General features: G+C 40.1%; 2 protein-coding genes and 1 long non-coding RNA gene across 6 annotated transcripts in view; 2 read left to right on the forward strand and 1 right to left on the reverse strand.

Annotated features, from left to right (window-relative positions):
• The window catches only part of LOC125901720 (solute carrier family 22 member 13-like), a 10,467-nt gene extending 4,942 nt beyond the window's left edge, over positions 1–5,525 (forward strand). The window contains exons 6-10 of the mRNA XM_049597585.1: positions 1,908–2,002; positions 3,005–3,219; positions 3,317–3,425; positions 4,029–4,235; positions 4,360–5,525. Coding sequence (XP_049453542.1) covers positions 1,908–2,002; positions 3,005–3,219; positions 3,317–3,425; positions 4,029–4,235; positions 4,360–4,414 — 681 coding nt within the window. The 3' untranslated portion in view covers positions 4,415–5,525. The remainder of the gene's footprint in view (positions 1–1,907; positions 2,003–3,004; positions 3,220–3,316; positions 3,426–4,028; positions 4,236–4,359) is intronic.
• A 7,384-nt stretch (positions 5,526–12,909) lies between these two features.
• xirp1 (xin actin binding repeat containing 1) lies at positions 12,910–48,166 on the reverse strand. Of its 4 annotated transcripts, none has more exons than XM_049597566.1 (9): positions 47,695–48,166; positions 46,565–46,709; positions 44,772–44,826; positions 44,378–44,671; positions 43,908–43,986; positions 32,467–32,618; positions 32,204–32,245; positions 20,192–20,322; positions 12,910–18,800 (listed from the first exon to the last, which is right to left on the reverse strand). In XM_049597566.1, exons 2-9 carry the CDS (start codon positions 46,687–46,689, stop codon positions 15,455–15,457), a joined length of 4,224 nt encoding a protein of 1,407 aa, XP_049453523.1. In that variant the 5' UTR covers positions 46,690–46,709; positions 47,695–48,166; the 3' UTR covers positions 12,910–15,454. The 4 variants fall into 4 exon arrangements, with proteins under 4 accessions (XP_049453523.1, XP_049453520.1, XP_049453521.1 ...); XM_049597565.1 differs by lacking the exons at positions 12,910–18,800; positions 20,192–20,322 and adding exons at positions 25,600–25,737; positions 26,159–30,610 and having other exon boundaries at positions 47,695–47,997; XM_049597563.1 differs by lacking the exons at positions 12,910–18,800; positions 20,192–20,322 and adding an exon at positions 23,423–30,610 and having other exon boundaries at positions 47,695–47,935.
• LOC125901729 (uncharacterized) lies at positions 42,118–44,776 on the forward strand. The gene is made up of 4 exons (XR_007451025.1): positions 42,118–42,313; positions 43,455–43,551; positions 43,866–44,011; positions 44,421–44,776. It is a non-coding gene; the product is annotated as an uncharacterized LOC125901729 (long non-coding RNA).
• Positions 48,167–51,367: the final 3,201 nt, after the last annotated feature.

The raw sequence follows: 51,367 nt of genomic DNA on the forward strand, positions 1-51,367 counted from the left end.
GCGGGTACGGGAAAAGAATGAATGAATGACCTCAAAACAGACTAAATATAACAATCACAGCAACCTAGGTAAAATTATATAAAAACACGCTAGGTAAAATAAAAGCACAGCACACTGATAAAAATATGTAAATAAATAATAAACACAGCAAAACATGGCATGGACATGAATTTTTGACCCTGTCTCATTTGTATGACATCCTATAAAAGTACACACACGACTGTTTGTGGGATTTCCTTCCTACCTTAACGTAATGTTACTTAATCATTGCAAAGTTACGGAAGTCAGGTTTAGGCAATAAAGGTGATATCATTGAATTAAGGAAAAAAAAATGTTCACATGATTCCAAGCACCAGTCCCCCGGAGGAAAGTCCTGTGTTTTGTGACCCATCCACCCACCCATCCAACCTGTCTCCTAACTAGACCACTCAGGACAGCTTCCCTCTTTACTCCTGTCAGTGCATTGGTCACATGAGCACAGCCCTACAAAATACATGGGTTACACACGAATTACTGGCTCAGGATTACGAAGGCTATATATGAATTTTGGTGCATTACTTTTCATAGGAAAACATACAAACAGTGCATGAGAACAGCCTGGTTTGGAAGTACTGAGCATTCAACTGGATAAATGAGAGCTGAATTATACTACACAAGTTCTGAGAGTTTGCAAACAGATGACCTGCTATAGTTTTGCTGCTATTAAATGTGGTACCCAATCAAAGTTTGCGTTACAATTTAAAATGAACGCAGCATAACTAAGTGATATCCTCTTGAGACCCTTACTTGACCTTATACTTGATTCTACTGAACTTAGACCTATTGTCCTTGTTCATGGACACTTTTTTGTGCCATCTAGTGGTAGTAAGAGCACAATACATTAATCCATGTAAAAACAAGATGGCAGACATCTCTCTCAAAACCTGATCACACTTTATGGTTCAGACTTGTTTATTTATGATTAATATTGTTTATATATATTATAGTTTGATATTTCATACAGGGCGGCACAGTGGTGTGGTGGTTAGCACACTCGCCTCACAGCAAGAGGGTTGCCGGTTCAATCCCGGGCGTGGGAGCCCTTCTACAGTTTGCATGTTCTCCCTGTGTCAGCGTGGGTTCTCCGGCTTCCTCCCACAGTCCAAAGACATGCAGATTGGGGACTAGGTTAATTGATAACTCTAAATTGCCCGTAGGTGTGAATGTGAGTGTGAATGGTTGTTTGGCTCTATGTGTCAGCCCTGCGACCTGTCCAGGGTGTACCCTGCCTCTTGCCCGATGTCAGCTGGGATAGGCTCCAGCCCCCCTGCGACCCTCAAGAGGATGAAGCAGTTAGAAGATGAATGAATGAATGAATGAATGAAGATATTTCATACAAATTTAACCAATTTTAGCAACAGTAACAAGTTAAGACGCTGTTCATTAGAAAGTACTCGTGTGAGGACATTGGGACTTAATTATTGTTGACAATATTTGTTTTTATTTATACTTATTGGGTCCTACTGATCCCATATAGCTAGGGCAAATTAAAAATGCATACCAAACACAAGTTCAGGTCTCAGGAGGATATACAAATGGTAAATTTGTTGGTGAAATATCTATACGTTTTTCGTATTTTTCCAGTTCTCAGTGAAATCAGTCAATCAATCTTTCTTTACAGAGTACTTTTCATACAATAAAATGTAGCACAAAGTGCTTCTCATAAATGAAAGCAGAGCCCCTCCATCCCCAACAGAACCCCTCACCTCCCTCACCCCCATCCTGATGTGATTAAAAAAAAGAAGGAAAACAGAAAGAGAAAAATAAATAAGAAGAGGAAAAATATAAATTACATGCTATTTAGAAGTATACAAGATTTGTGTTGTTAATTATTGTCATTGTTAAATTAAATAATATCTCTGTCACAGATTGCAGTGAACAATGCTGTGCAAAAGGATGGTATAAAGGTTATCTTCAGATCATGTCTACTGACTGGATGTTTCTTCACTGTTTTGGTGGCATGGTAAGCTGAAATTTCCAAAATCTCTACAAATTGTTTTTTTAAGTGAGATGGACAACATATTTAACATCTGTCACACTGTCACTAACTGCACTCCCTGAAGAAATGTTATCATATTGTTGTAAAAATGAAAGAGTGATTCCAGAGAGAAGCAGACAGAGGGGTCTACAGTCTGCGTTTGAAGGATATATCCAGGATGTCAAACTGACTCAGCAGCAACAACAGGTTCAAAAGACAAAGTTAGTTAGAAGCTAAAGCCGAACTATAGGCTACAGATCACAGTGTAAAAGTGAACCACCACATCACTGCTGATCGCCACAGAAGACAATGAATATAAAGGGAAACTTTGCTGATATTGAACCAGCTGTGTGGCATCACAGTGTGTGCAGATGAACAGTGTTTGGCTTCAGCACGTGCTGCTGCCAGTACCCCGACCTCTGCTGCCGAACGGGCAGGGATCTCTGGGGGAAGTCAAACAACATTCATCTGCACACACTGCGATGACACTGGTTGAATATCAGCAAAGTTTCCCTGCTTCTCTTCACTGGTTCCTGTACAAAAGCAGCATGTATATACATTCAGTAGGCTATATCTTCAGTAGCTAGCTAGCTAACCCTACACTTTTCAGGGTTTGATTTTGGTTTTGGAACAGGGAATAAACATATATCTTTTTCCAACCTCTCCAGGTAATGAGTATCATTAATACACGACATGCCCCAGGCACAACATTTAGCTCCAAATCCACAAAACCAGCCTGAAAATGAAGGAAATCTGTAACGATTGCATTAGAGTCAATGGAGCACAGCTGTGTTGTTGTTGGACCACTGTCTGAACTGGCCTGATGCTACGTTATGATTGGCCAATCTGCATCTGGGGCAGGACTTAGCAAAGGTTAAATTTAATGCTGCAGAATTAATGCCCAGTCACTAATGTGAAAAAACTGATGTACATGTGTTGTTATGGATGTTACTGTAGCACATCTTCTGTTTTCTTCCTTTTTCTGAGGTTTTCATTGAACCTCGGCCTATACTCCCTGCACTTGAACATGGGAACCTTTGGCTTGAGCATCTTCTTGACACAGGTGTTGTTTGGTGTTAGCGAAATACCAGCAAATTTACTTGCCGTGTGGCTGCTGGAGGTTTTTGGGAGAAGAAAATTAATTATATCAACACTTACGGCAGGAGCACTCTCTGCTGCAGTTATCCTAGCTGTTCCTCAAGGTAAACCACTTGGTTTGGTTAGCAACATGACAATTTATTATTTATGTCCTGGTTTTGTCAAGTTTAATGTTGTCTTGTCTTTTTTTTATGTTTCTAGAATATGCCATTGTTGTTACAACTTTAGTTGTCTCAGCTCGTTTTTTCCTGATCTGGTCTTGTACTATATGCAGTATCCTTATGCAGGAGTTGTTTCCGACATCTGTCAGGTAGGTGCCTGTCCTGAAGGATTATTAATGTGCACCTCCTCCTGTACTGCCTTAATATGCATCAAAACATTGTTTTCTAGTTGGAGCCGCGCCTCGTTTTCAACTGTATGGTTTGACTAAAATGAACAGTGACAGCAATATAGTCCACGATAATCCGTGTACCCTTCGTTCTTTTGTTTTTCTCTTTCAAAACCAAATCAGAAAAACAGAAAAGCAATCTCGTTTTTCTGTTTATTCCTGATTCACGATGACCAGCGCTGCGTAGTTGTCCCTCCATTGTGACATTAGAAAGTGTCACATTTATCTTACAAGTGTACTCTTCTTCAACATTTTGTTTACTTCCTGGATTTTTCTCGCATGGAAATTCTGACCAATCAAGAGCAGCTGTCTCGCACAAGGCATTTTATCTGGTCCGCTTGTAAATGCTGCCATGACAACACGAACTAACTCTAGGCAATTATACAACTTTGTTACAAAATTAGTCCCTGATTCAGACCAAAGCAAGACAACTCTAGGTCTGAAAGCACCTTTACTCAGAGTTAATAATGTGTTATTTAACCAGCATGTGGATGTGTTTTAACTGTTTTAACACCTCCTTTTCAGACAAACAGTCACAGCCTTGGGAAACATGTCAGCAAGAGGAGGGGCAGCAGTGGCTCCACTGCTCAACATGTTGGCTGTGTTCCACTGGGTCTTACCCATTGCCATCTTTAGTAGCCTTATACTGGCCAGTGCAGCTCTGTGCTTTTTGCTTCCCGAGACCAGGAGAAAAGAGCTTCCGGAGTCGGCCGCTGATTCCAAAAACAACAGGTGACTATGGCTAATACGTTATAACTTCATCATTAAAATATAAAGGGTTGATATCACTTACATTTCTTCGTTTCATCCTGGATAACAATCCGTCATGCCTCTGTTTCTGTCCTTTGCCTTTCAGAGATGTTACCGCCACAACAACAGCAGGTCACAAACAGACAGAAACCCGGCTGTAGGCATGTCTATGCTTATTCTTTAAAACAAACATACCACTCATCACTTAGTTGGAACCTCCCATGGGGTCTCAGTATAGCTCACAAGATAATTAAGAAAAAAGAATCTGATTTTGCATGGTGACTGTAACAAACATGCAGTTCAATGCTTCTTTCCTTTAATTTTACTGCTTCTATGTCCTCTGGCTATGGTTTTAATATGAGTCTGTGAAGGTTAGTTAGTTAGTTATTTAGTTATTTAGTAGCAGTTTATTTTGAAGATTTAAGTAGAAAATAAACAAAATAATCAAACAGTAGCCTAGCAGACAGACATAAAAACAGGTTACCAAAACCACAGGTTATCTTCTCTATATACTTCTTTTTTAACTGGTTTAGGTTTGGACATTTCTTTAGCTCCACATTCAAAGGGTTCCATAGTTTAACTCCACAGGTAGAAATACAAAATCCTTTCCTTGTCATTACACACAGACAAAGTCTTGAAATTTAACGCTACCCTTAAGTCATAAAGTCATCCCCTTGCCTTTCAATGAATAATTTTTGAACATTTCCTGGTAGTAAATTGTTTTTTTGCTTTAAATATTATTTGTGCTGTCTTTAATTCCACAAGATTTTTAAATTTTAAGAGTTTTGACTGTAAGAATAATGAGCTGTATGACCCCTATATCTTGCACCATGAATGATCTGAAATGCTTTCTCTTGCAAAATAAGTAATGGATGAACTGCACCTCTGTAGCTGTTGCCCCAAACCTCTGCACAGTCATTTGGATATGGAAGAACGTGTCAACAGTAAAGAATGTGGAGTGACTTGTGATCCAGGACCTGCTTTGCTTTATTTAATTCTGCGATACTTTTTGATACTTTGGTTTGTACATGCTTAATATGGAATTTCCAACAGATTTGGTCGTTTATTATCACCCCAGGGAATTTGATTTCATCTATTCTTTCAATATCAAACCCATCCAAATGAGTCTTGTTTTTTTCAGGTTTTATGATAATTTATTTCTATCAAACCATACTTTGAATTAAATCAATTCTACCACACCTTAACATGCACTTATTTTTATATATTTTTACTCCCTTTTTGTTTTGTAATAATGTATGTGAAATAAATAAAAATGAGAAACTAAATACTTGGTGCAGTTTGGATTGTCTGTACTGCAGAGGTGTTCCATTTTCTCAGTAACACATCTGTAAGGTTAAACTGCTCAGATTTATAACTTGAAGTTTTAGTTGTTCTTATGGAGAAGTATTGAATGACCCTCAGCCATCTTAAATCATGTCCAATCAGTCTTTTTTCAGCATTGGCAGTATAAAAACAAAATCGGGGAGTGCAGCAAAATGCTGCCTGCCTACTTTTGTTTAAAGAATGTGCCTTTTTCAGGGCAATGGGGGGCGTGAGCAAGTAACAAAACGTGTAATCTCTCAAGACAGATTCTGCAATTTACATTGTAGAATCTGTTGGCAGCCTTGTGTGAAAGACGACTAGAGAGGGAGGGAGGGCGTGGCTTTGAGTTTGAACAGTGCTGCGCTTTAGCCAATCACAATGGAGGGGGCGTGGCCGAGACGTGCAGGTGTCCTGTGTATCTACAGAAATAGCAAGCTCTGCGTCCATAGCGACCGCTCCACCCAAAACGCCGTCTCGTCATTTTTTTTTTCCAGCGGATGTCTGAGTTACAACCAGTCTCGCCACCAGACAATCAGAGATCTCCGTCTTCCGATAGTCTGGGGACACTCCTTTCTAAAGCATGTTTAACACACCGGCGAAAACCAATAGTATGTCTCTGCAGACCCGGAGACTGCAGATTCAGACCCACAGTTCTGTACCCGCAGTTCTAGACCCCTTGTTTTTCGTCCCCTACTGGACGGCTGTATAACTGCAACTAAATCAGCATCTCACCCAAACACCACTGTTTGAAAGAAGTTGGACTTTTAATGCTTTACTACAATTTACAGTTTTAAAATTTTATTACACCCGAATAAAAATACCAAGATTTAATTGTTGATTTATGCCTGGGTGCTGTTCTGCATCATTATTGTTTGCTGGTTGTTCTGTATGGTTTGATCCAACTATTTTAGTTCTTTATTTCTTAATATTCATCAGACTGCTCTGACTAGCCCCCCAAAAACTTGCACTGCATTGATCAAACCCGCTACAACATATAATAGGAAGTGTCTGGTCTTGGGTGTCCAGTGCTCACTTTTGTTGTGGGAATTTGAAACAAAGGCTGTGAAATACTGAAATGGTTTGAAATGTTTTATTGTGTGCAGTGGTTACATCACACATCAGGGAGATCTGCAGAGAAAAAAAAGAAATCAAACATATCACAAAATTGAAAACAGAAACTCTTAAAAAAATTAAGTACCTATCACAGTCTACACTGAAATACTGAAGATTCTGGAGCATAGCAAATACATTATTATATCAACATATTAACAATAGTGCCCCTTCCTCATCTGCCTTTCGATCCTCCACAAAACTCCTCCACTTCACTGTGGTTTCCTCTTTCTGGATTGTTATGCGCACCTTAAAAAGAGAGTCCATAATTAGTCAAAGTTAAGATTTTTCAACCGTTTTACACACATAAACAAGGCCAAAACTTAATAATAGACAAAAATACATTTCTGATCATCTGCGCCGGATGAACTTAATTTCTATCCACAAAATCTCTAAATATATGCTATTGAGTAATATCAATGTAGTGATATAAACACACGTGATATATAATATTATGAATAATTTTAAACTAAATGTGTGTGTGTGTGTGTGTGTGTGTGCTTTTGCTTGCACCTCTTGCAAACAACTCCATTCTTGCTTGAAAAGAAAAAATATCGCTGAGTTTCACCGGTGGCGTTCGCTCGTCTATTTGTATGTACTCCGACAGCCACTCCACCTTAAACGACACGTGTTTTTTCCTAAGATTTCTAGAGGATGAAGCGTCACAGCCCACACATTTAGCCATAGCTACAATGCTATGGCTAACGGCTAACAACAAATAAGACAGCAGTGAATACCCAACATAATGCCATTGATTGGCTGTCAAGCTAAACAACCGTTGCAGATATTGGCTTGGCAGTTCACTGTCATCTGTCACTCATTGCACAGACAAACGTCCACAGTGGACCTACGTATTTACTGTTCAAGTCACAAGACAGCGCATATGAGAAAAAAAAAAAATTAAACCAGTAAAAACTGGTCGGGGATATTTGAGCAAAGAGGAGGGGAGCAGTGTGCAATTGCGCAGTAAAACAGCTTAGAGGAAACAGTGACCACCAGTGGGTCGCATGTGCGGCGTCATCAACAGCTCCTCCCACAAGTCATCAACAGCCCCTCCCACAAGTCATCAACAGCCCCTCCCATTGCGGAAGGCTGCCTCGTTCTGTTTAAACTAAACGGGTTCCCCCAATATGTCTACACTACGAGGCAGAAAATTGAGTATCTTGGATCAACTCGCCAATCCGGCGCTGTGTGTGTAAACGCTCGCAGCTTGCTGGCAAAACGGCCCAACATTCACGGAAAATCTGGCAGTGTAAAAGGGGCTTCAGATTGAGGCTGGTCTGTGGCCACCACATGTAAAACCATTACCTTTTTGGGAGTTGTCTTGCTTTCACCTCTCCATTGCACCTGTTGTCACTTTCATTTGCACCAAAGCAGGTGAAACTGATTCACAATCATTTGTGCTTCCTTAATGGACACATTGATATCCCTGACGTTTAACTGACTTGGTGTGACCATTAAGTGTCCCCTTCATTTTTTTGAGCAGCACATGTTTTTTTTAAGTGCACCATATCATTCAGTTTTTGTTGTGTTCTAAAGTCCAGTTTTATTTTTATTTCAGTTACCTAAAATGTTTTTTTTCCCACTCTGTGTTTTAGTTTTTGGTGCACACTTAAAATGACATTCCCTCACTGAAAGCCCTGACTGTAAAAACCTTTTACACTACTGAATCAACTATTGTCAACAAGTGTTGTCCTGAACTGAACTTAGTTTTACAAACATTTTACATTTTATTCTGAAGATGTTATCTTTTCTACACATAAAACCAACCGACTAAACACGAGTATAAACTGCAACAACCTACAAAGGTCAGTCTGTTCAAACACAGGATACTGTTGTTGGAGAGCACGGTATCATCAGGTCTCACCACACTGCCACTCACTGATGTTTTTTGCAATCTTTACAACACATCGCTGTTGTTTAAAGCATTGTAACTCAAGCTATGACTACTTTTTATAATCATTGTTCCAATCAGGATATTTCAGCTTTCATGGCTCTGTGAAAACCTTTGAACTATTTAATTGCTGAAAAGAATACGAAATGAACAGTTTTTATGCTCATAAGAATTCAGTGTCTTTGGAAATGTTTTCAAATCAAAGGTTAATGCTTAGGTTTATTTTACCAGATATGTTGCACCCAGCACACTGCAGATTTAAATTAGAAGCATCAGAATTGAGACATGAGACATGTTACAATTTAAACATGTGATGGAAACAATTTCAAAGGAACATCCATGCTCCCAAATCACTGGTCTCTTAAATTGGACATTTCATGAATTTGCTTGCAAGGAGTCAAAGTCATTGAGTTCAAAGCCTGGAATTAAGTTCAGATGCAGACAAGAGGACATATGATAAGTGACATATTCCTCATAATGCACCATCTCCAGTGAATAATAAAGCTTTAGTGCACACTGCGTGTACATCACATTTTCCAAGGTATAATTTAAGGTTAAACATTAATGGATATTGTTTAAACTCTGCTGCAGCCTTTTTAAATAAACACAGAGTGAAGTAACTGATATCAACATGGCCGATTTTGGAGAAATCCTGAGGAACATTGGAGAATTTGGATTATTCCAGCAGCTCACTCTGATGGCACTTTGCGTACCAAATTTCATTCAGTCTTAGCGAGCAGCATATTTATCTTGTCAGATCCAGAGCGACACTGTAACACAGACTGGATCCTGCAGACTGACTCTAACCTGACCACAGAGGAGCAGCTGAATCTGACTCTGCCCCAGATGGAGGATGGGACCTTCAACAGGTGTTTCATGTTTGTCCCTGTGGACCTGGGACATTGGTGCCATCAGGGAGTATGGACTCAGTGAGACCACAGGGTGCCAGAATGGATGGGTGTACCTCAACAAGATGTATGAGGCCACCATAGTCACTGATGTATGTTATGAGCGTCGACCGGCGGACTTTTTTTTTTTTTCAGTTAATAAATAAATAACATTTTTACATCTGTTCCACAGTTTGATCTCATCTGTGACAGAGCTAACTTGGTGCAAGTCACTCAAATCATGTTCATGGCCGGTATTCTTGTTGGTTCCATCGTGTTTGGACCTTTTGCTGAATCATACGTATTTTTCATGTAGCAAAATATTTTTGATTTATAGCTGAAGATAAAGAAATAATACACAACCCCACACACAGCTCCAATGAATACATATTCAGTTTTAAAATTTTGCAGATAAGATACAACTTATACAAACATGTAACTTAACTGCTGCCAACAAACTAAATACTAGCAAGGTGTCTGCATGTTTTGAAGTGTTTTACTTCCGTGTGTTGACTCTAACAGAAGCTGTATTTTTGTCTACAGTGTATCACTTGGTTAATCTCTTTCTGTTGCAGGTTTGGTCAGAAACGGGCAACTCAAATTTCAGAAGTCATGGCGTTCATATTTACTATAACAACAGCGCTTTGCCCCAATGTCTACTTATACTTGGCATCCCAGTTCTTGCTGGCGATTGGACGTGGAGGCTATCAAGTCAACTATATTATACTAAGTATGTACCATGTACAGGTATAGATATTTATCACATGTGCCACTAATTTTAGATCAGATCATTTCAGGATTTGGAGCTAAATGCTGTGCCTGGGGCATGCCGTGTATTAATGATACTCGTTATCTGGAGAGGTTGGAAAAAGATACACGTTTCTTCCCTGCTCCAAAACCAGAATCAAACCCTGAAAAGTGTAGGGTTAGCTAGCTAGCTACTGAAGATATAGCCTACTGAATGTATACACATGCTGCTTTTGCTTTTTAATGATTATAACAGTGAATAAAGACCAACCCTGCTGTACAGGAACCAGTGAAGGGAAGCAGGGAAACTTTGCTGATATTGAACCAGCTGTGTGTCATCACAGTGTGTGCAGATGAATGCTGTTTGACTTCCCATGGAGAGCCCTGCCCGTTCTGGGGCAGAGGTCTGGGTGCTGGCAGTGGCACGGGGACGAAGCCAAACACCGATGCACCGCTTCAAAATAATGTTCATATAATGTTCATGTTTTGAGCCACAACAGAGGTCAAAATGTGGCCTGCCTCAGATGGTAACGCTAGTAGTTTTGTAGCCTAACCATCTTCCAGGAAACATGCGGCCACTACCAACCTGTTAAAAGGAGTGAGGAGTCAGTAGTCAATGATGGTAAAGCACCATCTATAAAGCATTTTTTTCCAACAACTGTGAATCACAGCAACCACAAGAAATCCTTGAGTTACATGTTCATACAAAATATTAGGCTGGTTCGTCTAGTAGTTTGCAAAATTAGCTATGGACAGACAGATACACAAAAGACGAAAGGCATGATCCCTCTAGGCTTATGTCTGGCGTAGATAATTATAATGACATTGTTTTGTTAAAGAGTGTCAGCCTCCGCCTCTGTATGGTTAAAAGATTCTTTCAAAATTTGTTATTCAAACCAAATATGGAAATTTCTGTGTGTGTAATTTTCCACTCTTCTCCTTTCAGACAAACAGCCACAGCTTTCGAAGCCATGTTAAGCAGAGTAGGTGGATTACTGACTCCACTGCTCAACATTTTGGCCATGTATCACTGGGTCATACCCACAGCAGTCTTCGGCAGCCTAACGCTGGTCAGTGGAGCACTTGAGCTTCCTGCTTCCTGAGACCAGGAGAAAAGAGCTTCCTGAGTCGGGTCCATGTCATTGGTTCGACATCCCATTAGTCCGACTGTCCGCGGTGCTGAACGACTCGCGGCGGGCATATGGTGCGCCGCGACCGGCTTGAGGTGAAGCAGGCTCACAGCTTATGTGTTTGTCACTTTCTTTTTCATTTTAACCCACACCATGATCTTTTCCTGACCCTAACCAAGTGGTTTTTGTGCCTAAACCTAACAAGACCTTAACCACAGGTCTTCATGATAATTTCGGAACGGACTTCGGAACAATGAGTTTAATATGGTCGGAACAATGGGATGTCGAACCAATGGGCAGTTCCGCCTGAGTCAGCCGATGAGGCGGAGACAGTTTTAGACAGTGAGATTTTATATTCTGAGTGTACACTTTACACATAGACATGATGGAATTAAACATTTTGAGCATTAAAAATGACTCTACTGTATATATGTATATATACATTTCTGTGGTTGCGTTTGCAAAAATTATATAAAAACTAACTATAAAAAATGCTGCGAATAACAGCCAACTACATGCATTCTCAAATAATATTACATCTAAGCTTCAATGTTAAGTGTGTAAGATTGAGAGGGCTTTAGTGCCATCTAGTGGTGAGGATTGCAGACTGCAACCAGCTTAAACTTCTCCTGGTTAGAATTCCTTCAGCGTTCAGGTCTCCTACTCTTCAAAACAAACAGACCAGGTGATTTAAACAGGTAAAATCAGTGTTTCTCCGACATCCTCCTCCCGGAAGTGCTTCTAAAGCCAATGTCTTGTTTGTCTGTTCTGGGCTACTGCAGAAACATGGCGGTGCAACATGGCAATCTCTGTAGAGGAGGACTCACTCTCTATTTAAATATAAACGGCTCAGTCTCAGGTAACGAAAACACAATGATTCTTATTTTCAGGTGATTATACGTTTAATATATCCCCCTAAATGCTACACACTGGAGCCTTAAAGGAATATTTTACCTCACTGAGTGTTACGTTGAATTTATGAAGAAAACTTTCTTTTTCCCACATGCCTTCATGGTGGATGAAGAATTCAAAAAAAGGTGAACATTCTTCATCAATTGGGGCCACGTTAAACAATAGTAAAACTATATCAAAACATCTGTTTGCAAACTCTTGCACAACTCGTACAGTATAATTAAAATCTCATTTTTCCAGTTTATTGCTCAGTACTTCCCAAACAGATGCATCTATGCTAAAACATTACAATGAAAAACACTTCTGCCAACAGGGTTTGGATTATACTTATATATATATATAAGAATATTTTTCTTCTTTGGATTCTCCGTTCACTGTGGAGGCATATGAAAAAAAGTTATGTTTATGAATTCAGGGTAAACTGTGCTGAGTAATTGTTATGCAGCTGGTCATTTTGCAGGTGAAGTGTTCTTTTTAAGCCATTAGTAGAAAGGTGAAGATATATCTTGCCAAGTTGCCAGTGTCTTCTTGAGGATGAGTCTTCAAATATTTAAAACCATTTTACAGAGATTAAGATGTACAAATACTCGGATTTTTTCTCACAAATTTGGCATATAACAAGTGATAAATGATTGATTAAACAGGGACAGAAAACTGTGAAAATGTTTAATTGAATGGGAACTTTAACTTTGAAATAAAATCACACCCACATCATAAAATGCATTGATTTCACAGCTGTAATACAAAGACACATCAACACTCACTTGAAATTACATTTACGTTACAGATCGTGTTGCAGCAAGACATGAAAGCAATATTAGTTTTTTTAATTGATTAAATATAAAGTGGTTCTCATATCCATGCACCTCAAGAAGATATATTTTTATATTCCAACTTCATGTGATACGTCCAGAGTCTGCTCAGTAGTGATCACTGCTGTATCGAGTTCCCGCTCAAGCACCCATCCAGCCAATTGAGAGCAGCAGCATTGATCATGAGTACACCGATTGGCACACACAGATGACAGTCATGACCTCATTTTTATAGTGTTCAATGACTAAGAAAACATACAACAGCATCCAACTCCATTGGAATGAACAGGCGTCATCTTGGTGTTCCGTATCTCATGATTATTAAAATCTATGGTCCCGACCCCCACTGGAGGTCACCAAAGCTACACGGGGGGTTGGAAGGGCTTCTTGATTTTAAGGGGTGACAGAAAACAGTTCAGATTATTATTCAAGATATAAACTCACAGGATGAGGGCACAGTGAAGACCTGAACACAAATATTCACAGAGACTTCACTCTGCTAAACAGCCTCATCCTGCATTAGAAATGTACGCCGTTAAAGCACCAAAAAACCTAATAGAACAATGGTAAAGCATCAGGGCATGAAAACAGTGAATTTGTTTTTTAAAAAAGAAGCCCATTATGTATGTATGATTGATAAAAAATGATAATAAAAAAGACAATACAGAGAATCATATACACACGTACTAAAAGTAACAAGAATAATCATCACTGATGCAAGACTCAGGAAACAGTCTGATCAAAATTAATTTGAATCGCTGTTTTACACACATTGCATTCAATGTTTGGGTTAATTGTTAAGTCTATCCGATGTTCTGTACTGTTACCGTTATACATTGAATATAAAATGAAATATCCATAAAATATTACACTTAAGGTCTTTACACACTGAGTCCGGATTGTTTGTTGGGTTTTTTTCGGTCCATATTGTCACAACTCTAAAAATGAATATGATCTCACATTGTCCTCCTGCATTTGTTGATGACGTTCTGGGACAGCGTGTCAAATTACGCCTGTTAATGCATTGCGTCTTTTCAAAATACACATTCGTTTTCACAGGAAATGTACAGTTCCTGCTCGTTAGATGCATACAGTCTTTTGCAAAATAAACTTATGTTGGTAAACCACCTCGTATTTAAGTTTTTTTCCCTTGTGCAACAAAAACATGGTTTTGTTCTGTGTTTGTACGGAAAGTGAACGTTGGCCTCCTTGGTGAAAGACCAGGGTTTGTTGGACCCATCCACCACCCTTTCCGCATGCCCTATAGGAACTATTCAGCTCGTGTTACTGGCAGCATTTTAAACTGATGTCGCGAGAACAATCTCACTCCGAAGTTGGCAAAATCCGGCACTTGGGCAGAGACTTGCGCCATCAAAAACCAAGACAAAAAAGGCATCCTTTACAATGACATGATACGCATTCAGTTGCCATTATAGTTTAAAAGCACCTGGCAGCGTCAGTGGGGAAAGCGCAGCAGGACAAGAACAAAAGTTAAGGCGCCGAAAGTCCAGCTGGGGTGGGTGGGAGTTGTGGTGGATGGGTCCAGCTCTCACCCGAGAGAGTGGTGCTCACATCCCGTAAGATTCTAAAACCAAAACCTGTTCTTTTTTCCTAAACCTAACCGCGTGTTTTTGTTGCCTAAACCCAACCATGTGTGTTTGTTGTTGAAGAAAAAAAAAATCTAGCATTGTAACAACGTAGTGTGTTTATTTTAAAAGATACTGTAAGTTAACTTTCTGTGAAAACAGAAGTGTATCTTGAAAGGAGAGAACTTGACACAGCATCCCAGAACATCCGCAACCTTGCACATTGCATGTGGACGTGGAAAATCCATGACCAAAATGTCAATATGTGACATGGTTGGAGGGAGAATGTGTTGATGTCATCCAGTGGCACATCATAGTGCAATGACGGGTGCCGTCTGGTCATATAATTAATTGATGCTGCCCATTCACATATACAGCTGCAACAGGTGCCACCCGGCCGAACGGCAGTGTATCATAATAGCGTGAGCGATGGCTTTTAGCGTCAGAAATCACTGACAAAATGGCGGTATTCAACGACTTTGGAATGAGAACGGGCTGGTCAATCACGTTTACACACTTTCATCTGTCACTACAGTTTTCTGAACAGGTTCACTTTTCTGCATTTATTCCCATTTTGAGAGATGTTTCACCATGAGGCACTGGACAAGAGAGGGTCACACGGTGCAAGGTTTTTGTGCCTAACAATTTTGCATGGTTGACAAATTTAAAAAAAAAAAAAAAAACTGCAACAAAAAAAAAAACAGACTCACTGTGCAAAAGCCTTCAATCAGGGGCCATCAGTTTCCTCAATGATAGAAAAAGGGTTCCTCAAGAAAAAGGTTGCGAATACAGTCCTGCTTTTACCCGAGCAAATCATTCATCCAGCTGCTGCTTGTGACATCACTTCCTGCTGCTTGTTGAGTGCTGTTGTTGTCAGACACAAGAAGACTGTCCACAAATAAATTGACATCACTTGGCTCAGACACTGGCGGCAACTGTAGCTCTGATGCAAAGATGTCGTCAGCGAAAAGATCTGCCTGAGCTGGTGGAGCAGTGGAGGATGCGTCTGAACCAAGTAAATCATTCATTGAGTTAGACGTGGCAGATGTGGATGGCGTCACCGTAAACACATCACTTACTCCAAAGATGTCATCGGGAAAGGCAGACAGTTGGGTTGAGGAAGCATCAAATCCTCCTTGATAAGGAACAGCAGGTGACTGAGTGAACATAATGTTGTTTGAGCCAAAAATATCAAAGTCTGCATCCTGCTCTGTTGTCTGGCTGTTTGAGGTTTGATCCTCATCTTGGTTCATGATCGCTGAATCAGGGACAATTAGCGGATCTGTTGGGCCAAGCATTGTGTCATTCTTAGCCGACGTTGGTGACGAGTCAAGCAGGCTAAAAGTATCAGTGGGAGCAGTTTCGGACAAAGCTGAGGTCTGATCCATATCTTGGTTCATGGTTGTTGAAACAGGGACAGTTAGCGGATCTGTCAGGCTAAGCATAGTGTCATTCTTAGCTGACATTGGTGACGAGTCAAGCAGGCTAAAAGTATCAGTGGGAGCAGCTTCAGACAAAGCTGAGGTCTGTTCCATATCTTGGTTCATGGTTGTTGAAACAGGGACAGTTAGCGGATCTGTCAGGCTAAGCATAGTGTCATTCTTAGCGGACGTTGGTGGAGAGTCAAGTAGGCTGAAAGCATCAGTGGGAGTAGCTTCAGACAAAGCTGAGGTTTGATCCTTATCTTGGTTCATGGTCGCTGAATCAGAGACAGTTAGCTGATCTGTCGGCCCATGTATTGTGTCATTCTTAGCTGACGTTGGTGGAGAGTCAAGTAGGTTGAAAGCATCAGTGGGAGCTGCTTTGGACAAAACTGAGGTTTGATCCTCATCTTGGTTCAAGGTCGCTGAATCAGGGACAATTAGCTGATCTGTCAGGCCATGTATTGCGTCATTCTTAGTTGACATTGGTGGAGAGTCATGCAGGCTGAAAGTGTCAGTGAAAGCAGCTTCGGACAAGGCTGTGCCACTCAAAGAAGATGCATCAGTGGGGGTGTCCACAGAAACCTCCGGATCAAAAAGACGAGAGGAATTTTCATGGTTAAGATCAAGAAGCGCTCCACCACACAGGTCTCTCCCTTCTACGTCTGCATCACACAGTTCATCTGGCTTTTGAGCAGATTCATCGGTATTCATCTGAACGTCCGATGAGGCAACAGGGGCTAAAATATCATTATTAAATTGAGCACTCAAAACTTCATCACCACTTTTCTCAGTTGTTAACTGACTGATCGACTCCTTGGATGCTTGGCTCACTGATTGCACAGTAATGGGAAGATCTTTAGACTCAGCTTTTTCAGGATCAGTTACAGAAAGGCCATTGCTTCTGAAGTTTGATTCTTGATCATGCGTTTGTTCAGGAGCTGTTCGGTCATCTGTTGTTTCGCGTGTTGTAGACTTGAACAGCTCTGGGGATTTGCTCATAGCCTGATTTTTGGGTTCAGCATCATTTGACTTTTCCTTTAGATGCTCCCCACCTTCTTGATCCTGAGACAGTACTTGAAAGTCCTTTTGCATCTCTTTTGTGACGGCCTCCTTAACCTCCTCTTTTTCATCATCACGTGTTTTGTCCTTTCTACCATCTTGCGCAGTTGATTTTGTGGCATCCTCAGCCTTCTCCGAGGATGACTGAAACAGTCTTCCCAAGAGTCCCCCACCAGGTTTGAAATCAGGCTTCTTGGCATCTTTTGCCTCATCCTTTTTGTCATTTCCACCTGAAGTGAAGAGCTTTGACAAAGGACTCTTCCCTTTGGACCAGGATCCCAGTTTGACCTTTGTCTTTTCAGCCTGTTTCGCAGAACCCCTCAGAGAATTTGCTCTTGCAACAGGCTTCTTCTGTCTGCTCCCATTTTCTTGATCATTGGCTGAGTCAGCTTTCTCAAGTAGATTTGTATCCCTCTCAAGAACAGCCTCTTCTTTGGTAGTACGTTCAGCAGAACTCTGAGGAGCTTGTGGATCTTCTGATTCAAATGGGTTGACAGAGTTACCTGGGATTACTTGGGATATCTCAGATGCCACTTGGTGTTTCTCAACTACTTGAGAAGAATTAAAAGTTTCAGTGAATCTATGAGTATCAAGTGAAGCCTTCACCTTGTCTACATCTCCATGGGGAACTGTTACATCAGTCTGTCGGATCTCTTGACTGCTCTCATCTTTAACTTCTAGCTCTTGGTTGCTGCTTGTTTCTCCATGGCCTTTAGATTCAGGGATTTCAAGGCACACCTCATTTTCGCTCTGTTCTTTGCTGAACTCAATTGACAAGTTATTTTTGTCACTGACGCCTTCTATATTCCTGGATTTATTCACTTTGTCGTTTTCAGTTTGATCTGTAAGCTGTGTGCTCTGCTCTTCACTTTTGGCTCCAGTGTCTAGGTGAGAGGTCAGGTCATACTGAGCGACATCAACACTTGGAGAGAACCGTACAGACTTCCTAACTTTATTTGGATAAGAGTCCAGCCTGTTAAATGTTGGCTTGTGGTTTGTTTTTGAGGTGGGTGCCACAATTTTCTCTTCGGTTATCCGTTTTGTGACAGTCACACCCTTTTCCATTGAGGGCGAAGAAAAGTTAAGCACTGTTGGGAAGATGCTGTCTTTGGTTGGATCACTCCTGCGTTTTGCTTGCTCTGACGACAGCCTCTCAACTGAATGAGATCGTTCCTTGATCCCTGAAACGAAGGAGCTCGACAACGTCTTCACTTTACCTTTCATTTCTCCACTGTAGTTCATCTTTAATTGGCTGTCACTTTTGTGATGCTCTAAAGATGCTTTACCAATGTCAGATATCTTATTTCTCACATACGTTTGCTGTGATTGATTAACCCCTGGACTCTTCCTCTCTGGTGGCCAGCTCCTTTTCAGTTTGCTCTTCACATCAGCACCACTATATCCCAGCTCTTTTACGTTAGACTTTGTGATGTTCACACCAGTAGAGGACTCTCTGGAGCCATCAGACATGCTCAAGTTGCTTTTTGTAATTTTGGCTGTGGGTGCAGCTTCTGGTTCATCTATGCCTTTGTCTTTTTTAAGCCAGAGGTCTTTATGTTGCTTGTGCCCAAAACCCTCATCGTAATTTCCTGTTCTTTTAAAAAGCTGCTGGTAGTGGTGAATGCAGTAGAACTCTCCATACAGAGATGAATAGTTGTGGATGCTGCAATAAAGTGAGAAATCATTTGTACTATAAAACAAAATTCAAAATCAGATATTGTTTAATTTGTATTGATTTATTCCTGCTGGATCAACTGTTGTGAATGATTTCAGTGTATTGGAGATTTGCAATTATCATGGTTTAATTTCCAAAATCCTCTGTGATAATATTTTTGCACATTGATATTAGAATACTTTGTTTGCAATCACATGACTATAAAGATGCGCAAAATTGAGATGAAGGGAAGGAAGTGATAAATCCTTATACTGTGTCAATTGTAAATAGAGGGAAGTGACTGCATCAAATGGTTAGATGAACCATCAGGCAGCAGGTATTGTCAGGATATTGAAACTCATGTTGGATGTGATTCATACAAAATGAGGAAAAGTTTTTTTTCCCCGCAACTTGACCGAATTGCTTTAGACATGACCTCATCCTCCAGACCTTCTAATGTTACTGATGCCACACAGCGAGCTGATAAAAGTAAAGAAGACTCTAATGGACTGTAACTATTTTGTGTGTGGTTCGGTCAACGGCTGAAACGATTGCAGTCTTGTTTTTGGCTGGGTGAGTAATGACAAACAGTGTAACTGTCTTTTATATTTGAAATTGACCCATGCTCTGTTCTGTTCCCGGGGGTCTTTGCTGCTGCTTACGCTTTCCATGTAGGCGCATGGAAGGGCAAGGAGGTTTGCGCTCTCTGCCTTTGGCTTTCTGTGTAGGCCTAGAAGAGGCAGAGAGTCCCCAGAACAGAGCCATACTGCCAAATATAGTACTGCAAATGGAAATAAAGGTTATTTTGACTATGGTATACACTGCTGTCAGGCTAACGTTACTGGCTAACACTAGCTAACAACTATTGTCTATCTTCTAGGTAAACTGTTCCCAGAGGTCTGGTGAAACGTTGCTGAAAGTCTGGGTCATGGCTTAAAACATGGAAAAGTTGTCACAGCATATTGTAATTGCATCCAGCTCAAGGCATGTTCAATAGAATGCTTAAGTTAACATTTGTTAACGTTAAGTTGACTCTACTCCTTCAGACTGAAGAGGGAGGTTTTTGATTCACATCTGCTGCTTTATTTCTTGTTTTTATTTTTTGAATTTACTTCTCCCCTTTACATTCTACTGTTTTCAGAACTTAAAGCAGCCTTTGTTTTTTCCCAATTTCATCGACTGGAACAGGTGTGAACAGATCACATCATAGGCATTTGTGCAGTGTTGGTTGTCTTTGCCCCCACTTGCCTTCCCTTCATCTGGACAGCACACCGATGAATGACGGCATGCAATGAAGTTATTTTCATTCTGGTGATTTATGGTATTAATTTGGGTAAATATCTTTATTTTTACAATTGTAGATTTGATTTCATTTTATCACACTGTGAAAAACATCTCACCTGAGCTTCTTCTGACAGTGTTTACAGCAGAAACAGTTCTTGTGCAGGACAAGTTTATTGGCAACCATTTTCTCCATCGGATAGACGGGTGTCAAACAGGCTGAACACATGTCCTTGGCAGGTAACCCAAACTATGATGATAAAACAAATTCAGTTTAAGATATTTTATGTTAAACATTTTACCTCATTTGGCTTCTGTGTCATCTTTTTATTTCTCCAGCACTATGCCTGTATTGGAATGATTTACCAGAGTTAGAAAATGTTAAATGACACACTTTTTTTTCTTTTAGGAGCAGTCAGCTTTCGCATTGGAACAATTTTCTGCCAAACAAAGGCTGGTGTCTGCTTGCTGCATGGAAGTCCTGTCCTGATTTCACCTAAGTGAGTCTTCACACACCAACTTCAGGTGACTTGCAAATTGTTGTTAGGAGGAATTTTCTCTCTTTTTTTTTCTTTCTTTTTTTTTTGAAATTTGGGGCTGTAACTTGCAACGTCAGACACTGACAAAAAAAAGCTATGCGTCAATGTTAGCATGATATGCAGCTGGTCAGGTGGCATCAGGGGGAAACGTGGGCACCGAATGGCTGAGTAAGGTGGGCGGAGGGTGGCGGAAAGGTCCAACAAACACCAGCTTTCACCCGAGAGAGCGGTGTTCACATCCCGTAAGATTATAAAGCCTGTTCTTTTCTCCTAAACCTAACCATGTGTGTTTGTTGTTGAAGGAAAAAAGATATCAGTTTGTGTTGTTGTACTGAAGTAGTGTGAGTCAGTATGAAAACTGTAAATTTCCTGTGAAAACTGAAGTGTATTTTGAAAGAGGACAATGCATGTAACAGGCAGACCTTGACACGGTGTCCCAGAGCGTCAACAACTTACACATCCAGGGTACCTTTCAAATCGTATCTGGACGTGGAAAGCCCAAATTTCGATATGTGACAAGTTCGGAGTGAGAATGTGTTGACTGGATGTGCCATGTAGACACTGATAGTGACACTGATAGCTGATGTCATCTGAAGTTTAAGACTTAGAATTCAGTCAAGTATACAGTATTTTGCTAACGTGTAGTGATACAAACACACAATGGCATCTATCATTAAGGTGAAAGATATTTATGTCCACATTTTAAAATATATTTCTTTTGACTTGAAGGGATACTCCACTCACAAAATAACCATTTGTATATGGTACTTTAAATCCATGAAGAAACCTTTTGTTTTTCTCGCACCTTTACAGTGAACATTGTATAAAAAAAGTGAACACTTGTAATGATTTGGAGTCATTGGGATCCAAGTTTAACAACAACAAAACTATATCAAAATGTCCATTAAAAAACTCTCACACAACCCATACAGTAGAATCCAAGTCTCATTTATCCAGTTGTATGCTCAGTGCTTCCCAAACACATGCATTCCTGCTAAAATGTGACAATATAAAATACTTCTGCTTACGAGTGAGTTGCCCAGACACGCTACTCATTAATGCGTTAGACTGTTTATGCTGAATAGTTTTAAATCGGAGCAAAACTGCATGTGTTTGTGAAGTACTGAGAATACAACTGGATAAATGAGACTTGGATTACACTGCACGAGTTGTGTGAGAGTTTGCGAATGGATGTAGTTTTGTTGTTGTTAAACGCAGTCCCAATTTAATTGAATTCATGAAAAATGTTTACCTTTCTTGGGTTCTCCAGTTACTGCAGAGGTATGTGAGGTAAAGTTATCTTCATGAATTTAAGGTATCACACAGAGAATAATGACTATACAAATGACCATTTTGCGGGTGAAGTATTTCTTTTTTTTTTAAGAAATGGTTCAACATTTTAGGAAATAAGTTACTTCCAACTCTTCCCACCCAAGAAGCAGGCTAGTCCGGTACATATCCCCCAGTAACACAGCAAATTGGGAATTTTGCACTTTAGTTTTTGTATAAACAAATGAGATGTCATGTGTTAATTAATCAGCTTTAGAGGTCCTAGCAGGTGAATTTGATTATTCTGGATGGAGCCAGGCTAGTTGTTCCCTTGTTTCCAGTCTTTGTGCTAATTAAGCTAACTGGCTGCTGACTTATATTCAACTATGACAGATATAAGAGTGTTACTGATAACTCTCTGTCAGGAAGCCAGTGTGAAAGTGTATTTTCCAAAATGTTGATTAAAGGCTGGGCAACATAGGAAAAAATCAAGTATCACAATATTTTTGACCAAATTCCTCAGTGTTGTTATGTTGCAACAATATTGTTGGGCTGACTTTTGGTGCTTTGTTGATAGGATATTTGATAAATAATCATCAGTAATGTGGATATAATGACTAAGTGGGTATAGACAAGTAAAAGAACAGTCTAGTAAAATCAAATTACAAATTACATCACTCTTCTGTAATGCAGCCTTTAAAACCAGGAAAAGACAACACTTGTAATATGATATGACTATGATATCCAAAATCTAAGATGAAATCTAGTCTCATATCACTATATTAATATAATATCAATATATTACCCAGCCCTGTGTTGAGCTGTTCCTTTAAGCATGCTTATTTCTGTTTAACCCTTCAACATTCTGTTCAGCAGTTTGGGCGAGCACATTTTGAGTCACTATATCTTTATGAAAAATCAACCTGATCGAGCTATCTCTACTGTTCTGTTTGGGCATGTTAGGCTGACAAAAATCCACTAGATGTCATGTCTTTAAATCGCCTGCTTTTTCAGTTCGCCTCCTACAGGAAATTAGTAACAAAAAAGTGTGGTGGGACTTTTACAGGTAGGCATATTTTTTTGACATGCTATAGTTCAGAGGTCTTATTGAATAGATTTATGTAACTTTATATGAAAATAAGAATCTAGTAAGGGTCAAATCATTTTTTAAAAACCTGCCCTACCAAATGGTTGATATGTCCTTCTATGGTGAAGGCAGTGATGCTAAGCTAATGTAATTAAGTTTACACTGACTGTTTGCTACAAAATTAAAAAAAGGCTTCTGATCAGTAATTGTTGTTAAATGATACAGTCATTGTTATCTATTATGTGTATGCTAAGATAATTTTGTAAGTATGATTTTTTTACCATCTAAAGCTAAGTTCAACCAAACGCTTGGATTGTCCTTTTATGGTAAAGGTGCTGATGCTAAGAAATTAAATTTACAGTTTTTATTAAATGTACATTAAAGGGTTAGCTAACTTTAGGTTTTAAAAATTGTGGAGTAATAAGTGGACCAATATAAAGAATACATTTTTACAATCACCTTTTAAATTATTTATTTGACAATTTACACAACAAAGCAACAGTATCAACTATATGCTTAGCTTTAATAAAAGAACTTAACACTTTATCATGTGGTTACAGTATAAAATCTATAAGACAAATTCTGTTTTAATTAGCAGTCAACATTTTAATGATTTCATGGGATCAATTTTATGACTAACAAAATCTTGAATGAAATGAAAACACATTATAATAAATACACAAATGGAAGAATTAACTTTCCTAAAATTAAAGGACCAGGAAACACACTGCTTGTCTTATTTAGTGCTTTTCCTTCGGTTGGCTAAATGTTACAAACACTGTCCCTTCCTCGTTGCTCAACACTTTATCATCAAAGGAGCAACCAGCTCTTCGAATTAAGGGGGATGTCATGACTTCATATCTGGCCGGACTCCCAACAACCTCAAACAGTGCTGATGATTTACTGTCAGACTGTTTGGTGACGAATGTTGAAGTCACAGAAGAGACAAATACATTGCCAAAGCCATCGGTCTCTTCGTATGTTTCACTGACGGTCTTTGTTCCAACTATTCCTGCGGGTTGCTCTGGAACAGTTTTCACTTCAAGCACGCTGACCTTGCGTTGTGCAGGACTGTTGCCATTCTTTGAAGGTTCAGCAGCAGCACCCTCCTGTCCCACATTACTATTTACATCGTGGTAACTTTGAGAATCACCCTCTGTTTTTGGTTTAAATGTTGACATGGGTGACTTGGGTTGTTCGGCAGGCTTTCTGGCAGCTGAGTGAATGGAGATAAATGATGGGGAAGACTGGGAGGAGGCCTGCCTGATGAGTGGCTTATTGTTTCTCGGCATGTCTTGTTTGGCAGGATTTGAATCCGAAATGGATACCACTTTGATTTGCCCCGATTTGGCCTTGCTTGACCCAATACTTATTTTCCTGATGTTGTTGGTGGGTTGAAAGTTTTGCTCAGATTTCAAAGATTCATCGAAAAGTCCTGACAACCCTGCAATGTCAGCCTCAGATTTCAGATTGGAGACGGAGTACAAAGCCTTTTTAATTGCCTCTTCGATGTCAAGAAGTTTTGCTAACGTTTGTTCCTTCAGATTCATTATTTCCTTGCTTGCCTTTTCTAGATCTTCAAATGCAGTCTCGACCGAGGAAATGCTTTCTAGATCATCGTCCTGTGTCTCTACTTCAACTTTCTTTTCCTCCGTTTTATTTTGCTTTCCAGTTGGTGTGACCATCCAAGCAGGGACAGTCTCATATAATGTCTTAAAGGAGCTAACGTCTACACTGCTGGTCTCTCCTTCTATCTCTCGCACCTGAGACAGGATTCCTTTGAGTTCCTCTCGTTTCTTCAGATTTTCAAAGATCTCCATGGCCGCTTTCACATTTCCCTTCATTATCTCTTCCTTGTGGACAGAAAGCCTTTGTCGTCTTTCTTCATCTGTCTCCTTTACTTTCTTATCTCTTAAAACAACTTTACCCTCGAGTTCTGGTTGCTTTTCATTGGGGTCATTTTGCTGTACGTGGCATCTCTTGGTTGTTGATGTTTGCTGTGCGTCTTCAGTGTCTTTCTTGGGAGTTGATTTTTGTTGTTGAACAGTGGTTTTGTTGGTTTGTTCATGGTCACTAATGTCATTTATCACTTTTACCTTCTTGGACAATGAAGGGGCTCTTTTATCTAGAGTCTTACTTTCCTTTCTTTCAAAGTTCTGTAGAGCAGCCTGCAAGCTCATGTTCATTTCATGTTTACCATCTTCTGCGTAACTCTTCATGCACATTTGAATCTCCTCAGCTGCATTGATTTTCTGTATTACATTTCTCTCCATTTCCACTTCAGTACTGTTTGGCATCCTTACTTGGCAGTCTGATTTGCTCCCCTTCTTCATTTCTTGAACCGTTGAGTGCGTTGGTAGACTTGTTTGATTTGAGTCTTGCAATAACTCAGTACACTTTTTGTGGGATGTTTCATGTGAGTTCTCTTTACTGATTTTGCCTTGAGTTGTGGTTTGTTGTAGTTTATCTGGAGAGGGTGTAGGAAACTGTTTGCTTTGTTTTGGAGGAATCACTGTGCTTATTATGTGGTCTTTGATGGGGCGAGCAGCTTCAGGAGCAGGCAACATATTTGGTTCTTCAACAACTACTGATTTTGTCCATTGAGGCTTTGGTGGCAAAGCTGGCTTCTTCTCCTGCAGTTTCTCACTTGTCTTTTGGGGGAGTGGAGGTGGAGTTACATGCACAGAGCTGGATGATTTACAGTTTCCATTTGCTACAGGGTTGGGTGTTGAATTCTGTGTTGTAATGGGTGGTTGTCCTTCACAGGTTACTGAAATTGAAGGAGACAATTTTGTGTCAGATGGAGGCATAGACACCACAACACACTGCTTGCTCCTCCCTGGACAAGCCTTCCCTGAATTCCTGTATATCATTGCAGCTTTATAGTCTCCTTTGGATACATTTACACTAGACTTCTCAAGAGATTGCAGAGCCAATTGGACATTACCTCTTACAATATCTTCTTTATCTAAGAGCTTCTGCTCCGTGGCTGCACTCTGCAGAGACCTAATAGCTGCCCTCACATCTCCTCTGATAACTTCCTCTGTCTCTTCTTCTGTTGTCTGACCATTACACTCACAACTTACAAAAGGTGGCAGTGATTCTGGTGCACAATTACTGACTATAATTGCACTTGGTTGACAAGCCTTAAAGGAAACATGGCTTCTCTGATCTTTCTCTGCATCACTGACCTTTGGAAAAGTCTTGGTTTGCTGACATCTGGAGGAAGCCGAACATGTGGATTGCATCGCTGTGGAGGAGCTTTCCTCTTGTGCTGTGACATTCAGGTTGTATATTTTTCCTGGGACAAGGACTTCACGCTCCACATGCATGCTTTGCTGCTTAGCCATTTCAAGGGACTTTTTAGCTGCTTTTACATCTCCGGATATAATGACCTCTTTTTGGGCTTGGCTTCCTTCAGTTTCAGGGCCCGGCATGTTCATCTCATAGATAGTTCCAGGTGTAATGATCTCCTTCTCCACACACATGCTCTGTTGCTTTGCACGTTCTAATGACTGCATAGTTGCCTTGATGTCTCCAGCCACAATTTCCTCTTTGTCCACAGTGACAGGTTGCTTTACCGCAAGTTGTTGCTTTGCTGATAAGATATCTCCAGGGATTATTTCTTCCTTTGGAATAAAATTTTCAACATTGACAGAGCACTCAGACGAGAAAACTTTTTTGGTGTTTTTTACATCCCCTGGTAAAACATCAGAAATGGTTCGCTCTACCTGCTCTCTTTGCTGGCAGAGGCTTCTCTTTGCTTCCCTCACATCCCCCTGAACTATTTCAATATGCTCCTCGGCCAGAGAGCTGTAATCAACTTCATCTCCTGATGCCTCAGTGTGAAGACTTTTCAGATAGTGCAGATCTCCTTTCTCAATGCAACTTTTGTACAAATTCACATTTCCCTTTTCAGTTTCATCCACTCTGCATGATGCTGCAGTCCTCTGACTGCTGGCAGTAGCCAACAGATTTCCAATCGTAGACTTTACATCTCCTTTCTCTATGATGTGACTCTCACTTTTGGTTTCGTAGATGAGTGAATAAACTGACATCTCTGCTTGCCCCTCTGCAGTCTCTTGCATTATGATTCCTTTTTTCAAATCCTTATCTTGAACCAGCAGTTCGTCGATCATCTGGACGATGTTTTGTACTCTTTGATCCCTCTCAAGGGTGATAGTTGTGGCTGACTGGTAGACTGGAAGTTCAACTGCTGTGGTATTCACTTTACCCTTCTCCACTTCTCTAAGAAGTCTAACTTGGGGCTTTAGGGTTGGTTTGAGTAAAAGTTGTAACATAATGTTCCTGATGTTGCCCCCAACAACCTCTTCTTTCTGGATTTGCACACCTTCAGTGCTTTCAAACAGATATTTTGCCATGTTCACATTTTTCCTCTCATTTGCTTCTATTATGATGCCGCTTGAGTGAAGACAATTCATTTGATACAGATAAGACAAGGTGTCAGACACACTGCTGGCAGTGATTTTGTCCAGTGGAGTGGTCTCAAAGAGCCAAGTAGTACACTTCACATCAGATTTTGGTATCTCCTCTTCTGTACCTTGCACTAAGGTATCCTCAGGCTCCTTGATCTTGTCCAGTGGCTGTGATTCAAACAGCCATGTGCAGCGTTTCACATCTCCTTTCTGGCTGTCTTCCCTGTGGACTGTTTTTACTGGACCTTGCTCCTGAGGTTCCCCTTTCAAACTGTCAATGGATTGATTCTCAAAGAGCCAGGTGGAGGTTCTCACATCACCGTGCTGGACGTCAGTGACACTAACCATTCGCATGAACCTCTGGCTTGATTGATCAGATTCAAATATCTGTTTATTGAGTTGCACATTACCGCTTCCCAAGTCTTCAATGACCCTGACAGATGGCTCATCTCGGTTGGTAAGGGAGTCCAGAGGTTGTGTCTCAAACTTCCATCTGGCTGATTTGACATCTCCTTTCTTGACATCTTCTTGGGTAACAGCTCGGATCACGTACACTTCCTTCTCTGCCTTGATGGCGTCAAGGGGTTTCGTCTCAAACATCCACCTTGCTCCTCTTACATCCCCACTCATTATCTCCTCCTTTTTCACAGTTGTAACTTCATGAAACTGGCCCTCTTTGTCTCTGATTGCATATCGTGGCAGGGACTCAAACATCATGGTGCTCGACTTTACGTCAACATTGCTCACAGGCTCCTCCACAGTGTCTGTCTTCAGTTCGAGGGGTTGATCGTGCATTTTGTTCAGTGAGGAAGTTTCAAATACAAACTTTTTGTTCTGTACATCACCGCTCTCTGCTCCACTGACTGTCTGAATGTTTGCATCGTCATTGTCTTTATTGATCTGGCTCATGGGACAATTTTCAAACATCCAAGTAAATTTATGTACGGAACCCTTTTCAAGGTGTTCGTCTTGTTTCTGTTCATCAGATGTAACCATTTCCAATCCTATTTCGTCGAGGGACTGGGATTCAAAGAGTTCTTTGACTCTTGAGACATCTCCAGACTGAAAGTTGACCTGGCTGACACATCGCACATTGTGTTCAGAATTTGCATCCTTTCTTATTCTGTCCAAGGTCTCTGTTTCAAAAACATGTTTGACTGTTTTAACATCAACCTCCGATTTGACAGAATCCCGTATGGTGTCACAGAGCTTCAAATTGTACTCCTCGCCGTCTTTAATGCTGTCCAGAGGCTGTGATTCAAAAAGCCAAGTAATGGACTTGACATCAGTATTGTCAATGGCTTCTTTATCATTTACTTTTTCTGATTTGTCATACAAAATGTCCATTGGTTGTGTCTCAAATAACCATTTACAGTTCTTGACATCACCTCTGCGATGCTCCTCTTGTACAGAAGCATCCTGTGCTGTCTGGTTGAACTTGGAATGGATCCCATCTATTGTCTGGGTTTCAAACAGCCACTTTGCCATCTTGACATCACCCGATGTATCCTCCTGTCTGGTGATGCCTTTGATTACCTCAACATCTCCTTTCCCTTCTACAAGCTCATCTAAAGGCTTGGTCTCAAACATCCACTTGTAGTTTTGGACCTTTCCTGTGATGAATTCTTCTCGGCTGACTGTTGTGACTGTGTGGAGGTTTCCAGAGCTGTCCTTTATTGCATATAAAGGTGTTGTTTCAAACATTGCTTTGTTGCCTTTTACATTTCCTGCTGCTATAGCTTTTTCCTCTTCAACAATCGTTCCATCGGAATGAGCAATTTTGCTCAGAGGAATTGTTTCAAAAAGATGTTTGAATCCCTTGACATCGCCCTTTTCAATGTCTTGTTCTTTGAATGAGATGTTCTTTTGAATACTGCTGCTCTCAAACATTTGTTTTTTGCCTTTGACTTCTCCTTGTTCGTCAGCTGAAAGGGTGATTTTCTTCAACCGTCCAACTTCATAGCTATTGGTAAGGGTCTCCATGGGTTGAGTTTCAAACAGCCACAGAGAAGTCTTGACATCTCCTGCGATAATTTCTTCCTTTTCCAAAGACTTTTCTTCAGAGTCTCCTTTTAGTGCTGCCAAGGGCTGCATCTCAAAGAGCTTCCTCTTGTTCACGACATCGGCCTCTCCTGCACATTCAGCAACCATCCCCTCAAACTTGCCCACTTCCATGACCTCTTTTCTTGTGTCAAAAGACTGCGTTTCAAACATCCACCTCTTCTGATCAACTCCTCCTCTGTGCCCCTCTTCCAGAGATATACCCCGAATTATTTTCACTCCATCCGCTCCCTTATTAATCAGATCCAAAGGCTGGGTTTCAAAAAGCCAACGTGCAGTGCTGATGTTGCTGCTGTTGATCTCCTCCCTGCAGATGGATTTAATCTCATGGATGTTGCCACTGTTGTCTCTGATGGCACAGCAGGGTTCTGCCTGGAAGAGTTTTAAAGTCTTCTTGATGTCTCCTTTCTGCTCCTGGAGCTCAGATCTCAGTTTTAGGAAGCTTTGGTCTTCTATGGAGTTACAGCGTCCCAGGTCACTCAATGGTTTAGATTCAAAAAGCAGCCGAGCACCTGTCACATCTCCTGGCTGGATGGGTTCTTTCAGCACTGCTTCGAACAGTTCACCTTCTTCTGTTTTTGACTTACTTAAAGAATCTAAGGGCTGAGACTCGAACAGCCATGTCGATGTTCTCACGTCCCCTCTGACAGAAGGCTGTCTTTTAGGGGACATGTGTTGGGTGTCGTCAATGTGTTCAAACATGGAGGAGGTGTCTTTGACGTTTCCACCTTTTAACTCCTCATCATCCAGCAGCTTCTTGGTTGCATGAGGATCCCCAATATTGTCCAGAGTCCAGTTCTCAAAGATCCACCTCATGGACTGCACTTCACCCTGATAAGCTGTGTCCGCTGCCTGAGTGCTTTCTGACTGCACCGCCTTCAATATGTCATCGTCCACGGCGTCATCGAGACTTGCTCTCAGGTCTGGGTGGATGTGTTTGAAGAGCCTCTTTAGCTCGCTCTTCTGCCGTTGCTGGTAGAATGTGGAAAAGGTTTCTTTAGGTGGAGGCAGAGGGAGGCCACTTAATGGTGAAGGCCCTTCATAGTCGAGGGGTCTGGGTGGTACGGGAGGAGGTGGTGGGAGAGGAAGGTCATCGTCATCATGAGATGATTGCGAAACTGTGATTTTCCCGGCTGCTTCAGCCATCTTTAAATGAAAGACAGACGGGAGTAATATTGTCAGGTTTCAGGTATCAAAAACAGTATTAGTTATGATACATGCAAATATTAGAATGACATGCATTTTAGCAAGTGAAGCCATACTTTACCTTCGTCTATGCTCGCTTGATGTTTTTCACAGCAAACCATCCTCTGTCACACCAGGGTTAACAAAACACTTCACAGCTGTTAGTAAGCAAACATCACACAGACACCTAGTCTACACAGTAAGAGCGCTAATTTACATTAATAACTAAATATCAGCCTTTTGAAATATAAATCTGCATTAGACCAGCAATAGATTTGTTTTTTGGCCACTTGTGGGCTGCACAAAAAAGCTGCAAACACAACACTAATCATTTCCACTGCATGGTTTGGCTCAACTCGACTCTACTTGATTCTTTTGCTACCTGGTGCTTTTCTCAGTTTCTCCCGGCCATTGTTCACCTCCTCAGCCTGGCTGGGAGGAGATTTTTGAGCCGACTGAACAGGTCATTACATTATTTTTTCCTGCTTTTATCCTGAACAATGTTTAGAATGGCCATATAAGAGCCTACATTTAAACAGCAATAAAACACTTTTAATTGAATAACTTGAAAATGAGCTAAATAAAGAAGTGGTCTTTGAACAGAGTGACTAATCAGAGGTTTAGCGGCAGAGGGAAAGGAGGAAAAGGACTTGATGCAGCAAGCGTCACCATAAATTACTAAGACTGCGATCCACCGTCGAACTTGATCTGGATTGCCGTCACCTAACGACACCGAAAACGCTAAAGCAGGATTTGTGCTTCTGCGTCAAATTGATGCCGTAGCCTGACATGCACCTTGTGATGGCGCAGACCCCCTGTCTATTTTTGTAAGCTGAAACCATTTCCCTCAGTGGTAACGAAGGTTTATTTACTTAAATTTCACAGATAAGAAACAATAAATTTTGAAGACAATAAAGCCTCCACAAAATAGCATTTTAAGTCCTGTGAGTGATTTACCCTGGCTTCATTTGAGTAGAGGAAATCTCTGCTTGTTGCTAGGCTAATTTATACAATGTAAAATACCATAGGCTTGTGCTAATAATGTTAGCATGTTATATTTGTTTGGAAAACGTGTTTAGTATAAGACAGTTGTTTTGTCGGTGAACCTTGTGACCTCCAATGGAGCCAAATTTTGTAACGTTACCTTTGTTAAATGTTGCTGTTGTCCCTGGCTTTATATAAGTAGAGGAAATATCTGCTTGCACATCTTATAGATAACCCTGCTACTCTGCATGTAAACAAAAGTGATCTTTGATTTTGTCCTGTTTATGGCACTATACCTCACTGTTTCAAAATTACTGTTGCCTGACATTGAAATCAAACCTAAATTACTGAGGCCATGGTAGAAGAGTATGTTACTGAACATAAAGCAGTTAAGTTGGCTTTTATAGAACTGTAATTTCATTATATGTTACTATATGGTACATGTTGAGTTCTTGTATGTAGGTCAAAGGTCAACTGTGTCTTTGGTCATACAAGCAACATAGGAGTGAGAAACACAGCAGACAATCTATCAGCACCCACACACTGTAGGAAGGGATGCTAATACAGTACCTTGCTGTTTTTAGCTCTTGTTCCTGGAGTATTAACAATTTCCTGTTGAACAACAGAAAAATTAAGAGTTAGATCAGTTTGGATCAGGAGTAAATATATGTCATCACTGTGCTGCACATCTGTTGTAGACGATATTTAAAGTATGCGATAGATTTATTGTAAAATGTTGAGTCGCTCCCATTGAGACGGAGCATTGTGGTCATTCCCTGTTGGGGCCCTTGACCTCGGTGTGTGGTGGAATGAGAGGCATTTCAGGAACTCACTGGCTGTGTCGAGCCTCCTGTGGAGTCGATAGCTGCTGCTCTTGACAGATAGAGAGCTGATCTGTCTCTCACTGAGGAGGAAGTTGATATCCTGTCTCTGCTTTGTCGCGTTGGCGTGCCCCCCTTCTTCAGTGATGGACTATATTTGTCATCTGCAGTGGAAAAGACAAAATAAATCCAAGATCATGCAAAAATTTCCTCAGTAAGACAACAATAACTGAATTAAAAATACTTTGGGGCGGTATCGCTTTTGTTAGTTTACATCTGTTGACACACACTTGTAAAAGTACGACTCAGATGTGTCCCAAAATAAGTGTGGAGTGTTTCCAGTGCCAGCAACAAGTTTAATGATAACACTGTGTATATTTATAGTGTTGGAATCTTTCTTATCCCTGTCGCAGCCCCCTGTTAACACGTGCAGTAACCGATCTGACATCCCAACAGTGATTTTAACAACTTATTTAAACAAAGTAACATGATTTATAGTGCCAGAGACAAACACTGTGACAAACAAATGACTTTATGAAGGCTTTGAACCCAGTAGCTGACAGGACAAACAGGCCACACAGCCTGCCTGCTGCCTGGGACCGTCACCAAACTGCATGCCATGAAGCAGTCATGACGCCCAAGAAGAGAAAAAAAAACAGCAACTGCTAGCTCAGCTGCAGTGACACAGATTGTTTGCACATTGTTTGTGTGAGCTCTCTGCCATCAAACCATCAACACCTGACCAGAGGAATGCGACTGCCTGACCTCATAAAAAAACATGGAAATGATCTCAGCTTGGTGTGCGTTACTTCACCTGGTTGTTTTACTCTGCAGTAATGCAGTTCCTTCATTGATTTAAAAAAAGCAAATGTCGAGTATGCAGTGTTGTAGCTCTTGAGATTGGTCTTGAATCGACTGCATTTTTTCTCAGTCTCAGACAAAGAGGACTCAGGATTTTATTTCAAGAGTGCAGCTGTGGGGAAATCACCGAGTTGCCTGTGCGCTGTCTAATTTAGTGCACAGGCACACATGAGCAAAATTAACACCACTGAATATTCACCTCCTGTTTACCTCCATTAAAAGCAAGCCAGGGGCATAAATGTAGACAGTGCAGGCAGTGTAGTTGCAATGGGGCCTGTGGGATGGAGGGGCCCGATTGCCACCTGGAAATATGCCTGCGTTCAAACAACAGCTCACATTAAATGGTGCAGTTTTCTATATCTTCCTGAGACCCATGTCGTCATTGGAGGACATTTTGGGTTGACACGACTTTAATTTCACTTAACTTTGACCTGTTGTCCTTGTTCGTGGACACTTTTTGTGCCATCTCGGGGTAGTAAGAGCACAATACACTAATCCATGTAAAAACAAGATGGCAGCCATCTCTGCCAAGTCAGTCTGCAACTGATCCCAACACAAAAGTGAACAAGGTCCAAAACCTGATCACATTTTAAGGTTGACACTTGTTTATTTATGATTAATAGTGTTTGTAGTTTGATAAGCCGACAAATTCGACCAATTTTAGCAACAGTAACAAGCTAAGATTAGGAAGTACTTGTTTGAGGACATTGGAACTTTATTATCATCTTGTCTAAGGACATTGGGACTTATCAGGTCCCACTGATCCCACATAGCTAGGAGAAATTGAAAATGCATACCAAACAAAAGTTCGAGTCTCAGGAGGTTAAATGCCATCAAAAAGGCATATTCAGACATGTAATGATAATTACTGGGTGATATGTATGTTGATGTCCAATATCAGGTCACTGTTTAATTGTGTAACAAGAGGATATGACTTACAGGAGCTAGTTTCAGTGTTAAATGTCTCAAGACTGAGAAGCTGGGCACATCTGCAGGTGGATGTAACATAAAAGCGGCAGTAAGTCACACTGTTGGTAAAATATATATATGCCTAAATCTTAGTGCGTGCTTCATGACTGGTAACTAGGGCACACTAAGGCCCGTCATAATAGCTTGCACTGTGGCCCATTGTAATTACCTTACGCCACTGATGCGAGCAGAGTTCAACTTTGATGAACACTGACCAGTGAAGCTACGACCAGTACCAAAGACGTAAGGTGACATTGTTTGTTGCTTTATCTTACCAGCTGATAATGTTCCTGAACCTGCCTGGCTGGCAGTTAGTCAGGAGAATGGCATAAAATGCAAGTAAATGGAAGATGTACCAAAAACATCATATTTCGCTGTATTTATACGGAGCTAGCTAGCATTAGTTAGCAAACCATTTTTCCGTGTCCATCATGTGAGGAGGAATAGAAAGAATGGTGTCTCGACAGGTAAAAGGTAAACTGGTAAATGGACTGCACATGCCACTTGACACGGCCCACTCAATCGAACCGCATGACTGTAGCTCTCAAATGAAAGGTCATATGAGTAAATCACTTAAACTCAGCAAATACAGCAGTTGTTTATATATAATCATCAACTAAAAACCTTACAAGGTAGATTTCTAAGTTGTCATCATTTGTCACATCATTTCCTGTCTTTACTCATCTGTCATCATTTCCTGTTTTGTTTTCTGTTCTCACCTCTTGTCTTGTCTCAGATAACTTCACTTCCTGCCCCTGAGTGTTTCCCACCTGTGTGATTACTGACCCCGCCCTGATCAGTTTCACCTGTCTCTCATTACCCTGCCTTCTCCCTGGTGCATTTAGTCAGTGTGTTCCCTGTGCTCTGTGTCGGGTTGTCTTGGTTCCTCAGTGTCCAGCGTTCGATCATTCTCTCCAAGTGAAACTTCTTTTGGTATGTGATGTTGTTCTGTATTTTTGACTTTACCTTGAGCACTGTTTGCTCTGGACTACTGTTACCTGGGGACCTCTGTTCACTGACATTATCTCCCAGATAGGGTGCATTTGTAACTCAAATATATCCAACACAGAAACATTACACAGTCCTACTAGTAATGGTTCTGCCACACATCGTCACACATCATCCAACTCATCATCTTTCGAGATATCGCTCTTCTGATTGATTTGAGCTTGTTTTTTTCTGCAAATAACTCTCCATGCGGTGTATTGAGATGACTCTCCTGCACCTAAAATACTGTTAAAACCTTCCTTTGTCATTGAAAATGCAGCTTCCATAGTTCTCAACTGGGAAAGACGCAGAAAAGAGACGCCGAGAAAACAAAAAAAACTAAATACAACCCCAAATATTCAAGATGCCGATTCGCACAGGACTAATATTATTTCACGCCTTCTGTTTGGAAATTTGTGGATTAATTTGAAAAATAACAGATGGGATAAAGATCACAGATGACCAACACCATTATGACAAATTACAAGAGGTCCCCAGGTAATACGAGTCCTGTGTGAACAAAGCTTTTGAGAACAATTTGAGGAGTGACTATGGTTTGCATGTTCCACATTTTATCATGTGTGTGTCATGCAGATCTGGTGTTGATCTCAGACTCAGCTAGAGTTGAGTCAGTTTCTGGTTTTGCCATTCCCATCTGTAGTACGAGCCTAAACCAGTTTGATTTTATGCAAACTGTGTGAACTGGCATTTGTCATTATAACAAGTTATGGTAAATTAAAAAGTAGCCCACATCAGCAACCTGTGCTGATGGCATCACAGCGCTAAATCCTGCCAGATTAACATAATATTATGTTTATAAACAGACTAACAGAGCCACTAGTGTCTGACAGGCCGTGTGCACTTTATTGCCGAGCTAAGGCCAGTGTTGACAACATGGAGATCAAAATTCAGTAGAGGCAAAGCAGCACACGTTGTTTATTTACAAGAAAGTTCATGTGTTTTTTGGGGAAACGAGAGGAGACGTGGCAGAATTTGTCTCTTGTGGCCCGACCTAACTGATCGCTGCTCATCAGGTGAAAAACAAAGAGTCCACTTCTTTTTCTTTTTCTTCTTTGATGCTTCATTTGATACATTTCTCACCGCTGTAGTCGTCAAAGGTACAAATTTTTACTATTACATTGAGCAGTGTACATCTGACTTTACATGGCGGTCAAAAAAACTATGTGTACTCCCCCATCTAGCAACACTTGTCCCTGAATGCATGGGTCTTACCTATATTGACAGACATCCATGGCATAACAGTGACCCCTACAGGACAAATTAGCATCCCACCCATGCTTTAGAAGCACCACAATGGGTGAAGAATGGTTGATTCATAAAGCTGAAATGAGGAATTATCTAACAATACCTCCTTATTTTAATCCAAAAATAAGGTGGCAGCCGGCTGGATAACGATCACCGGAGAGATTAAAGTTTCTTGTAAATGACCATCCCTAATAACAAGCTAGGCTACTTGCTGTTGGCTATGTGTCATTTTCAGTAAATATCACAATATAAAATGTGTGTTTTTGGTTTTAAAAAGTAAGGTAACAAACGTAGGAAGATAGCAAGTAGACTACACTCCATCTGATCTCAAGCAAACAGCTGATAGCTATGTTTGTTTACATGAATTGACAGAAGTGCATATTTGGCTTCAGTGTGGACAGAGAGCTCCGGCACCTGGTAAAATTCGATATACTAGTCAAATCTGGTGTTTGTAATATCAAACCAGTTTGACACCAGCCCAACCCCAGTCTAAATCCCTCAAAGTCTTGGTCTTGTCTCGGTCTCGACACACTCTTGGTCTCAATCATGACTTGGTCTCGGTTTAGGTGAGTCCTAATCAATCCGTCTGTATCAGCTGAAAACAGTCGCTCGGTCTGAGTCAAGAACATGGTAGATGTGATAAAATATTTCAACAACAACAGCTCTGTGAACAATTTGGCCAGAGGTCAACAGCTCGGAGTGCTGCACGGGCCATCCAGCTGTAACTAATGGCCTCCTCTTTTCACACACTAAGCCCTCGCAGGACAAAAGGATGGACCAGCAAGCTGGCGCCTCTCACGAGTCCGGACTTAAACTATTTTCATAGATGGGTGAGCAGACAGAATGAGGCAACCGAGTGCTGTGCGTGTCCCGTTGAAGTCCTCACCCACTCAACTGAGAGGTCAACTTCATCACTTATCATCACCACACACACACACACACACACACACACACACTGTGTCAGCAGCTGGTGAAATATCGATTTGTAAAACCTAGTCGTTTCCAGTGTGATTCCCACACTCTGAAAACTATTTTCTGCTCTTGTCTCTTTGATCTGGGCTCATTCTCCAGGAATGAAGACGAGCTATTAGCGGCTCAGTAATGTGGGGGCGTTTTGGGCTGCTGGCAGCTGTACAAATGATGGTGAAATGCAGTTGCTATTTGTTCTTCACCACCACCACCTTCACCACCATCAGCTGTTGCCGATCGTAGCCACATTCACAGACTGTAATGAAAACCAGCGTGCCAAAAGGCTGCTCAATCTGGAGGGCCCCAAACAGCACATCACGCCCCTGTGTGTCCCACCAGTCGATGAAAGTTACGTCTGATTTTTCTTATTTCATTTATTAGAGATAGACTTGTGTCAGTATTATTTGTGTGAGGTAATCGACAATGTGTGTTAATGTGTAGTCTGTGAATATAAAACGACCGCCACAAACATAACAAAAGTTTTGTAAAGACTCAAAAATATTTAACAAATACAAAACATCTGCAGATACACAAATGCAAAAGTGTGCATAACATGCTAATTCGCAAGCGTAAAAAAACTGAGGTTCAAAAATAAAAACTGGATTCACAAGTATAGAAATAGATTTGTGTCAGTATTTTTTGTGTGAGGAGATCGACAGTCCGTGTGTTAATGTGTTATCTGTAAATATAAAAAAAACACATACAAAAAAAGATTTGTAAACGTACAAAAATATTTCGCAAATATAAAAGGGATCTGCAAATACACAAATATGGAGGTAGATTTGTGTCATTATTACTTGTGAGGGGATCGACAATCTGTGTGTAATCTGTTAATATAAAACAGCTTCAGCTAATACAAAAAAGATTTGCAGAATGAAAATTGACGAGTGAAAAAATTAGCTTTATAAATAAAAATTGGATTCACAGGTATAGAGATAGATTTGTATCAATATTATTTGTGTGTGGAGATCGACAATCCACATGTTAATGTGTAATGTGTAAATTTAAAACAACTTCCACTAAATACACTAAATACACAAAATATTTTCAAATGTAAAATAGATGCAAAAACAAACTTTTTTTTTTTTTTTTAAATGTGGAAAATACAAATTCATGAGCGAAAAACTGAGATTCATAAACAAAAATTAGATTAAAAATATGGGGATAGAATTGTGTCAATACTATTTGTGCAAATCTGTAAATTTAAAACACAAATACATAAAAAAAGACTTGTAAACTCAAAAAAATAAATAAATTGGAAATTCCACCAAAAAATCAAAAAATCAAAAAATATTTAATTCAATTACAAATAAATGAAAAGCATTTGTGAATATCTTACTAACATTTACAACTTTTAAACAGATCATTGTAGAAATATGCACACTGAGTAAATTCTTCTAATTTCTGGAATTAGTTTGTGTATTAACAGATCTGTTTTATATTTGCAAAATATGTTTTGTGCCTCTACAAAGCCTTTTTGTATGTGTGGAAGTTGTTTTATATTTACAGATTAACACATTAACACACAGATTGTCAGTCTCCTCACACAAATAATACTGAGACAAATTTATCTCCATACACAAACATCTGAAAGTTGTAAATGTGAGAAAGATATTACAAATGTTTTTCATTTATTTGTAAATTAATTAAATGTATTTACTGGAATTTGTGTTTTTGCAGATCCATTTTAGATTCAAAGTAAAATCTTTTTTGTATTAGTATGTTATATTCACAGATTAAATATTAACACACGGATTGTCAATAATATTGACACAAATGTATCTCCATATAAACTGCTTCTTATTTTTCAGTTTTGCCATCAGTCTTTTGACGATGGAAAGAAGGAAAGTTAATGGCTGAGTGATCCTGTCATATGACCTCCCATTCCAGACATTTCAGAGGATAAAGGACTGAAAACTGATCGCCACTTAAGACTTAATGAAGATGCCAGTAATGTAGACACAACACAACTAGCTCTGATATTCAGAGCATCTGTTTCTCTTCTTTTTGATCAGAGTTGGTGATTCAATAATTTATCCTTAGCTTTTATCCTTTTTGTTGTAATCTTGGAAAATACTTTTGTTTCTCTGTGACTTCTTGACTCAATGGCACTATTTCTAACTTTAGTATTTTGAATATCGTTACGCTGAAATAACAGAAAGGAGCATCCACTACACTCCACATCCAGTCTCACAGATTGAAATCAGAATAGAGTACTGTAATATAAAACAATGTATAGCTTTCTCAGTCATCCTTAAAAGGTTATTTTTACATTTGTTCATCAGTTTCAGTAAAGTTAATACTCACTGACACACCATCCGGTGTCGTTCCCTGTGTATCTCCGCTGTGCTGGACTTTTAAGGCCCCTGTGATGTGTGATACAGCCTCTCTCAGAGCTCCTCTCTGTGTCTCGCTTCACTGTGACTGAGCTCTTTCTCGCCCTGTGGCCTCGGTGACAGCTGATTTTTATCAGAGCCCACTGCCTAAGTGGAAGGCTTTGGCTATTTTGGGAGGGTGGGCTGGCGGCTGCTGCTGCTGCTGCTGCTGGGCTGAGTCAGTCACCTCTGTTAGTCACCGAGGGACTGGGGCACCCTTCCACCTCCCATTCTCATAGTTACATTGTCACCCACTATAACGGGCGCTGGATGGGACCTGCAGTATGTGTGTCAGTGTTTGGTGGGCAACACGAAAAAAAAAAAGACTTACTGAAGGGCCTATTTTGGTAAAGTGGTACACTACAACGCTGCTAAAGAGACTATTTTATATTATTACTGTCACATAGATTATTCTAGCAGACAATAGGAGGATTTTCTAGTAGTTTAAATGTAGTTTTTAACAGAAGTAGCAGTGTTGCGATATCGATACTGATGATAACTGCCATATTTAAAAGTAAAATATAGATATCATGTTAATAATACACTATCTATTCAGTTTAATAGCTCTTTTTGTCAGATTTTGTACAGTTACCATTAAAGACTCTTTCCACCTCACTACACTTGTATTTTAGTGAAATTCATTTGCCAAAAAATAAACAAAACGCACAAACTATTTTTAAAGTTGAAATTGACGGATGAAATTTTTCTATGCCTCCATGCCATGGCAGGATGTATTATATTTTTAAGTTGTCTGTCCCATTATCATGAACATGGTATCTTAAAAAAATGCCAGAGGGAATTTCTTCAAATTTGGCACAAACATCCACTTTGAGTCACTGATGAACTGATCAGATTTTGTTTGTCATAGGTCAATGTCACTGTGACCTCGTCTGCGTCATTCTAGTGAACGGGATGTTTCAAGAACACCTTGAGGTAATTTTTTTTATTTTTTTATTTTTTTTTTTTTAAATTTGGCACAAACGTCCACTTGGACTCATCAATGAACTGCTTAGATTTTGATGGTCAAAGGTCAAGATCATTGTGACCTTTGCATGTAATTCATTTGTCAGAAAAAGAGACAAAGTGCACAATAAAGATGCTGTTAAAGATGCCAGTGGTAGATGTGGAGGGAGGCATTATGTTTTCCGGTTGTCCGTTCCATTCTCATGAACGCAATATCTCAAGAAAACCTTGAAGGAATTTTGTAAAATTCAGCTTGAAAGTCCATTTGGACTCAATGACGAAAGATTTTGGTGGTCGTAGGGCAAAGATCAAGGTTACTGTGACCTTGTCTGCGTCATTCTAGCAAATGGGATATTTCAGCAACACCTAGAGGTAATGATTTCAAATTTAGCACAAACGTCGACTTTGAGGTGAGAGGCATTCCATTTTCGGGTTGTCTGTCCGTTGTCAGATTGGCTATAACTCAAGAATTCATACGCTAATTATGACAAAACTTCACAAATGTCTAACAGGATAAAAAAAATGAAGTGATAACTTTTTGTATCAAAAAGGTCAAAGGTCAACTTCACTGTGACATCATAACATTCTGCAAAAACCCTTCTCAGGCCATTATTCAACGTCACATCTCGGGAACACAAGGGGAGACATTTGGTCAGACATTGAATTGAAACTCTGCTGACTGTATAGAGCTTCTATGCTGTTGGGGGTAAGATGTATGTGAAGCATGTTTTCACAGACATGGATGTTTGCAACTTGACTGGTTTGCAGGGAGATACAAGTGCGTGGGAGTAATTCTAGTTTTCATTTTTCCATAGATATCATGATAATATCGTTACTATGAAATCTTTTGACCATGATACCTGCATGGTGAAAATCTGATTTTGCACCAGCCCTAAGCTAAAATTAAAAAAAAACATTCCTAAATATAAAAATTATTTCCTAAATATTTATTTAGACGTTTATTTTTGTCAGTAATCCTCAGAAATTCCACAGTTAAACCCTGCAGATGTCTGCTCACATTCCTGTCTGTGTCTTACTCACACCCCCAACACATCTTAGGGTCAAAGTGTCAACTACGAAACGCTGGAGTGATATCAGTTCCAGGACATGGCTCAGAAGGCCAAGGTCTGTGTCACGGTCAGAGTCGTCAGCAACTGCCTCACTCCTATCTTAAGCATGTAAGCCAGATACATATTTACACCACTACATCCTCGTCTTTATTTAGCTGTTTCCCTGCAACTCCCACGGCCAAAGAACACAGAGATCGGTGTTTCCCCAGCTCTGTCAGGATGGTGACACTTCAAATACCCGAGGCCTTGGTCGTGGAATTTTTACCCTGGCAGCTTAAAGGAATACGTCACCCACAAAATGACCATTTGTACATCAGTTACTCTCCTCATGCTATGTTAAATTTGTGAAGAAGACTTTTTTTTCTTGGCATGTCTCCACGGTGAACGAAGAATTCACAGGTATGGAGATAGATTTGTATCGAAAAACTGGGAAAATATTTGATGAATTTAAGTCATAGACGACCGTGTTTAACAACAGCAAAACTACATCAAAACAACCATTTACAGTCTCTCATATGACTCAGGCAGTTTAATTCAAGTCATGAGCTCATTACTTCACAAACACATCAATTTTAAATATGTAGCAGACATTTCTTTATGTTATAACAACACTGTGATAACCTGATTATATTTATGCCAAAAAAGAAAAAAAAACTTGGTCATGGTAGGGAAAAGATAATGTTTTGGCTTAAAATACCTGCTTTAGGTGGCACAATCCTGGCTGGAAACACAGCAGTGTCTCCGTAAAATAAACCTGCTTTTTGTGCCATTTTTCTCAGCTCAAGAAACATTGATGGATCGCTAAAAGTCACTCGTGTTTGGTGACTAAAAGCAGCTGGAAGACACAGTAAAACCCGCTAAAAATAGCCGGAGTTTTTTTTGGTCTTGAACAGTGGTCTGCAGCTTGGGCAGTGACTTGCGGTATCAGAAACCAACAAAAAAAGGCGTCCTTTAATGTCGGCATAATATGCAACCGGTTGCCATTATAGTTTCATGGCGCCCAGTGGTATCAGGGGGAAATGCAGCGGGATAAGAACGAAAATTAAGGCGGTGAAAGTCTGAGTGGGGCAGGTGGGAGTGGTGGTGGATGTGTCCAACAAACACGGGATACGAACACCTAAGAGAGCGGTGTTCGTATCCCGTGAGATTCTAAAGCCAAACCCTGTTCTTTTTCCTAAACCTAACCATGTGTGTTTGTTGTTGAAGGGAAAAAAACATCAATACGTGTTGTTGTACTGACGTAGTGCGTTTATTTTGAAGGAGACTGTATGTAAACAGTAAACTTCCTGTGAAAACAGAAGGGTATCTTGAGAGAAGATAATACATGTAACAGGCAGAACTTTACACGGTGTCCCAGAACGTCAACAACCAACAGACCCAGGGTACCTTGCACGATGTATCTGGATGTGGAAAGTCCATGACCAAACGTCAATATGTGACGAGGTTGGAGTGACAAAGTGTTGGCATCTTGCCTAGGTGTCACACCACTTTTGAAACCATAATATGAAACATACAAATGTAACCTGTTTGTGGTTTGCAGAAACATACGATGCCAAAATTTTGTTCTGACAACTGGGCTGACGGTGAAGGCATTAGAGGACGACTCAGTTTTCTTCACACATCCAAGGTAACACGAGGTAAGTAATTGATACACAAGTGGTCATTTTGTTGGTTAAGTATTCCTTTAATCTAAATCCATGTGATGTACTTAATGTTTGAGGATATTTGAGCACTGTTTCTGACACAGACTGATGAATGTCTCAGCCTATGTACCTATTTCAAAGACCCAGCAGGAACATAAACATTTACTCTCTCAAGGATCAGTGACAGCATTCTGTTTTGAGTCATCCCTTAAAGTGAGGACAACTGATTGTGAACCACCGCACCAAAATACAACAGTGATCTCATGTCTCTGATGTAACCTTTGCACTGACTCCACCTGCTCTCTCAGATCTCAGTGACGATAAACATGAAATGCGACACCGCTGCTCACCGTGTGAGTATCTGGATGATCTATCGTGAGACTCTGGGAGTCCATTCATGGCCTGTCCTCCTTCCACCTTGGCGGTTCTCTGTGGAAAAACAACATACAGAGAGGTGAGGACAGTTTCTACTGTCACCATGTCTCTATTTGGGAAAGTGACTGCTAAGACTTGAACCATTGGGAGCTCAAAGGAATAGTTTGACGTTTTGGGACATAACTTAATTCACTCTCTGTCGGAGAGATGGATGAAAAGATTCATACCACTATCATATCAGTCCTTTTAAATGTGAAGCTACAGCTAAGAGACAGTTAGATTAGCTTAGCATAAAGACTTGAAACAGCAGCATGTTTTCATTCCCAACTCAAATACCGTCACTTTGTCAGTGATTTCAGCATCAACACCAATGTGAACAGACACCTTTCACCAGTCGCCACAGCAACTACATAATATATAATATAAATGAACTGAACTCACACACCTGAGAGAGTGTTCCCTTTAAAGACATGCTGTGACTTCTCCAGTCCTGCAGAGGGCAGTGTCTCCCTGCAGCAGAGGCTGAGTTCAGCCGAGGGCTGCTGCTGAAGCTTTCCTGCTGGGTAGCCTTGGACTCAAACAGTGCACAAAGAGCTCTGGTGCCTGAAGATTCCCTCTGGGGGAGGAAGTCCATAGAGCGGCTCCGGCACAAATTAGAAGTTCGTCCAGAGCCCCAGAGGGCCACACTGTCCCCTCTCTCCGGCGTCCGCCAGTGATCATCGGCACAGCTGTCTGATGCCTGGAAGCAGCATCAGTTTTTATATGTTTTTGGACAGTATTTTACTGGTTGACAAATTTGTCACTAATGATGAGAAGAATAAAGGAAAAATATGTTTTACCTGAAGTTTATGCTGCTCTTTTTCAATACTCCTCAGGTCAGCACAGCTTTGGTAACTGTCAGCAAATGTGTTTACAAAATTATTCAGTCATGTTTCCTGGAGATTAAGTTTATGTACAACTACTTTGAAACAGCAAATACATTTTGAGGGGAATGTAATGCAAAGCATATTACATTTCCTATTAACATAATGAGCAAATGTTACTAAATGTATCTGGCAAGTTATCAGCAAAATGTTTTGTTGTTTTTTGCCGAAACAGGCAATAAAGTATCCGGTCATAGCAACCGCAGCATTATTAATTACCTTTTTTTTTTTTTTTTTTTTTTTTTAATTAACATTTACCTTAATTAAGGTCTTTGCCTAAATGTAACCAAAGTGCCTTTGTTGTTTTAACCCAAGAACATAGATGGATTAACAAACAGGCCCAGGGGCCTAAAGTGGCAGGGGCCCCATGCAAAATGCCACTGAAATGAACATGGACCAACCAGGAAGAAACTCAAAAAGACCACAAAATAACTATAAAGAGACACAAAACAACCAAAAAAGACATAAAATTGTCTCAAAGTGACACAAAACAACCACAAGAACACACAAAATGACTAGAGAAAGAACCTATTTACCTCAAAATAAACAAAACAACCACAAAGAGACACAAAAACAAAAAAGACACAAAATTACTTCAGTGACACTAAATAACTAGAAAAGAGACACAAAATGACTAACAAGAGACACAAAACAACCAAAGAGAGACAGAATTACAACAAATAGATGCAAAACAACAAGACACAAAATGGCTAACAAGAGACAGAAAACCGCTAAAAAAAAGACTTAATTACCTCAACTGAGACACAAAATGGCTAATAGGAGACACAAAAAACTAAAAAGACACAAAACTATTTCAGAGACAAAATGTCAAACGAGACACAAAACAACAACAACAAAAAAAACACAGTTATCTCAGAGACACAAAACAACATAAATTGACAAAAAGACACAAAACAACCACAGGGAGACACAAATGACTAACAAGACACACAAATCAACTTCAAAAGACATGAAATTACTTCTGTGACAAACAAAGCCACAAAAAGATCCTTAACAACTACTAAGAGACATAAAACCACCAAAAAAAGACACAGAATTACCTCAAAGAGAAACAAAACAACCACAGAGAGGCCCAAAATGACTAACAAGAGACACAAAACCAACCTCAAAGAGAAACAAAGCCACAAAAAGATGTATAACAACTACACAGAGGCATAGAACCACTACAAAGTCTGTGTCTTGCTCCTGTGTAGAAGAGGTGATGGGGCCTTTTGCTTATCTGTGCCCAGGGGCCCCTTGTCTCTTAATCCGTCATGATTATAACAGTAGTAAGTTCTTGTGTCAAGTTCCTGCACTTAATATGCCTGCCCTCCATCTTGCAATGCCTACACGGTGCATGAATATAAGTATTTCATTACCTGACAGAAACGTTTTCTCTGAATATAATTCAGGCAGAGAATATGATGCCATAGCAACTTAACTAAAAAAGCAGTTTAGTAATATACATATTGAAATAATTTCTAGAAGACAGGGTGGATTTATTAACTACAACCCTTCTGATTTGATTTCCAACAATCAACTGGTAATCTGTGAGCGGTAAAAGTGAATGAAATGCTTTGAATGAATGAAATGAAATGCTTTGAATGAATGAGAACTGTACTGGGAATTTCCCAGTGAGTGCAAAAGTGTGAGCATGAAATAGTATGTGAATATGAATGTTTACACAGAGTGTATTGTGCAGAACTCACTGTTGCACCAGCTGAGACACTGACTTCCTGTCCCAGTGGGTGGGGGCTGGCATGACCCATGACCTCTCCTGAACGCCAGAAAGACTCTTCAAGGACTGAGTCCTCCTCAGACCAAACCCCTCCATGGCAGTCCCTCTGACAGCAGCTGAAATAAGGAAACGTTACAGTAATAATGTCTGACAGCATTACTGTGTGTTAATGCTTACAACAGATTTGTAGCAGAATGTGTAAGATTTCTTGATGCTAAATCAGTGATTTATTTAATGTTTATTTGTACAGGGACAAGTATGTGGCATACATAAATGCCACACACCACAGCATTTATAGCCTAAGCTAATTTTGCAATGCTCGTCCCCAGTTGGGCCTTAAGATACAAAAGACTCAGCAACAAGAACACAATTAACAGTGCAAAGTACAAACAACAATTAAAATACAGACAGAACAATACAAGACACAGGCTGCAAAAATAATAATAATAATAACAATGACACAGGACACAGAGAAAGGCCCATACCATACCACACCAAAAAAACAGACATATCTATGTACAAAAATATGATAATAAATACATAGCATCAGAAATAAGGTGGATAAGATAAAAAGAAGCGGACCAAGAACAGAACCCTGAGGTACTCCTGTTCTAGTCTATTTATGATCACGATTGCAGACATGTTTCTGTTTATTGATCACAGAGCTTATAGTCACATTTAGAGCTAAAAAGATGAAAGATGATATCTATAAATTCTTATTCGTCTATAAACAATCTGACTGGAAGCACACAGCTGAGGTTTAACTTCGTTTGAGTTATTAAGTAACGGATTGTCACACTCAGTCATATGACACTGTTAATGTTTATGAGCTCCTGCAGTCACACAGCAAACCCAAACTTAGTCCTCACTATGAGCATGTGTTGATAACAATATATGATTATACTGTTGCTAAAAGACCCACTCTAAAAAAATGAAATAAGTTACAAGATTTTGAAGATTTTTAAAAGATATTTTTTCTATAAATGCATCATGGTAAATAAACCTATAAGCTACCATGCAAAATACAGTTAAATTATTGCCATTGTAAATGAGGTTTTGTTGCTCTGTGTGCAAAAATCAACAGAATATTGAGCTGCGTACCTGAAGAGAAGGAGCAGAAGTCACCTGTGCATCTCTGCCTCTGTGGCTGACTTGTGGTTTAGGAGCATCTCTCACAAGACACAGCAATTACCAGAGGCCAAAGTCCTTCAGCACCTTGTGATTCAAAGCCTCCGGATATGAGATCTGCTACCGTGACATCACCTGATACATTTTAAAAGAGCCCATGTTTTTATGATGCAAAGCAGATCGTAAAATTAAAATTAATCTCTCATCTCAGGGATTTTGTTTGGTACTTAAACACTGAGACTGTGGTGACTGTGAGAGGCAGCTGCTCCAGTCAGATGTTGGTGTTGAAATGTCCAGCAGAGCTGCTCCGTATCTGTATCTCACGCCAGAGCAGCAGCATTTTATCTATGACTCACATGCTTATCGTCTAAAGCCACTTAATTACTGCCGCTGAGGTCACACTCATTCACCCCAATCACACACTGATGTTCCTTAATGTGCTGTTCTACAAATACAGGACACACAGGTGTAGATTTCAGGAGGGACAGGAAATTAAAACGATTACACCATAAATTGATGCAGAAAAAGCATAAAGTGGTGCATATGAATTCACCAGGATGCAGGAAATTAAGTGTTTGATGGTCAAAATATTCTGGTGGAGGACCCATCGATCCCCCATTTCACGTGTCCCCCTCAGTGAAATCTATGAAACGAAATCTATGCCTTTGAGAGGTCACATCCGGAGCGCAGGAAGTGCTGACGCTGCAGTCTGCTGGTGTTCAAAGGGTGGAGTTACAATCCTACCAAACTATTGGCACATAAATTATATTCACCAATAAGTCAGAGGGAACTTTATCTGTTACTTTCCTTCAACACGGGAAACATGAAGTAATCATTAACTGTCATTAAGATTCACATGTGTGCACCTTTTACCATGCACTCATTGCTCTCTGAAATCAGAAAATCTCACTACCCTCTATCTCTTCCCTCTGTCAAAACTAACTCCTTAATAATAAGAATTAATTTACCATTAAGGAGAGAGATATTCCTCTCAGGAGTTGGTGGAGACCAAAACAGAGCATAAAATAGGATGAACGTTAGACTTTCATTTGTCAGGTGAACTGAAATATGACTCATTTTAAGTTAATGTTGCTACATAACTGCTGGATGTGTAAATAAAAAACTGTTCAAACAAATCAATCTAAAAGACTTCTACTGCCCCCATTGCAGGTGTTAGTTTATTATTTTGCTAACATGCAGGGTGTTATTAGACATATACAGGCTGCATTTTGAATGCATGGCTGCCTGTTTCTTGTCCTATATTCTTACCAGTCCATTAATCATCCAAGATTGTTCTGTAAAGTTAAATTTTATCATCATTCAGCACCATTAACCCTTTGGAACCTGAGCAAATTGGCTTGAGTTCTTTCAAAAACATGAGAAGAAAGCAACAAGCAACGAAAGAAGAAATGACCCAAAAAATTATCAATAAATTCGTACATGAAGAAACAAGAAAACTAGTACAAAAAAGTAAAGATAATAAAATAAAAGAGGAAAGAAAAGAAAAGAAAGTGAAGAACAAACCAACAAACAAACAAACAAGAAAATGACCTGGGAAAAGATAATAATTCTGTAACAAATTTTAGATATATTATAATGATAATTCTAAAATACAGTTCTACCCTAGCTTTTTTTAAAATTAATTTTCTAAATCTATAATTTGTTTTGCAATATCTAACCAAGATGCTCATTGCCTTTTTACTCCATTTTTTGTAAGAAAGTGCACCATTATCTCAGGGATCAAAGGGTTATTATTTCTTTAATCTGACCTCATGACTTCGCATGAGTATTTATCATGTCAACCTTCAATGGAAGATAAAGGTTCGTTCATTCGTAATATCATTTACCAGCCAGGAGATGACGCCAGAGCGTCACGTCTGCATCCATCGAATACATGTAGTTAAAGGGCCTCATCAGTGAAAGTCTGAGTGGGGCAGGTGAGAGTGATGGAAGGGTCCAACAAGTCATTGCCTAAGCGCCAGATTTCGACAACTTGAGACTGGGCTCTGCAGGGGTGGAGGGGCCAGTAAAGAAACTGGGCCTTTGCAAGTGATTCAGATTGCCACTCTGAATGTATTCTTGTATTCAAAGATGAATGATAAAAAAATGTTCCTAATATCAATATAAATATTCATTCATCTTCTAACCGCTTCATCCTCTCGAGGGTCGCGGGGGGGGGCTGGAGCCTATCCCAGCTGACATCGGGCGAGAGGCAGGGTACACCCTGGACAGGTCGCCAGACTATCGCAGGGCTGACACATAGAGACAAACAACCATTCACGCTCACATTCACACCTACGGACAATTTAGAGTTCAATATAAATATATAATATATAAATAAAATAATAAAAAATATATATTATTATAGTTTCACATAATATCTAATTGTATTCATTGTTTTACATGTCTTCAGTTGAAAGTGTTTAACACATGCAATACTTGAAAAATGCATGTTTAAAAAATGAACTTCAAATTTTTAATGCCTTAAGAGGAGGAAATAACACTTAGGAAAAAATCTTGACTGAGGTAGTTATGATTCATGCATAGGAGATGCCTATGACATTTAATTGTACCTGAGTATAAAGACAATAAAGATGATTCATTCATTCATAAAATGATAGGTCGGTGGTGGGTGTGCGTTTGCAGCAGTTGTAGTATATGCATACTGAGAAGTAGTAAATATCTCGGGAACTGTCTTGTGTAATTCTATACTGTTATTCTGTTGTGTACACTTGAAAATAATAAATATAAATAGTTTACCTATTTATATTTATTATTTTCAAGTGTACACAACAGGTAAAAAGGTAAAATGACAATATATGATGCACAAACACATAAACAGGACAGGTAACAGTGGAGCCAGACGTCAGCGACAGAAGTGAGAAACCCCTCCTGTGTGTGCAGTTGTGTTGTCAGTCTTTAATGCATGTGCTTCACCAGCTGCAGTGGGAGAAAAGAGAGGCAATCAGTGAGTGACTGAGCACGTGGGGGAGGGAGGGGGGAGTCAGACAGTCTCACCCACACACAGCTCAGTACTGTCCTGAACAGCTGAGAACAGAGCAGGTCTCCTTCCTCCTGCTGCTGCTGCTGCTGCTGCTGTGTGCTCCTGCAGAAAGCCTCACATGGAGCCACATGTGACAGCCAACACCAACAGCAGAGTACAACTCGGAGAGCTCAGGAGCTCCCACTGCAGGGCTGACAGCCAGACGCAATCAGAGGACACTTCCTCCTCACACACACACAATACTTCAGCCTGTCATTGTGAATGCATAATGAAACAAAGGAGATGTAAAGAGAAATTCATCTTTACTAAGGTCCTTTCGGGGAAAAACACCGTTTGGATCCACGTTGCATCACAGAGGCCAGTTTGTAAGTTTGTAAGAAAGGTCACCACAGCTCTCCAGCTAATGTTGACAAGAGGCTCATTGTTGAGGGGGGAATGTCAAACCCAATCACACAGCTGCTCGGCTGTTACAGCTTGTGCTGCTCACATGCAGCGAGATAAGATCACTGCTGTTGAAAGTTGTAGTTGTGTAACCTACTTTGCACTCTGGGCTGCAGCTTGACTTGTGCAACATGACTGTAAAACACTGATATTGCATGTATGATGTTCCTACAGTGAGCAAAACTGCCCGTTGTTATGTAC

The sequence above is a fragment of the Epinephelus fuscoguttatus genome, linkage group LG15 (assembly GCF_011397635.1).
Source record: "Epinephelus fuscoguttatus linkage group LG15, E.fuscoguttatus.final_Chr_v1".
Lineage (NCBI taxonomy): Eukaryota > Metazoa > Chordata > Actinopteri > Perciformes > Serranidae > Epinephelus > Epinephelus fuscoguttatus.

Bases quoted from the DNA above. Each gene is read 5' to 3' on its own strand.
- xirp1 (XM_049597563.1), bottom strand. From the start codon at position 46,689: ATGGAGGGGTTTGGTCTGAGGAGGACTCAGTCCTTGAAGAGTCTTTCT. The intron at 32,246-32,466 runs GTGAGTTCCTGA...GTTGTTCAACAG, and splicing joins CAGGAGGCTCGACACAGCCA to GAAATTGTTAATACTCCAGG. The intron at 30,611-32,203 runs GTACTGTATTAG...TTTCATTTAAAG, and splicing joins CAAGAGCTAAAAACAGCAAG to ATGGCTGAAGCAGCCGGGAA.